Raw genomic sequence first — 72,089 nt, 5'->3', positions numbered from 1 at the left:
GTATTCTAGGTTATGTTGATATTGAGACAAACCAAAATATATACTGCATCTCAATAAGTAATAATGCTGATTTACTTCCATAACAAGCATGAAGGACACATTCAGTAGTCACAAAAAGCCATAAAGTCACAGTTATATGTTACCACATGATAACACACTTGTTTCTGTGGTACATAGCATGCCTGTGCCAGGCTCTGATCACAAACGAATACCCAACTGTGAATGGAATCATAGAAATGCTCTTCAATGAATGTCTGTCTTGGTGCTGTAAGGCTGTGCACCCAGAGAGCATTCTGTGTTATTACTTCACCTTATTTTTTGCCAGCTCCACTAAATGAATTAGCAGTGACAATTTGTTTGTTTAATACCTTAGTGGACTGGATTTAAGGTCATGTAGTTGAAGTGGAACTCCGAGGGTGAGCCGACTAAAGATGTGGTTTCAGTTACTGTCCTACAGCTCCAGCTAGTGGCTGTCATCTATTATAGCAAAAGGGTAACAAGTTGTGCATATCAGCAGTAACTGGCAGCTAGAAAGAGACTCAATATACATAGACATATATATTTGTATACCTGTGTAGGAAGTTGTATGGAAAATGCAAAACCAAAAATAAAGGCACAAAATGACCAATAGTAAGCAAAACACAGCCCCAGACCCTCAGCATGAGGTGCAGAAAGCAACAAGCACCATGTGCATATAGGCGCCAAGGAAACTCCACAGAGGTCAAATATTTTACAAGTAAAAACTATTCAAAGTTATAAAACATCTCCAAAGGCCCTACGTGTTTCATGCCCTAAGGACACTTAAATGTGAGCCACAGGAAGTAAACATTTATAGAAGATGCAAGCAATCAAAAACAACTTAGAAAAAAAGTTAGAAAAAATATATAGGATATACTCTTAAAGAGACAGTGTCTGTCCTATTACATAATGTACAATACTTACAAAAAATGTAAAAAACACAGAAAAGCAAACCAAACCTTTATAAAAGACTCATGGGAGGGTACAGACAGATAATAAATATATAAGTAAAGTAAATATACTTCTTATTCACATTCAAGTATAAACATAAATAGTACACATGGTTTACCCCAGAGTTCCAGACAGATATTAACCTAACAATAACATGAGACATCAAACTCTGCGTTCATACCTACTGGCAAGTTACGAGTTGTATGCACGCATCTGACCTGCAACAATGAACTGTTTGAACTTAGCAAACACTCTTTTGGCAAGGTTATCTGATTGTCAAGTCACACCACATAAGAGCCAAGCACTGCCTTCATAGTCCTATACATGCCAACCTGCCAAACAACAGCTGTAGGCTGCCAGTGGTTGAGAATAGCCAAGTTAAGTGAATATTGGTCTGGATAATGATTCCATACTGAATTATTTGCTGGGTGTGTGTTAAGATTGAGTTTGATTTTGGGCTGGTACCTTTCCATAACCCAACATTGGAGTACATGTGGAGCTATGGAATCTGCTGTAATCTGATTGATCAGTTATGTCCAAATTCAGCCTGTGTATGGTGAAAGGGGCATGACTCTGCCTTATTAGAACTTAGTGCAAGATAAGCATAAGGGAGGGAGGAACTTTTGCGATACAGCAATGTATTTGCATCCCAGCAGACTACTAGACCAGCCTGTAGCATAAACACAAGGACATGTTGAAATCTTGCAGCTCTGAATGGAACTGGGTATTATAGATTATAGCTTTTTGCTAATGAGGCCTATTGGTGGGGGCAGAAAGTAAGATGTCAGTGAGGGCTGCCATGCCATTACTAACTTCACCTCTTCAGAAGCCACATGATCACACCTGCAAATCAGAGCGCATTGCCAGCAAATGTAGCTCTATATTACTATTCTGCACTTCAATGTTATCAAATCATACAGTGTTCTCATTTGCCAGCCCTGAATTAAGGTTGTATGTAATGTTTGCAAACTTAAAAATTCTTGTTTTAAGCCACAGATTTGTGTGGGGGCATTACTGAGCTTCCAGGGCGGCCAGCCAGGAACAGAGCAGTGTATGCAAAGGGCACAGCTGTGCGTTGCTTGTTCCTAACTAACGGCTGCGCTCACTATTCTCTCACTTGAATCGGTTCATTGATAAAGATCTGTCACATGATCTCATAACATTTTCCATCCAGTAGTCTTCTTCAAGAAAATATAGCAGAGAATGGGGTACATTTGTCCAAAGTAAAATACACATTTTGGCTTTAAATGCAGAATAAATATTGTCTTATTGTAAATTATTAACTAAAGAATGTGGGGGGGAATGTCTAATGCAAGAGATGTTTCAGATGGTCTCTTTTTGATTGCAGTGTACAATATTAACTGCCCTTATGTCATAACCTGCCTAAAAAAGAAAAGCTTTAGATGTATGTACTTGATGCTTTATCTGTTGTAAAGCTCCTATGGCTTTAAAGGAGCAGTGACACTAATGAACGTGTATTAAAGTAATTCATACATTATGTACGATTTCCCTGCACTGGTAACACTGGGGTGTTTGCTTCAGAAACCCTACTATTGGTTATATAAATACCCTGCTAGGGGGCAGCCATTTAATCTGGAAAAAAGGAGAAATGGCACAGGTTACAGAGCAGATAACAGATAAAATATCATTGTAGTCTACAGAACTTATCTGTTATCTGCTGTGTAACCTGTGTAACCTGTAACCTGTGTATTTTCTCTTTTTTCCCAGCTTGTAATTTTAAAGGGATACTGTCATGATTTTATGGTGTAGCATTGCTGGTAAAGCATTGCTGTAATTATTTTAAAACATTTTCATTTTTTGGTGTTACTGTTCCTTTAAATCCCTACATGTAATTTAGTATGTGCTAAATGTATTGTTTAGAGCTGCTTGTTACATTCCTCTGTAAAGCGGCACCTTGCATTGAATGTCTCTAAACATTCCGTACTTCCTTTCCCATTAATGGAAGCCTTGCATGTCTGCTCTTGGCATCCCGACTACCTTTTGTGCCTTTGGGCACGTGCAGTCTGTAGGACTGGGATAAGCTCAGTGTGGAAGGAAGAACACAATGTGAGCAGTTTATTTTCATGCAGTGATCTTGTCATTGGTATTAAAATTAATCTTTTTAAGTCTTGCTAATAATTATAGACTCTCACAGGATTTTTTTTTCTTTCTTACAGAGCTGGGCACATCAGTCTGTACTTCATTACTGTTCCCATTGGCCATTCAGCACTCAAGTTCAGAGCGCAGTGTCTCCCAATTCCCTTCCCCAAGTCCACTGAGACATCAGTATACAGAGGATTTCCACCACTTTTCTTTCCCAGAGCAGATCTTCCACCGCGTGCCGCCGCCCGAGGAACTGAACCGGAGTTTCTTGAGGAGTGAGGCTAGTGGGGCACAATCTAGCGCTCACAGAGAGTCGGACTATGAGCTGGATTCTCCATCCCGGAGCCGGATGCGAGCAATAGACAATCCTTACACTCCCTTATGACAGTGGGGCTTTGTTGGAGGAATATGGAACCGGCACATTTACTTCCTATAAACAGATCACCAGAGCCTATTTGTTGATCAAACCAAGAATGTAACTTTTTAAATTTTTTCATGGGTTAAATTGTAAGCCCTCATTGGGTGTTAATCTATTAGGCCTGTTAAAGGGCCCCTGCTTTCTGCTGCCTGTGCTGGCTTGTGCTGGCCCCTGATGCAGTGAAAGGTTAGTTTTAATAAGCTTTTTGTTTACAAGGTGTAATCATATCTTGATGAAGTCTTCCACGCTCAGAAGGTACCTGCAGATGTAACTTGGGCTGCTTCCAAGCACCTACTCGTTGTGTAGACAGGCCTGCAGCAATGTAGATGTTACAGCACAACTAACATTTTATCTTGCCCTCTATGGCTGGGCTTACCAATTGTATTTCTCTAATTCGACACTGCACCAGTGTGTGCAATAAGCATTAATTTCATCCTTTATGCACTGCAGAGCTTTCTATCACCGTCCCATGTGCCTTGTACTTCAGCATTAACATCTGAAGTGACTGACATTCAACCCCACAGGGTGTAAAGAACTTTTTATTATACAAATGATTTAATAACAATTATATAACCAAGTTACCTCTAGGCTTCTGTTTGAAAATATGCTCCTTTTATGCTGCTGGTTAGTACTGCTGGGTCAGTTCCCTGCCGCCAGTCTGGTACTGCTGGGCCAGTTACCTGCCGCCAGTCTGGTACTGCTGGGCCAGTTACCTGCCGCCAGTCTGGTACTGCTGGGCCAGTTACCTGCCGCCAGTCTGGTACTGCTGGGCCAGTTACCTACCGCCAGTCTGGTAAGTGCAGTGGCCGTTGTGAGAAAAGGCTTGTTCTACTAAACGGACTTCATCTCCTAGTAATGCAGCTGGTCATGCAAACAACATGGCTGCCACTATTAAGCCCAAACTTCTTGGTTCGGGCAGGTTTAAAAATTTAGTCGGATCGGGGACATGGCCCCCAAACGACTGCGCATATACCAGTCATTCTAATTCGAATAAGCCTGATATCGTCCACCCGTAGGTCGCCCCCTTTAGGCTTTGTTCTGGCTAGGCATGTAACAGCAGCCTATCAGCTATCACCAAGATGTTTATTTTAATTGTTCGTCTTGCAACCAATCACTGCATGGTTGCTATGGGTTACTACCCAGGTGCACTTGTTCCTCTGTGGGACAAATGAAACCATTTATTAAAAAAACAACAACAATTTTTAGCTCAGTAGTGTCCCAAACTGATATCAGATTTTATCTTTTGCAATATAATTGGAATAATATGATTGGTAATCATGGACAGAGGAAATACCATGCAATAGCAGCATATTGAAAGTGATTACATTGGATTAGGCAGTTGATTTGTGTTCATGCAGTATCAGTGTATGGTTAGGTCAGGACCAGCTGCATTAAATGTGTTGCTATAAGCCCCCAGTGTGAGAGTCTGAGCAGATGGGTTTATACTCCAGTGCCTTGCGTGGTAGAGAGGTAACAAATGGCTTGCTCTTTATATTCCCAGGGAACTGTAACACATTGAATCCATATGAAAAATTTTAAAAATTCTACCTAGAATGCAAACTGGATCTGCATTGCATCTCAGAGGAAAACGTATGACTGGTATGAGGATGGCTAAACGAGAACTAGTACCACCAGAGGGTGCTCCTCTATCCTGACTGCATATTAGTAGGTTGAGAGCTCAGTATTAGTATTAAATCTGTACAAAAGTAATGAAATGAGCCCCGTGAATGCTGCAAAGACACAAGGCATTTGCATTATTTTGTAATATGTTTCATCTTTTAAACAGTGTGGCCCCATAGCTGCTACTTGTTGAGGGTTATGGGAGCTCAACTAAATGGCTGCTATTTCTACTCTCTTGCTTTTTCTCTTTGGTCTTAAATATGTCCATTTCACTTTACAGAGCTGCTTGTTCTGGCCTTGCACCTCCAACTGCCCTGTTACCTGGCGATGGTTTCCTCATGCTGTTGCACAAGTGTCTAGCTATTTACACTGGTTTTCCTAATAAGCAAACAGCCTATTGGGTGTTTGCACCACCTGTGAGCCTGCCATGATAGCTGCATGGTTGAGAAAAATGGGCATGAGTTAGTATCACTGTAAAATGCAGGCACCATCCAGGTCCAGTGACAGGCCAGAGTTTTAGGTGGTACTGTCTGTTTGAGTTTCATCTGCTGTTCTGTGGCACCGAGCCTCGGATGAACATGTCCCCCCTTCTGCAAACAATGTTATTTTTGTTTGTTTTGGCTTCAAAATGGTAATCGGAAATAGAAGGAACCGCACACATTTCTGAGAGGTTTTCTTGGCAGCGTCAGTATGAAATCCAGCTGTGCTAATGAAAATAGATCATGTGAAAAACTAATAGCCAGTCAGTTCTCTTACATAGTTAAGTTGGGTTAAAAAAGTCCATAAAGTTCAACCTTTGTAAGCAATCTCAGCATACACATAGACCCATACCGACCTATCTATCCACTCACATACAGACCCATACTGACCTATCTATCCACTCACATACAGACCCACACTGACCTATCTATCCACTCACATACAGACCCACACTGACCTATCTATCCACTCACATACAGACCCATACTGACCTATCTATCCACTCACATACAGACCCATACTGACCTATCTATCCACTCACATACAGACCCATACTGGCCTATCTATCCACTCACACACAGACCCATACTGACCTATCTATCCACTCACACACAGACCCATACTGACCTATCTATCCACTCACATACAGACCCATACTGACCTATCTATCCACTCACATACAGACCCATACTGACCTATCTATCCACTCACATACAGACCCATACTGACCTATCTATCCACTCACACACAGACCCATACTGACCTATCTATACTCTCACATACAGACCCACACTGACCTATCTATACACTCACATACAGACACATACTGACCTATCTATACACTCACATACAGACCCATACTAACCTATCTATATACTCACATACAGACCCATACTGACCTATCTATACACTCACATACAGACCCATACTGACCTATCTATACACTCACATACAGACCCATACTAACCTATCTATATACTCACATACAGACCCATACTGACCTATCTATCCACTCACATACAGACCCATACTGACCTATCTATCCACTCACATACAGACCCATACTGACCTATCTATACACTCACATACAGACCCATACTGACCTATCTATCCACTCACATACGGACCCATACTGACCTATCTATACACTCACATACAGACCCACACTGACCTATCTATCCACTCACATACGGACCCATACCGACCTATCTGTACACTCACATACAGACCCATACCGACCTATCTGTACACTCACATACAGACCCATACTGACCTATCTATACACTCACATACAGACCCACACTGACCTATCTATACACTCACATACGGACCCATACCGACCTATCTGTACACTCACATACAGACCCATACCGACCTATCTGTACACTCACATACAGACCCATACTGACCTATCTATACACTCACATACATAAACCCATACTGACCTATCTATCCACTCACATACAGACCCATACTGACCTATCTATACACTCACATACAGACCCATACTGACCTATCTATACACTCACATACAGACCCATACTGGCCTATCTATACACTCACATACAGACCCATACTGACCTATCTATACACTCACATACAGACCCATACTGACCTATCTATCCACTCACATACAGACCCATACTGACCTATCTATACACTCACATACATACCCATACTGACCTATCTATCCACTCACATACAGACCCATACTGACCTATCTATACACTCACATACAGACCCATACTGACCTATCTATACACTCACATACAGACCCATACTGACCTATCTATACACTCACATACAGACCCATACTGACCTATCTATACACTCACATACAGACCAATACCGACCTATCTGTACACTCACATACAGACCCATACTGGCCTATCTATACACTCACATACATAAACCCATACTGACCTGTCTATACATTCGCATACATAAATCATAAATACCAATATCAATACTGACTGTAGATATTAGTATCACAATAGCCTTGGATACTAAGCTTGTTCAAGAACTCATCCAGGCCCCTCCTAAAGGCATTAAAGCACTAAGGGCATTCCATAGCCTCACTGCCCTCACCGTGAAAATACACCTATGCCTCTGGCCTGCCAATGTTAAACAGTTGCTGGCAGATAAAACACTACAGTATTGAAATATATAAATATATATATATATAAATATTGTTCCCTTTCCCTTTGGGTGGAGGGAAACCTCCATCCAAACAAAGCCCTCAGTTTACCCTCTTTGCTCCCCCAACACCAGAATAACCTGCTGATTTGCAGCCTGTGCCCCGCCATTAGTTCATGAACACAAATCCCATTGAGCCAATGTTGAGCTGTCAGAGTAATCTGTCCGCCACAGCAGGGTGCCACTTCCATTTACAAATACCAAGCCTGGTTTCCAAATCCAGATGTGTAAAGAAGGCACAATCTCTCTCTTCTATAGTCTGTAAGGGATGTGCTAGGAGATATAGCCAGTGAGACTACAAAGGCTGGCTTGGGCCGTGTCACACAATGCTGGGAAGTCTTGGGCAGGCTCAGAGCAGTTGGTGGCTGCGAGGTGAATCACAAGCAGCCAATAGCACTTATCTGACAGGAAGGCCCAAAGCCATTGCGCTTACTGAATGTTCCCTATTTGTAATGTATCACTTTATTCTTAGCACAAGACATTAGCATAGCCAAGCAAGGTGTTTGTTACCTCTCTACCAGTGTCTCACCAGGATTGGTAAGTTTGTGTACCTGGTTTTGGTTTTACTGTAATGATACTTTACAAATAAATGATGCAGATTTAGGATAATTTCAGCCTTTGCCATCTTGCCTTCAGTAATTTTCTCATGTATTTGAAGAGAAGGGGGGGGGGGTAACAATACCTGTAGCAGTCCCTTAGCACTCTAACATTAGGGCTTGCAAATGGCACCTCTGCTCACACGGAAGCCCTAAGAGGGGCCATGTAGTATCTGTAAGGGGCACTGCAGTTGCTGGCGGGATATTCCTGTATTGCAAGGTATTCCCTGTTAGCCATAAGCCTAAAGTGGCACAGACTGACCCCAATCACTGGCAGCAGTGTTAAAAGGGAGATGGTGATACAATGTCATAAACATTACATGTGGGTTCTTTGACTGCTGTGCATTAAACTAGTGAGCGCAGAAGATAAAGCATAGTGTGTTCAAAAGTGCTAAATGGGTTTCTAACCAGGACTTGCCTTTCTTCCAAAGGAGCATTCCTTTGCATTCTATGACTGGGTGCCGCCATATTGTTTTACTATTGCCCACAGATCACAACAGATTTATCAAAATGTGAGTTTAGAGCCAATACATAAAAACTCACACATGTTTTGTTCATCCCTATGGGATTTTTAGAAGTGTATTTATTAATGGGTGAAAAGTTAATACTCATCATTTCTAAAAATCCCATAGGAATGCACAGAACATGGGTGAGTTTTTATGTATTGGCTCTAAACTCACATTTTGATAAATCTGCCCCTTACTGTTTAGGTCAAAACAAGTGAAAGTTATACCCCATTTTCATCGGAAGTTGTATTTCTGCTCCAATATCAGTCAGCATTGTTATTTTGGGAAAGGCGGTTCTGTGCATTTCGGAGGTTGCGCCATTTCATTCCGTGTCACTGTTGCTAATGCTATGGGGGGGTCACCGTTATCTGGTCGTCAGCAATAGCTCAGCATCAACATGGAAATCTAGTATTTGCTGACACCAGGTTCTAAGCTGTGATGCTCTTTCTGCCACGTTGGCATGGAGTGCCCTTGCTACGGCAGCAGGAATGTTCCATGCCATATTGATTCCCAAACTCCCTGACACCAAAGCTTCCCTGGTACCAGAGTGCCTTGGAACCCTCCCGCTGGCAGCTATGGGCTGAGGAAATAAAGCCGGGGGAAAGCACCTTAATCATATCAAGTCTTACAGTATGTTATATGTATGATAAGTAAATGGAAATATAGGCATTCCGCAGATTATCTATATTTTTATGTACTGTACAAGTAACTTATTTTTAAATAGTGTATTTTGCTACACTGATGTACAGATCTGCTGTTAAATAAGTTGTTTTACTTGCTTTATCTTCAAGTATTTTTGCCATCTGTATAGAAATTAAAATCACTGATATTACCTTGTGGTGTATTTCCTGGTACTCTTTGGTGTGGCACGTGGGGACACCTGGTTAGTCTGCTGTAGGGCTGCAATAAGCACTGGATTAAGAGACATTCTAGAGCAGTGATCCCCAACCAGTGGATCCTGAGCAACATGTTGCTCCGAGTGGAGGCAAGTTTTGGTTGCATAACAAATAGGTGTACTGCAGGCTAGCAGTGGCACCCCCAAAGAACTTTTTTCATGCTTGTGTGGCTCATGAGTAAAATAGGTTGGGGATCCCTGCTGTGAGGTACAGTATGCGCTGCTGAGTATGTTCTGGTATCACAAGAGGTTCAGCTGTAGCCAACAATGTCCAAATGCACCTCATAGATCTACTGCAAAGCACTACAAGGCCAATGGAGAGAATAAATACATCTGAGAGCTGGTTTCAGTATTCACTAATTCTGCACTTCACGTGTGTCACATGCAAGCCAAATTTAAGGTGCATTTCTGGGGGGGAGATTTTAATGAAGAAATTAGTATTTTTAGGGCAACCTAAGAATTCTAAATCTTCCTCATGTTTTTGTTCATTGCTACTTATGTAACAAGATTTATGTCTCTAAATACTTAAACAATAAAAGTTACATTTTTTATATAATAGAGGAATAATTCCATCAGAAACAGATTTTATTATGTGTTTGAAATTACAGCTCCCATATCTTCAAAGCACAGCAATACCAGTTGTTGGGTTTTCTGACTAATAAAGATTAGGGTGTGCTGCCAAACCCCCACACAGTTACTCTCATTTGTGCTTGGGGTGCTCTTTGCTCTAAATGAGTTGCCACCTGGCCAGTTTTGGCATGGGCAGCCTTGTTTCGGGGGGTAGGGATTTCCAAATTAGGAAAACAGGACAGGACTTTATTAGATTGGCCTGATGATCAGCCAATCACTGATTGCCACATCATAACCCTGCCCCTAAATCACCACCCCCATGACATCACCACCTGTTCAACCTGCCTGGTCTCATTTAAGGTGGCAACCAAATAAATGGTTTGGAAATATGGATAGAAGCTTGACCCCTGCTAAATGCTCCGCCCCACACACATGTTCTAAGCACTGCACCAATCACAGGCATACTGTAATGTGTATATATACAGTTAGGTTTGCTCCTTTGGCGAGGTTGCCACTGATGTGCCCACCTTGGGTGGGGGATATTGTGCCAAAGTGATTGTTCTGGAAAATTTCTAAATGTTTCCTCAAATCTTGCACTTTAAACATTTTATTACTGCAATGTCCTTATGCACGTAGATCAGACATTACAAGTATGAATAGAATGGCAGGGGTCTTCTGAACAGCCTGATATCAATATCTCAGGATCACCCAACTATAAGGTGCAGCTACCCCAAAATGTTATTTGTGCATGAAAATGTTCATGTCTGCAAACACAATACAATTCCTGCCTCTAATAGTAGGTCTGTCCCAGAAATACATTTATGTTTGCATGACATTCTTGAAAATTGCCTTAAAGCCTTATTGCCTACATGTCCTTAGGCTACATAAGCCCAACCAATCCGCTCATGGAACAATGAGGCATGCCTTCTTTCCTATTAAGCCCAAAGGAACACTGTCATCACAGAATTAACCCGGTTTATTATTATTTTTTCTTAGCATATAATAGTGTCCTGTTAACATTTGACAGATTTCATATATAAAGTACAGTAGATCAGCAGTTTTACATTTTCCAGGGGACAGTGTCAAAATCCTGGGAAAATTCAAAATCCAGTAGAAAAAAAAAAACATGTTTGCCTGTATGGGCCATGAAAAATCTGCATGCATTCTTATGGGAGGGGGGAGAACTGAGCAGACTCATATCCCAAACCAGAAGAAGCCCTAAAAGAGAGGAAGTCTGATACCAAAGAACATGTCTACAAAAAAGGAGACAAAAAATCCTGTGTTTCTTTTGATAGAGGACTCAGTGCAGAGTTTCTGTGAGTACTTATGGCTGTATTTACATAGACCTTTCTGATAAAGCTTACTTAGTTTTTACCTTTCACCTCCCTGATTGCTGTTCCTGAGTCCTGAATGGGACAGAACCATTGGGATGGAAGGTAGCACAATGACATGGTATTGGGGAGGGAACATTTTACTTGCTGGATAAAGCTGCCTGGACAATGGCAGTCCCAAAATTGGAAAGGTTTCATGGAAGGCCATATTACTGCCTTGCAGATTTCATCTGAAGAAGCCATGGATCAAATGTAATTTAGTGCTGCCCTGCACTGGTAAAAGCTGTGTGTTTGCTACAGAAACCCTACTATAGTTTATATAAATACCCAGCTGTGTAGCCCCGGGGGCAGTCATTCCTGCACTGGTAACACTGGGGTGTTTGCTACAGAAACCCTACTATAGTTTATATAAATACCCCGCTGTGTAGCCCCAGGGGCAGCCATTCCTGCACTGGTACAGCTGGGGTGTTTGCTACAGAAACCCTACTATAGTTTATATAAATACCCCGCTGTGTAGCCCCAGGGGCAGCCGTTCAAGCTGGATAAAATGAACAGGTTACACAGCAGATAACAGATAACTTCTGTAGAATACAATAGTGTTGGATCTGTTATGTAACCTGTGCTTATTCTCCTTTGAATGGCTGCCCCCGGGGCTACACAGCGGGGTATTTATATAAACTATAGTAGGGTTTCTGTAGCAAACACCCCAGTTGTACCACTGCAGGGCAACAGTACATTATATTGTAATTATGTTTATAGACTTTCATTTTTTGGTGTTACTGTTCCTTTAATGGTTGTTTTCCAGTCTTTGGCCCCTGAGGAATGATTAGCAGAGATTTCCTTTTCCTGATGTTTAAGACTCTTGAGGTTGATATTTACACATTGTGCCGCATCAAGCGTGTCCCTTCTCACTTCTTCCATTTTAGGATCTTTAAAGGGTGTTGATAGAATAATGTCTTGAGACATATGGAAAGCAGACACTGCTGTGCGTAGAATGGATCCACCCTTTGTCTTGTTGGAATCCAAGTTTTCCATCTTATGAAGATCAGGCGCGTAACTCACTAACCTTTCAGGCAGAGATGATCTCTCATATAGGGGAAAGGTTATTTTGAGGTTCAGCATTATAAAGGGGCCTCCTGGGATGGTTCAAACAGAGCTTGAGTTAAGCTTTGTAAGGCCAAGTTATGTCCCATGGAGGAACTTGTAAACAAACCGAAGTCTTAATGTCCCCATACATGGGCTGATTGTAGCTGCCGATATCAGTCCCTTAGACCAATTCGGCAGCTAATCGGGGCACTACTGACGGGCCTGCCCGACCGATATCTGGCCTAAAATTGGGCAGATCTCGATTGGGCAGGTTAAAAAATCTAGTCGGATCGGGGATGGCATTGGCTCGTTGATGTGGTCCCCGAACCGACTGCTCCTATTACCGATGTTTTTTAATTAGATCATTTGGCCCCAGGGCCAAACGACCGAATTATCCTAAATTTACCCGATATTGCCCACCCGTAGGGCCTTACTAATTTTCGTAATTAGTTCATTTTCATGAATCATACTTTTTAGCAAGAAAAATTATTTAAGTAATAACTCGAAAACACAAAATTTACAATAAAACTTCGGCATCTAAAAGCTGCCATGGTCACACAGAGGGCAGTAGGAGCGGCCCGGGCAAACTGGAATAATATCGATTTTATTTGTGGTTTTAGAGCTTTTTCTCATTTGCAAGCGCATGAAAAGTCCTACAAAAATAAGGATTTCAAAGTTTTCTGATTCTTATTTGGATTTGTTTCCTAGGTTTTTTTCCTTTTTGCTTTTTATATTGGGCAGTTTTAATACATTATTGGGCATTTGTGGTTGTAGCAAAAATCAGTTTTTTGTGGTCACAAAAACCACTAAAATCACAATGTCACATGTCCCCTAAAAGACAAATTGCTGAGTATCAATTCTACTCCATTTTAAAGGAATTCCACAATTTTAAATGTTTATGTTTTGATGAGGTTCAAGTATAAGGATAATTTCCCCATACTGTGAAGTATTTCTCAGAAGTAGATTTCTTTGCAGCTAGGAGAGTGGATACTGAGTTGTGTGTAAGGTTCGGCTATTTGGGAAGCCTGAAGGAGAGTTCTTCGACTAAATGTAGTTGTTCAGAAAAGCAGACTCTACTTGGCCACTAGGACGACATCTGCATGGTCTTTTACTTCCTTCAGTACACAGGAAATCAATGAAATCAGAATGTACATTGGCAAATACCACTTGATAGAGAGTCAAGGTCTTCAGTCCGCTTTAATCTGCATGCTGGCACTTGCCCCAATGGAAGATTTAAACTGCAGATTCAGCCCCAATAAGGACACCCTTCTTCAAATGACTTAATAACTTTTTTTTTTTAGATTAAAAACTAACTAGGATGCCCAACACCTTCCTTGTGATTGAAGATAGCGATAATAAATCATACTGTACTAATGTCAGTGCCCAGGGCCTATCAGAAACCTTTACAGAACTTTGCGCAGCACTTACAGATTTTTTTCATACTCAATACATAATTTTACTTCAGACCGGCAGGAATTCAATCACATCCACAGGGCCTTGCGCCCATAGAAGCAAGGTGAGCCTCCAAGGGATATAATGATGCGGTTTGACTTCCATCAAACACAGGTCTCTGTACTTTATGCTGCTAGAGAGCGAGGCCAGCTGGATTCTCAGGGACACCCATAACAAATCTACCCAGACATCATCCCCACCACTCTGCAAAAAGAGAGAATTATGTAGCCGTCACAAAGTTCCTCCAACAAAAGAAAATACGTTACAGATGGGCATTTCCATTTAGGCTAATTTTTTCTTACAATAATAAACCCTACAGCTTCAATTCTCCCAATGAAGGCCTTACTATCTTGTCTAAAATGAATTTGATGGATCCTACTACAAATGCATCTCCAACATCAAGAAGCTGACTCCATTATTTAACCAAGCTGGATTGCCACAAACATCATTAGTGAGGGCTAGACTAGACTTAATTATATAAGCCAAACCTCATTATGATCAACAGTATTGGCTAGCTCCTATTTAACCAGGAGAAAAAGACCCTGCAGACAATATTTGTTTGCCTCCTCCAATTGCCATTCCCGGCAGAGATGAGGTTCTCCTTAAGAGCATGTGTACATCTACATGGTTCTGGTCTAATTAGAGCTACTTTGCAGTTAAAAGTTAATAGGCACCACTCAAATAAACTAGAGAAATTGCACGACCTCTATCAGGCTTAATGATTGAGCCCTAAATCCAATACCTTTGTACATGTCAGGTTACTTTGTACGTCAGGTTACTTGTTATGCTAAATTTGTACTACTGCCAAAATGACTATAACTATTGTGTCAAATAATGTATAGGGATTCAATATACCCTTGAACTTCTTTGCCCTAAATATTCTCACTGAACGTACCCTACGACTTTATTGCAAATAGCCTTACCAAATTTAAAGGTGGAGACGTTTTATTCCTGGTAGGATGCTACCTGGGACAGAAAACATTGTTGAATGACCGTAGATTAACTTTGGTAACTTACTAAACTCCTAACAAGAACCCACTGTTTCTGCCAAACTTGCTACAATTGTGTAAAAATAAGAGAGGAAGAGTAATAATCGTATGCAGAGACTTAAACTTGATCTCTGATGTGGGATAGGGCAGACAGGCTCACAGCTGTGGTATCAAATATATAATCCATCCATCAGTTCAGACAATTGATAACCACTCTCCCAATAGTCAATACTTGGAGAGAAAAAAATCCCTACATTAAAAGATATACTCATTTTTTGTTTCACAAGAGCTTACACCGCAATAAGGCAAAGTTAATATCCATAAAGTCTTTTGGTCAGATCATTCCTCTTTGACTCTCCAGCTGCTGGACTATCCCTGCAACTAAACAAGAGCGAGCAAGAACTTTGGTACAATATTTCAAAGAGACCAACACAGTCCCGCAGATCACTACATTGCGGGAAGCCACGAAGCTATCAGAGGCAGATTAATCTAGATAGAATTTCAATGTAAAAGAACAACACAATGTGCTAATTGAAACTCATATTTTGGTCTACCGAAAGTTTGCAATTTCTAAATGGGGCTTTGATACATCACTGCAAACCTGGGTTAAAGCTCTATACTTATCCCCTACAGCAGTGCTGTCCAACTTCTGTGGTACCGAGGGCCGGAATTTTTCCGACCTACGTGGTGGAGGGCTGATAATGGAAGCCAGTTTTGACCACTCCCCTTTTTTAAACTGCACCCACTTGAAACCACACCCATGTTATCACATGACCATACCCATATTAATAGGCAAAAACCTGCCATACTCTGCCTTCCCTACCCTGCCTGTGTGTGCCATACTTTGACTGTGTGTGCCATACTTGGCTGTTTTGTGCCATACTCTGCCTGCCCTACCCTGCCTGCCTGCCTGCGTGCGTGTGTGTGCCATACTCTGCCTGCCCTACCCTGCCTGTGTGTGCCATACTCTGCCTGCCCTACCCTGCCCAATGCTGGCACTGCTCCTACAGTCTGCACAATAACTATATATTAAAAACTTTTTAATTGCAGTACCACCTCAGTATAAGTTCTTTTTGTAGTGTGCAGGGGATTACATTTTTAAACAATACAGGGCCTGAATCTGAGGTGAGAACCATGCAGGGGGCCAGTTAATCTCAGTACTGATACCATTTAAAGCTTACACAAGAGTAAGCCATCAAAGCAGCCAGACAGGTGGGGGGCCACACAGAGGGGGGTCACAGGCCGCCAGTTGGACAGCACTGCATGTCGTGTCAACAGGATTTAAATCTTTATTTTCACTTTGCAACATGGTACTCGTCAAGGGTGCCCTCTTTCACCCATCCTGTTTGAACTCGCCCTTGAATCTCTGGCAGCACTCATCAGGCCAGACCCTAATATACATGGGATAAGGATAACAATGTAAATCACAAAATCTTTCCGTTCGCTTATGACGTTTCCCTGTTGGCCCCCAAACCAATCCTGTATAAGCTACTGGGGAAAAAGATCACTGGAAGGCATCAGATGGTAAATTATCGTCCACATTACTACTTTATACCTCGCTCTCAATACAATACCTAACCCCAAGGGAAGATTCATATATCTGAGCTTTGGAAAATAGCTGGGATATAATTAAAGCCAGCTCAGTCAATACAATTTTACTGGAGGCTTCTTATAAAGTGATGTTTCAGTGGTATCGGACTCCAAAGAGAATAAAGCAATTAGGGTCTGTGGACTCTGCATTTTTGCTAGTGTCTCCACAGATTGGTACAATGTACCACATTCAGTGGACGTGTCCTATAGTAGTTTGTTTTAAAGGAGAAAGAAAGGTAAAAACTAAGTAAGCTTTATCAGAAAGGTCTATGTAAATACAGCCATAAGCACTCACAGAAACGCTGCACTGACTTCTCTGTCAAAAGAAACAGTATTTTTTTGTATCCTTTTTTGTAGACATGTTCTTCGGTATCAGAATTCCACTTTTAGGGCTCCTTCTGGTTTGGGATATGAGTCTGCTCAGTTCTCTCCTCTTTCCCTGTTGTCTTTGTTTTCCTGTGCCAGAGACACGCAGCTCTCTCCTGCTCCCCCCTCCCTAAAGAATGCTAAGAACTCCATCAGCAGGAAGCTTCCTCATAGTCTTACAAACTGAGCATGTCTGGATCTTGCTGCAGGAGCAAGGCATTATAGGAACTTTCTTTACACAGCTCAGGTGTTTTTTTTTTTCCTATGAGGCTTCTGATCGGGAGAAATATGGGGAGACTTAAGGGCACTATTGAGAGAATTGAAGGTATGCCTGCAGCTTGAGATTAACTCTTTACTAGCCTTTCCTTCTCCTTTAAGACAAGAGTATACAGCATTGTTTTTTCTATATTCCATACGCCCTACACTTTCAAAAAGCAGGTTACCCAGGGGATGCAGGATCTCTCCTCTTACACTGCTGACTATAAATCTATGTACAAGTTGCCGACATCAGGATAGTACCCAGCAGGAGAATAGGAGATAAAGAATTGTATAGCTAAAGCAGTAGCTGCTAAAAAGAACTTCATGGCGCATTTCTGGGTGTTTCTGTAGCACAGGATTATGCATAATTAAAGAAGATTGCACACATCACTGTTTAAAAAAAAAAAAAAACTAATTTGGAACTTTAAATATAGCATTTTTAAATGGTAGGATCAATTATTTGCAAGGCACGCTGTGTAATATAGCAATAAAACAAAACCATCATTAGGGAAGACTGAAAGGGTTTAAATAAATATATCACTTTATGATCCCAAAAGTTCTCATTACATATGAAAAGTCCCCATGCTGTATAAATGGCAGAACCAAAACCAATTCCTTAGTGTAAAAGGTTCCAAAGACGAGCACAGTTCATCACAGGTCAGGAGTGGAGCAGCAGAACCAGGGTGGAGGTTGTTTCCAGCTGTGAATTTTCACACTGGCTACCCCCATGTCAAATTTCAAAATTAAATATAAAAAAATATCAGTTTGCTCTTTGAAAAAAGGGACTTCAGTGCAGAATTCTGCTGGAGCAGCTCTATAAAATGTGTTTTGAAAAGATACTGTCATGGGAAACATGTTTATTTCGTTAATGTTGGCTGCACACAGGCAAACCATAATGACTAATGGACTGGGGTGTCCACAGCCCACCTCAGGGACCAGGGCCGCTGCTGGCCAAATGGGTGCCCTAAGCAGAAATTTATTTTGTGCCCCCTCCCCCAAATATTACGGAAGTAAAAATAAAATTATAAAAAAACGACACCTACTATAGGGGCCACACACACACACACACAGTACCCCCAATGACAATGCCCCCATAGTAAGTGCCCTCAATAGCCCCCGTAGATTGAACTATCCGGGACAGCAGGATGCGCTATAAAAACCGGCGGGACAATGTTGGGGGGTATGTTATAATATATAGAAATGTTTTTTTTTTGGAGCTGCTGGGATGGTGCCCCCCTGGGAGTTGGTGCCCTATGCAGACTGAGTACTCTGCTTATAGGGAGCGGTGGCCCTGTCAGGGACCCTCCAACCCAATCTCAAATTCCTACCTTCATGTGCCAAACCTGCCTCCAGTCTTCAACACCGTACCTTACCTCCTCCTTGAGGCCATGACCAGCAGTGATCTCCACTGCCAATCACAGCCTCAAGAAGGAGGTAAAAGGTATGGCGCAGGAAGTCTGTGCCGGTGGGTACACAAGGGTCGGGCTTTTTTACTGGTGTCCTGCTGGCCTAGTCTGACCCTGATTAGGACTTCCAACTGCATGACTCAGAAGGGTAGTGAAATGCTGGTACAATCTGGCATAAAAGCCAAACAGCACTGACCTGACTGGATTAAAATGCATTTTTAATCTGCATAGGAGGAATTAGTCAGTGTTTTCCCAACAGGAACAGGAAGAGACCACTCAATTCTTGGCATTGTCTCTTCTCTTATAATGTGAGAATGGCAGGCATTAGGCACCATGGCTCTAAAATACTTGCTGCAGAATATCATGGCTTTTAAACAGAAAGTTACACAGAACACTTATTAAAAACACAAAGCAAATGTCAGTTTTTAAAACTTTTTTAATTTTTAATTTTTTTTTGGTTTTATTTTATATTATCTACAAAGTAAAAGATTTTTTTTTTTAACTTAAAAGTTATACCACTGCTATAATACAGCAGCTGCATCATCAAACCTGATTCATAAATAATAATCCATCGGTTTGACAATAAGAATCTTTACTGAATTGGTTTCAAGTTTAGTTAGACGTAAAAGGGGTTTAGAGTCTTGATTTTTTTTTTTTTGAAGGTGAAGATAGCAGCAAGAATCTTGTGTTACTTCCTTTGCTAGCTGATGAGTTCATAACTTAGAAGGGCCTTTAGAAATAAATAACTTCCAGTTATCAGCAAGCAAAGACAGGGCTTTTGGAGGACTGACGCAGCGAATAGCCTGTGACCTCCGACATGCCTCTGCTCGGTCCCAAGCTTCCCACTGCAAGATGATCAGTTAGCATTCCTATTTGATGTTACAAGAAATCAATTTAACAAAAACGAGAAACTAGGTGTCAGACGCCTCCAGTGAAGAGAAGCAAAGTGGTGGGAGGGTTCCAGCCTTTTCATAATTTCTCCTCCAGATTCACAGCTACTGCTGGTGGTGTGCTTGCACTTTGTGAAAAGATAACAGAGACATGGTTTGAATATAAAATATTAAATAAAATAGACAACTGTAAATTCATGCAAATAGAATACATTTTCTACAAAATGAAGACTACAGAGTTTTTAAAGGGCAAATAAAAACCAACTTTGAAATAAATCTTCTCTGCCGTTACTTTTGAAAAGCTGCTACACAATAGCTTTTCTGTAACAGCTCAGCCAGGCTGTGTTCATTTCAGTGCTCACTTATGGTGACGATGGTTGTAAGCTCCATTCCTATTCTGTTCTGTTGGAATTTGTGCAGCACCGTCTTCATGCTTGAGCAAGTAATAGCTACTCAAAGTTAACTGTTTGCAGTTATGATCTGTAAGCCATTTTCACATACCAGTGAAGTCATTAGAATGGGTTTACAGACAAAAGTCACCAGAGAAAAGGCTGATACTCAGAAGTTCTTTAGCAGCAGCTTTATAAAAAGGTTCAACAGCAGGAGTGTTTAAAACTGCCTTGCCATTATGGCAAGAATAACTGAAGCGAAAAAAACATAACCATTTCCTCAGTTTTGACTAATGCTCATGGCCACATAAGAGGCCAAACTACTAACCTGGAGGATGTGTCATATAGGAAAAGTGTGCAGTTGAGACAGGAATGGGCTGTAGGGCACTTTGAGCAAGAGCAGCTTGAGGCCCCCCAGGTGGTTGAGCAGTCATCAACATCATGGGATGAGCAGTTGGATGAGAAGGAACCATTCCAGACTGTACATGTGCCTGCATTAATACATTTATAGGAATGTATAAATGTTGCACTATAACCAGAGAAAATCCCAGGTGTGTTATTACTACTGTCTTCACTTACCGGTAACCCCTTTTATAAAAAAAAGGATTTTATTCTGATCACAAAATGCATGAAATATTTTTTATCAGATAACATCACAGGTCTGTTTCCAGAATATCTCTCATGTTACAAACATATTTAAAGGAGAGATAGATAGATGATAGATAGATATATAGAGATAGATAGATGAGACACAGATTAAAGCTTGAAGAGCTTTGAAGACCAACAATTATTGCATTGTACACGGATTATTTATACCATTATGAAATTACACATAACTGATTACCTGTTGCACATGGGCCATGTGAGGCGGATTGGTATATGCTGCTTGGACATGTGATGGGTGAATGGTAAACACAGTCTGTTGAGTTGGGAAGCTGCTTTGTGGGGACTGTGCGTTGGAGCCTGGTGTCATGGCAGGGGGCGTTGGAGCAAGTCCTGCATGGTAAATTGCAGACTGCTGCTGTTGGTTAGCCAGATGCAGAGCTTGTGATGCCTGATGTTGATGGTGCTGTAATCATTTAGCAAAGCAAGGGGGGGGGGGGGGGGGTTTAGGAATATATTAATTTATTCATACATACAGGCAGGCAGGCAAACAATTACACAATAAGATAAGAATTTATTTAAAAATTTAAGTGTGACAACACCCCCTAAAAAGGTGCAAATTAAGAAGTTTGTAAATATGTGTAGGTTTCCTCCCACACTCAAACATACAGGCAGATCAACTGGTTCCTTCTAAACTGACCATAGTGAATGTGATAGAGACCTTAGACTGTAGGCTCCACTGGGGCAGTGACTGGATGATGTATTCATCCAAAGGCAAAGAGGCACAGTAAGACATGAAATCTATTAAAATGGCCAGTTAAGATTCAAAATTTATACCATACCCAGCAATAGGACATAGGGAAACTGGGGGTGGCTTGTTAAATATGGAAAATATAGAAAATCTAACAATTTACTGGAAAGGAAGTAAACTTACGAGCATCCTCTCCTTCACCATCGACTAAGACCACAACATACAGTATCAGAAACACACACAAAGTTCAAGAGATGCACGTTCAAACAACTCCATTAGCTCACCTGAACTGGACTTGGAGCTGGGTGACTTCCCCCATGTTGACTTTGCTGTTGGCCGGTAGGAGTTGCTGAAGGCTGAGGATGAGGTGGGTGTGGGTGCAGGGCTGCATTTGGGTGAGCATACTGCTGTGCTAATGAGCTAGTTGAAACTAAAAGTATAAAAAAAAAAAAAAAAAAAAAAAATTGAAAACTGTACCATTTTCTAAAGACAAAAAGGTCTACGGATGTTACCATGCATGTTAAACGAACAATGGAGGTGTAACACTCTGTACCCATTAATATATTTATCCCCCAATAAAAACAGCACTTAATGTTAGAGTAATATTTATCAAGGGATGCACTGTGACCAGACCATGGTTGCATATTTATAACAGTGTAAAGGTATAGGGATGACATGCCTTATCTGAAAAAAACGGTTATTGAGAAAACTGCAGGTTACAGGAAGGACATCTCCCATAGACTCAATATTAAGCAAATAATAAATCAGTAGCTTGTACTTAATGGTAACTCGGCTGCATGAATCCATATTAGTGACAAAATAATCCTACTAGGTTTACTTCATGTTTAAAGGATTTTTAGCAGACTTAAGTTGTAGTGGTCAAAATCACTGAACAATCCCCCATCCAGAACACTCTAGGTCCCTAACATTCCAGACAACAGAGCCCATACCTACAGTTTGCTACTGGTGCAGTTGCATTCCAGTTACAATCCATTCCTTATTTTAAACCAAAAGGCAGTGCATTTTTTTTTTTAATCTTCAGGTTGGCTTGAACTCACTAATCTACCCAACAAAGAATAAATACTGGCATGCATTTAACACCATAGTTTTAGTAAATACTGCCTAACTCAAGTGTGTCCAACCTTCTTAAAATACTAACTGGGCCAAATAATTTTCAAGTTTGCTTCAAATTTCAACAATTGACAGATCAACAGAAAAAACACATTTTGCAATAAACAGTTTACAGCAGATTAGTTTGCATATTTGGGTACTTACCATACATGGTATGAGTTTGTTCAGGAGTGGCATACTGTGCAGCGGAGGAGGATACAAGGCCAGCCTGTGCATGAGATGGTGGTGCCATCATTCTTGTGTTCCCCTGTATCACAGGACTATATACATGTGGGTGCTGAAATACACAAAATAGTGGAAAGATATATTTTAAATAAATAAAATAAATTGGAAAAAAGAAACATTTTAAAATTATTTTTTTTAAAAGTTGCAAAAAAAAAGTAAAAGAAGTGACTGGGCCAATTTAATTTAGACCTGCAAAATTTAATAGGAGAGACTTAAAAAGAAAACATTTTGTGCTTTTCAAATGGCTGGGATTCCTAGTTCTTCTGACATTGGACAGATGCCGAATAACAAAGGCTATACAAAGAACTGCACATCATACCAATAATATAATGCAATGGAACATGGCAAGCCAGAGCGTCACTGCACAATGCAAGCTTCAGTGACCCCACCACACAATGTACCTGTTTAGGAGAGCCAGGTATGGCTGGTGCTCTAAGAAGGAACAGGTACACTGCAGTATGTGCAAAGTTATCCTTTTTCAAGCTGCGCAATGGATGAGTGGGTCTTGTAATGTGCAGCATTACGCAATATTATGTACATACATGCCAAGTTCTTGCATGCTTCACACTTGTGAGTGGAGTGTCACAGCTTGTTTACGCACACACACACAGGCAATGCCGTGTTCGTAATCGCTGCATGATGCATTTTAATTCATGAAATCATACACTAGCTTTCCACTAAAGGTGGTCCATTCTAAAACATAACCACATTATTACCACCATATCCGCAAAAACCTGAGAACTAAGAGCATTAATTAGTTAATTTGGTTAGTTGTAATGCGAAGACTCATGACAATACTCATGACTGTGATATCAGTGTGACCAATTTTGATAAAGAAACATGGATTAAAATAAAAACAAGGTATGTAATATTTTATATATAAAAATATATTCAAGTATACTGTAGTAACATTCAAAAGAAAAAAAAAAAAAAAAAGAAATAAAGCTGAAGGTTACCTGTGACTGATAGTGCTGTACATGCTGCATAAGTGGTTGATTAGGAAACTGTTGAGGGCTGTAAGCCACATACTGGGCAGAATAGGCAGGTGGGGTAGCAACTATTGGTGGTCCTGCTGCAGATACTGGATGCATCATTGTATTCTGGTGGTGCTGATCTTGCCGTTGCTGGGGCATATTGGGTACTAAACAAGAAAAATACTTTGATTAGCAACCTCGAATGCTGTGGTTCTCAACCTTCCTAATGCTGTGACCCTTTAATACAGTTCATCATGTTGTGGTGACCCCCAACCATAAAATTATTTCTAAACCCATCGAAAATATGTGTTTTCTGATGGTCTTAGGTGATCCCTGTGAAAGGGTTCTTCGACCCCCAAAGGGGTCCTGACCCACAGGTTGAGAACCACTGCTCTAATGTGTATTGATATACAGTGATCCCTCATTACACTACAGCCACACAGGTGGATCCGTATAGTCTTAATTAGCCTTTCCATGTTCCAGCACCCAAAGCCTCTTTGTCTGCCCGGGTGCAGGCATTCACAGTGGATTTTTGGAGTTGACACAATGGCTGAGTGCAGGGACAGGGAAAGGCTGTTTAGAGCATAGGGACTGACTCCTGCGGCTGCCCAACGTTTTCATTAAATATTATCAATCTACACTTAATATTCTGATGTGACACTAAAAAAATTTTCAGAGTGAAACACACTGAATTACCATAAGTATTCCTGGTAACATAACATGTATTCCTGGTAACATAACATGTATAATTTACATGCATGCAGGCCTAGTTTCACTGTAACATGTTGCTATCAGTTCTGCTGTGCTCAGCCATCTTTTATCTGTTCTTTTAACAAAACCCCACCCAATCTATTGCATTCAATGAAACTTTAGATAACACACAAAACACACTGTGGACAAAAAAATAAAGCTTTATGAAATTATGTAGACTGATTTTACTTTAACACATGGGACATAACTGTTCAGTTAGTTTGCATTTGAATCTGACCTGTGTGCTCACAAACTAACTGAACAGTTATGTCCCATGTGGCCCCCCTTTAAGTCACTGACTAAGAGGTTAGAGACCTGAAAGCAGGATGTTCCGGCTATTACATTAGACATCCACTCACTTCAGTCTTTATAAATTACATCTTTGAAATATTGGAAATATTTTTTTCATTTTGCAGTCTATCCATTTTAACCAGTTTAATTTTTACACTGAAGTGTTCCTTTAAACATGGACACTTATAAACACCACATGTTGCACAGCCTAACAATTATTTTCAGATGCATGCTTAATAGAAGCCATCTCTAGTATTAATCAGAACTGCAAAGCATCCATGACATATGAGCCTATTTTACAGGTGCCCAGTTTTTAATCAGTCAACTTTATTGTTAATAAAAGGCTCAGTCTTGAATTGTAAATGGTACTATGTGGAGCGGTTTCTAGTTGGGCAGTTCTGTACTTGTGGCAGCAAGAAGGAAACCGTAACGAGCAGACCCTAAATTGTGTTCATCCAAGCAGTGAACAGTGATGGGAATGTACTTACAAGAGCAGATTCTTTATATATGACAGTAAGCTCTTTAGTGTAATTAACTTTCATTAAATGGCTAAGAAGGCTGTTTCAAAAAAATGAGGGCAATACTTTGTTTACAAAACACGCATTGGAAGACATTTGCTTTCAATGTAGAAAAAAAAAAAAAAAACCTACTAGACATGTATACAATGCACACACATCTAAAATATTCTTCCCAAAAAATCATGCAGCATGCACGCAATTCAGATGTCACTGTCTCACCTTTACCTGCTCTGTAAGTCTTGGCCTGGTTCACTGGCATTGTAGTCATTGGAATGGAGTATAATGGCTGAAATAATAGATATATATATATATATATAATTACTAATTGGTCCTGCCAAAAGTTGTAGAAAAACATAAATCCAGCTTTAGTCATAGCCACTCTTACAAATGAGCTTACTATGACAGAACTCTTCATGCAGCCCTAAAAATAGGTAGTGACCCCAAGTGATGTTAGTAGCTGTAAATTTTGCTTCCCATTCGCCCATTCTGTGACAGCACTGACCTATGGTTTCTTGTGCAGGGTGGAACTTGATTAACCCAATAAAGCAGAAATCATACAGTATCTTTATGATGGAAAGCAAATGAAATAAACCCTTCTAAAAACAAATGGGGCAAGTGTATTGGTGTTCCCAGCTAGTTTCAAAGAGAGCCCACCCCTATTCATGTCATGTGACAAGTCATTAATATACTTGGCATCATTCCAGCAACTACACAACCATTCATAACCCTTAACTGCCAATCACAAATGCTGGGAATTGCAGTTCCTGGTTTCTAATTCCAACACTGTTGTTTTTCAATGTATGCTCATTTAAGAATAAACTATGGCTGGGTAACTGCTAACAATCAATTACTGCTTAGCAATTTACATCCTTGTCAGAATGAGTTCCCACTTTGTGTGTTCTACAAATGGGTGCAAAAGAAATGTCAATATTTATTTTTTGACATCCAAAATGACCAATTAGATCAGGTGAATGATTACCTGAACTCCAGGGCTCACAGGAACTGGATACATCATATTCGGTGCAAAACATACTGGCTGGGTATACACAGGCGTTGGCTGCTGATGTCCAACCACTGATGGACTTGGCTGAGTTTGGGGACGAGGTGAGGTTGGTGTTGTTGAAGGCTTGGGCTACAGCAAAACAAAAGATTTTACATGCACTCATTTTTCTGTGTAACTTATCTGCAATTACAATGGAAACATCTTAGGAAACATACCACAAAATTCATCTTATGTGTGGTTGCTACACGACCAGTATTTTACCAGCCTGGTCAGTAAAAATAATGCAATGGTTTACATTATATTAAATAAATGTAAAATATTTTGGTTTAGGTTGGGTGATCAGGGCCTAAGCCTTCTGTGCAAAACAAAGTGTTGGCTCTACTTCTCTCAGAAAAGTGGATCTGTTCTCTTCTACAGCTCAGTTTGACTATGCCAACAGACATAGCTTCGGCCTAAATGAACCTACATGGAGTCGAGATCGGCCCAAAAAACACGAAAGTAGGGATTTTGGGTCCAATCTCCACTGTGTATAGTTGCACTCAGTCCGAAGCCGTGTCGGTCAGTGAAGCTATCCAAAGCTGCGGAAGATAGCAGATGCACTTCACTCTCCAACAAAATTCATGCTGAGAGAAGCGAGCCAGTGCTCCGTGTGACCAGGGCCTTAGGCATACTGCTTATCAGCAAACAAAATAAGTGTGGCTAAACTGAATAACTGAAAGTGAATATGCCATTCACACCAGACTCAACCCTACCTGCTAGCCCCTCCTTACAAACACACCCCTGATCACTTTCCAGACAGTTAGCACTAGGACCATAAAGTAGGCAACAAGACCGCTAAATACCTAGCAACATTAAGGGTATGGTGTGTTGTAAGGGCTCTGGGCCTGGGAATCTTGCCTTCTTTGGTTCTCTATCAAGCGGTAGCTTGCTGGAAACTGAAGTAAGCTAAATAGCCAGGACCAATGAGGGAAAGGTGTCAGACCTCAGACCCTCTCCTATTTAGCAGCCAGAGACTGATTTGAATGAGAGACTGAAGCAACCCTATAAAGCTAATTAGTTCCAAGCTGAAAGGCTGCTGAACAAAAAGCTAAAAACTTTAAGCAAAAATTAAAATGCTACAATAAAAAAAACCAAAAAGGACCAGTTGCAAACACTACCCATAATCTTTTTTTTTTGGTCTGCTGTCACGGTGAGCCAAAGACTAAATTATCCTCAGCATTAAACAGGAACTTGGCAAACTTTACTTCGCGTATACTTTATGAATTCTACATTCCATATTGAAATTTAGAGAAATAATTACTTGAGCATATGATCTGGGATTGAACTCCTTCGCGTTTGGATTCAGAGTAGACTTTCTCACTTGCCTGTGAAGATAAAGTACCAGCAGTTAGTAAAATATAAGTACAGTACCAGCACAGGCTATTTACAAGGCAGTTTTCCCAGGCACTGTAAAAGTGAATTAATAAGGGACAGTAAGGATATGCATTTTCAGCATAAATACACATATCTACAGCTTATCTTATCTGCAATGTAAGGGCTCTGGCACACGGGGAGATTAGTCGCCCGCGACAAAATTCCCTGTTTGCGGGTGACTAATCTCCCCGAGTTGCCATCACCTGGCATCCCACCCGCGAAAATGTAAGTCGCCGGTGGGATGGCACACGCGGCATTGCGATTCCGGCAAATCGCCGAAAAAGCCTTGCGAGGCAACTTCGGCAATTTGCCGAAATCGCGCCGCTGCGTGTGCCATCCCACTTACATTTTTGCTGGTGGGATGGCAGGTGATGGCAACTCGGGGAGATTAGTCGCCCGCGAACAGGGAGTTTTGTCGCTGGCAACTAATCCCCCCGTGTGCCAGAGCCCTTACCTGTGCATTTTCTCCTTTTTTCCAGCTTGAATGGCTGCACCCCGGGGCTACACAGCAGGGTATTTATATAAACTATAGTAGCATTTCTGAGGCAAACATACCAGTTGTACCAGTGCAGAGCAATAGTACATTATATTTTAAATTACTTTAAAGCTCTTCAAAAAAATTTGTGTTACTGTTCCTTTAAGCTACCCACATTGCAATACTGTGATGTGGCCATTTGTCTAGAGACACACCACATAACACCGGAAATTAGCGATAACAAAAGTGCTCATCTTGCTCTGTTTGTGAGATTTCAGGCTGAGGGCCATATTAGTGCATTCCTCTGAAAGGCTAGCTATAATGAAAGAAGCATTCACTTTTTTAAAAAGTATCTGACGTACAGTAAAGCTCAATTTTACATCCCCTGGTTGTAAGTGTTCCTACATTTTACACCATTTTTAAAATATAGTGTACACACACACACATACTATAATATATATATATAACACACACACACACACACACACACACACACACACACACACACACACACACACATTACACAGCAAATAATTCCCTCTACCATTTAAACCTTTATTCTTGAACCAACAAATGTATTTAGTTGTAACATTGGAGTGTAGGCGCCATCTCAGCTTTCAGAAGGAGGCAGCGCTTTATAAAAGCAACTGTTGAGCCAGATTTATACTATTGAGTACAGGTATTGGATACCTTATCCGGAAAACAGTTATCCAGAAAGCTCCAAATTACGCAATGCCTGTCTTCCATAGACTCCATTTTAATCAAATAATTCAGAATTTTAAAACGGATTTCCTTTTTCTCTGTAGTAATAAAAAACAGTACCTTGTAATTGATCCCAACTAAGATATAGATCCTTATTGGATGCAAAACAATCCCATAGGGTTTAATTAATATTTTATTGATTCTTTAGTACAGTGTTTTTCAACCTTTTTTGGGCAAAGGCACACTTGTTTCATGAAAAAAATCACGAGGCACACCACCATTAGAAAATGTTAAAAAATTTAACTCTGTGCCCAGCAGCAGTGCCCCCCTAGTACATTGGTGCCCAGCAGCAGTGCCCCCCTAGTACATTGGTGCCAAGAGCAGTGCCCCCCTAGTACATTGGTGCCAAGAGCAGTGCCCCCCTAGTACATTGGTGCCAAGAGCAGTGCCCCCCTAGTACATTGGTGCCCTGCCTACGGCACACCAGGCAACATCTCGCGGCACACTAGTGTGCCGCGGAACAGTGGTTGAAAAACGCTGCTTTAGTAGACTTAAGGTATGGAGATCCAAAATTATGGAAAGACCCCTTATCCGGAATACCCTTGGTCCCGAGTATTCTGGATAACGGGTCCTATACCTGTACTATTCTCATATTTACCACTTGGTTGGGCAAGGGGGCATTTTTAGCAATACCGATGTACATGTATCTTTTATCGATGTCAAAAGTATTCAAGCCTCCTTACAAAAGCATGGTCTAGCAGCCCAGAAGAATAGTCTAACATCACTAAAGGCATGTTTGGACACATGGCAGGGGCAAGTACTGGAATACTATTCCAGGCATAGAAGCAGCAGATACAAGTCTTGATTGTTAACTGCTTGTAAAAAACAAATACTACTAACATATGCCAGCATGTGTTCCCTTGTTCTAGGCAAAATTCTGCTGGATTTTTTAAAGTACACATGTAGGGAATAGTATGCCAACCACAGGACAGTCACTGAAGTGCAGCCAAACAAAGCACCCAAAATCTCATCTTTGCAATATAGTTGCTCACTCAAGCTGAATCTTAGCCCTGAGGTGACCAGACCACAAATTAAAAAAAAAAAAAAAAAAAAAAAATATTCTCATGTGCCCTTCCCCCCTAGGATTAAACAGTATTACTCCCTAATGTAACAGCATGTGGAAAGAAAACGAATGGCGATTTTACAACCCACAACAGCCTGATGATCATTGTCCCCTAAGGATGAGACTATCAAAATATCCTGAACAGCCAAAACAGTTGCTTCCTATTCTGGTGAATGGAAACGACCTACAGAGAAGGAACTGGCCTTCTGTGATTACCAACAATACCCATCACAGAGATTAAAACACTGTATGTGTTCTTATTTTGTTCCCCAATATTTCTCTGTTCAGATCTAACCCTTCCTATAATAAAAAGTACAGCTATTGGACCCCTTACCTGGAAACCCATTATCCAAAAAGTTCCAAATTACGGAAAGGCCATCTCCCTTATAAGCAAATAATTCTTATTTTTCAACATGATTTCCTTTTTCTCTGTAATAATAAAACAGTACCTTGTACTTGATCCCAGCTAAGATATAATGAATCCTTATTGGATCCAAAACAATCCTATTGGGTTTAATTACTGTTTAAATATTTTTTTAGTAGACTTCAGGTATAAAAACTGAATTACTGAAAGACCCCTTATCCGGAAAACCCCAGGCCCCGAGCATTCTGGATAACTGGTCCCATATCTATACTAAATGTGCCCAGGTGCAATAATCCTTAGTAACAAATAAGAAGTTTGCTTTTAAACAGGTAACCAGCAAATATGTTAAAGGTGTGACCAGTAAATGCTACCTGCTATGGATTATGGCACCTGGGCCTTTTATCACATAACCCCATTAGACTTTTACAGTAGAGCATAACATAAAACATTTATGACATGGGGGCGGGGGCCAAGTAAAGCCAACTTTTTTTTTTTTTTTTTTTTAAGATTTAAGCAATACCACCCAAAAAAAACCATGTTCATTGATATCCACTTCCCATTCCTCTGAATGGCACATATTAGGTCTATTGCAGATACTTCTGCTGGGCGGTGGGGGCATCAACATTTTGCCATATCAACTCTCTGTAGCAGATTTCCTTATTAAATTACTAGTACTGCATGTTGAAGAGATGTGTAGTATACAGGTCTACAGTGTGAAAAGACTTGCATCCACAGGCTCAATTTGTACAAAAGTTCTCATATTTTACAAGTGTGCTGCAGTTAACAAATATGAAATAAGCATCAAGTCTGGTGTGCATTTTGGAGTTTCAACACACGAACATGCAGCGTATTGATATTCGTGTTCAGTGCCCTCTGGGCTGCTGACAAGCTGTCACTCATAAGGTGGCCTAAAAAGTCCAAGATGGGGAGTGGCTGTGGACATCTTGGAAGGCTTGGAACATTAGTTACTCTCGAAGTTCCAACTTCCACTACTGTTTAAGTGAACCTTCTAGGGCAGCCGCAATGGATCCAGAACACAAGAGAAAATGGGAAAACAGTGCTCAATATAATAATGCCCTCAGCCAGCACTTCACTTTGCTGCAACTCACACCTGCCTGTAACACTATTTTACTGCTGCAATCTCATTTAGGGTTCCCTTGCCTCAAGGGTCCAAGGTTAGTGATTATATTCAATGGGGCAATTTTGCACAGCTACAAGCAAGTAATTCCCTTTTGCCTCAATATAAAAAAGGTATTTTCAGATGTTTTGTATCCAGTGGTGGAGACATTTTACATGTGACAAATTGTGTGCAACATAACACTTAAACTTGTGCATTTTACTCGACTTTTTTGTTTTGTTTTGTAGAAAGCACCCAAAACACTTAGGGGTATGTTTATTATGCTGTGTAAAAAGTGGATTTAAGCTTTACTGGTGATGTTGCCCAGGGCAAGCAATCAGCAATTAGATTTCAACAGTTTTTTTTTTTTACACAGCATGATAAATATACCCCTTAGTTACCAAGTCTCTCCATATACAATGGTATAAGTATCTAGAAGTATGTGCCTGTTTTGCCCCGACTCTGCTTTTTGCAAGAAAAACATTCTGTACCACAGTACAGGTATGACACCTGCTATGCAGAATGTTTGGGATCATTTTGGTTAATATATCTATGAGTCTACATTCTAAAAAAACAAAAAAAAAAAAACAAACTCATAGGATTGTTTGCCACCAATATGGATTCATGTAGCGCAGTTACCATCAAGTAAAATGCATAGTCTTATTACTACAGAAAAAAACAATTTAAAAGGAAAAGGTTAATTATTTGCATAAAATTGAGTCTATGGGAGATTGCCTTTCATTAATTCATATCTTCTGGGCATCTGGATTAAAGATCCTATACCTGTACAATGGTATAACAGCCCATTTGCAAAACACTTTTTATCATCTAAGGCAGTGCTGTCCAACTGGCGGCCCGCGGGCCGCATGCGGCCCGCGACCCCCCTCTGTGTGGCCCCCCCACCTGTCTGGCTGCTTTGATGGCTTACCTTTGAGTAAGCATTAAATGGTATCAGTACTGAGATTAACTGCCCCCCTGCATGGTTCTCACCTCAGATTCAGGCTGTAATCCCCCTGTATTGTTTAAATATGTAATCCCCTGTGTTTTTCACACCTTTTAATCTCTGCATTGTTCACCCCCTGCAGTGTTCACACCTCAGGCTCAGGCTGTAATCACCCCCATTGTTCACTTCTTCACACCTCAGACATAGGCAGAGTATGGCACATACAGCCAGCATAGGGCAGGTAGAGTATGGCACATACAGCCAGCATAGGGCAGGTAGAGTATGGCACACACAGGCAGCATAGGTCAGGGAGGGTTTGGCACACACAGGAAGGGTAGGGCAGGCAGAGTATGGCACACACAGGCAGAGTAGGGCAGGCAGAGTATGGCACACACAGTCAGGGTAGGGCAGGCAGAGTATGGCACACAGGCAGGGTAGGGCAGGCAAAGTATGGCACACAGAGGCAGCATAGGGAAGGCAGAGTATGGCACACACAGGCATGGTAGGACAGGCAGAGTATGGCACACACAGACAGCATAGGACAGGCAGAGTGCTGCCTGTGTGTGCCATACTCTGCTTGCCCTATGCTGCTTATGGGAGGTGAACCTGGCGGGGGTTTGTTCTGGGAGTTTGTTAGCAGTTGGAAATAGCCATTAAATGGTCCCAAAAGTGTGTAATTATGTGCTGGGGGTTTCTCTGCTATCCACAGGGGAGGAGGAGGCATATGGAATTTAACGGTATATCTTAATATGACATAATTCTTTCACATATGAATGATGGTTGATATCCCCACAGTAAGGACTAAGCATTTGGGATTTTGCTGTGCTACCACCATTGTGAAAAAATAGGTGTGGTTTGAAGTGGGTGTGGTTTCAAAAAGGGGAGTGGTAAAAACTGGCTTCCATTAGTGGCCCTCCACCATGTATGCTAGAGAAATTCCGGCCCTCGGCACCGTAGAAGTTGGACAGCACTGATCTAAGGCTACAGCCACACATGGAGCAGATTCTCAGTGTGTATATAAATACTGGGCAAGAATCAGCCAAATTTGCTGGCGTACACTGGCTCCGGTGTTTGCACCAAAAGACACTGTGTATTGGCCAGGGTGCAGACACACAGACCGGATTTTGCACAAGTATGCATTTGTGCTGAAAACCGCTTCATGGTCTGCACCGGACAAATATTAATCCCAAAAGGAGCCAGCAGATCAGCTGATCCTCAGTCATTGAGGCTACCAATTACACCGCAGCCATGGCTAATTGTCAGCTCTTAAAAAAAAAAAAAAAAAAAACACAGGATTTGCCAATAATTTTAACAGCCTATATATCTGGATCTATTGATAGTTTTGACAAGTGGTTTCTTTTGAAGGTAAGGTTGTATGAATTTTCTCATCTTCTGCTGATTTTGCAGTGAAGAGGTTAGTGGGGAAGGACTGCTGTAGGCTGAATAACTTATTGGATCAGTCATATTTAAAGGGGTGAACACTGACCAGTTATTTTAAAATGTTTATACCCCAAGTTAGTGCACATGAAATATTTATTTTTTTCATCACTATTATCATATTAGGTGTCTAAAAGGTACCAATGGTCATGCATAGAAGTTTTTGAAGGCAGTTCTTGTTTCCCTTGTCTTGGCTCCAGCAATATTACAGCTTTTCCTTGCCTGCTAGGGCACAACCTTAGGTTTATATTGGACAGCATAATACAAGAAGCTTAGGGCTATTGCACATGTGTCAAGCATATTGGGAGTGCTAATCACAGGCCTCGGGTAAAACACAGCCCATTTAAATGACAGGAAAACATCAGGGGAGGGTGGCAGCATTTTAATGAAAACCCTTTTAAAGTCTGCATTATTTTGTGATAACAAAAAGCATTTTCAATGCAAGGCCTATTCACTGGGCTTATAAACAAATGTAAGGTTTAATGGCCCTTTAAGAATATATCTATAAATGAAGGTAGTATTCAGTTTAGAGCAACATAATTTTTCTGAGAGTTTAGAGAACACATTTGTACAAGGTTGTTTTTTTCTTCACTTTAGAGTTTGTCTATTCAGTCACATTTTGGTCCAATAAAAGTTATTCACCCATACAGCATCCAATTTCCTCAGTTAAACATGAAAGGCATAAAGGTTAATTAAATGCAAACAAAACAGGTATACAACAGCCAAAAATTTAATGTAAACCAACAAAGACATAAAACAAAGCTACAATACAGAAATTCAGTGTAGCAAACATTTGTGTTACCTTTTGGCTCTGCAGCCAATATAAAGTGCTTTGAAAAAAAGAAAACAATTAAAACAGATCTGAACACTTTCTAGTCATCTGTAGTTTGACAAATTAACGTAAGACTCACTCTGCAGCATTTTCCTTCCTGTCATCCTTGTCATCACGATCCTGTTTGGAAGGCCCAGAGGTCTGCACACCTTGTGATGTTACCTCTGGACCTCTCTTGTGTTCAGAACCACTGCTGATAATGGATGGCGATATGCTGGGACTGCTTGGCTTACTGCTGTTGTTGCTAGTGGTAGCATTGCTGCTGCTTTCACTTGTTGATTCTTTATTATTTGCATCCACTTTTTCCTTCACTGGATCCCTTGGCTTTTCTACACTATCCCGATTTTTGATAGTTAAGTGATCTAAAGCTTCAGGACTTGAGCTGGGCTGTAGCTGAAAAATATAACCGAAAACACAGATAAGGACAGTTTGCTCCTAATAAAAAATTAACCAAATTCAGAATTTAGTATCACTTTTTTTTTCAGAAATTAGCCAACCTTATATGCAGACACTTTATTTAAAAGGGAAATAAATAAAGGAACAGTAACACCAAAAAATTAAAATGTATCAAAGTAATTTAATTATAATATACTGTTGCCATGCACTGGTAAAAGCGGTGTGTTTACTTAAGAAACACTACTATAGTTTATTTAAATATGCTGCTGTGGAGCCATGGGGGCAGCAGGTAACATTCTACAGGGATTATCCATTGTAAAACCTGCACCTTTTCTTTTTTCCAGCTTGAATGGCTGCCCCCATGACTACACAACAGCTTATTTATATAAAACTATAGCAGTGTTATCGAAGCAAACACACCAGTTTTACCAGCACATTACATTTTAATTACTTAAAGGAACATTAACACCAAAAAATGAATGCGTTTTAAAGATTTCACAATCAGGTTGGTATTTTAACAAGTTCTCTCAAATATTTAGTATATGACCATATGCTAATTATGGAAAATCATAAAACAGGGTTATTTGTGCATTATGGTCTCTATGTTGCATTCATTTTACTATACCTGCCCTACATTCTAACTTAATGATGCTACAATATTCTCTCTTGAAGAGGTCTGCCACTTCCATGGTAAATTACAAATTATTGCAAACCCAAGTTTATGGATAATTAGGTCTATAGAGGATTACTTCCACCACCTTTTCTTACTAATTTTAGCCAGAGCTTAACAGAACCAATTAAATCAGCCACAATACCACACAATTACTACCATAATAATTGCCTATTAAAGAGGATCTTTCATAAGCAGATTGCAGATGTGTGTAGATATGTTACCTGTGGCAAAAAATATTTAATTTAAATATAAATGGAAAATGAACTCTCAAATGGTTTATTTAGACGATGCATTATTTTTAGACAGACCTTCAATGTCCAAGGGTATAGTTTTGCTTTAAAGAAAAAATGCAGCACATACAGGGTTAAGTGAAATGACAGACTGTATTACTACCTTAGTACCTCAAGATGTAATGGGGATAATAAGCATAAAAAAATACATTGTCAGCAGGACATATGCCCTTAAAATTCTGCAGAGTAGAGTTGGAAATAACTCAATATGCCTTAAATTTATATAGTGACAGAAGAATATGGAAGCGTAGGAATTCCCATGTAAAGCAGCCCTACAGGCCTTGGGAGTTTTATACAGCAATGTTTAGAAACACAGCTTTAGAGATTTTCCAGGGTCTGTAGCTTAACTTAGCAATAATAATAAAAGTGAAAAAGATAATTTGAGGATGAGCATCTCATAGTAAGTGCCTCTCAATTCTACATTAAAGACAAAGACAGTTGTGAAATAGGGTCCAAGATGGTGTGCATATGTGCTGAATGCAGCATAACCTTTGAGATATAAAATTGTACAAAAAAAAAAAAAAAAAGTCCATGAAACTTACCCTAAAATCATTTTTAAATTTCTTTAAATCATCAAGCTGTTTCCTTTGTTCGGAAGCCATTGGAGATACTAGTTTAAAACAAGAAAATCTAAGTTAATTAATTTAAGTAGGGAGGGAAATATAAACATGTTCAAAGTCTCTGTAAATGTTATTAAATGGTTAGTGAAATAGATTCTACATGGACTACTAGTATGTGACCTGTTATCCAGAAAGCTCCATGTCCCAAGCATTCTGTATAAGGGGTCTTTCCATAATTTGGATCTCCATACCTTTAAGGAACAGAAACACCAAAAAATGAAAGTGTTTTTCAGTAATTAAAATATAATGTACTGTTGGACTGCACTGGTACAACTAGTGCCTTTGCTTTAGAAACTTTAGTTTATATAAATAAGCTGCTGGTTAGCCATGGAGGCAGCCATTCAAGCTGGAAAAGGAGTAAAGACACAGGTTACATAGCACATACCAGATAAGCTCTGTAGTATACAGTGGGATTCTGCTTCTGCACAGCTTATTTACTATGTATCATGTGCTTGAATAGCTGCCTTCATGGCAATTTCTTTTTTTTTTTAATAAACTATAGTCATGAAGCAAAACAGTTTTTACCACTGCAGGGGCACAGTACATTATATTGCCATAAATTATTATTTTTTACTAGACATAAAGGAACAGTAACATTTAAAATTGAATCATTTAAACATTAAACCCAATAGGATTGTTTTGCCCCAATAAGTATTAATTATATATTATACAAGGTACAGGTTTATTATAACAGAGAAAGGGTAAATCTTTTAAATTTTGATTTATTTCATTCAAATGGAGTCTATGGAAAATGGCCTTCCCATAATTTGTAACTTTCTGAATATCTGGGTTTCCAGATAACAGATCCCATATCTGTGTAATGTAATAACTCCAATATTAAGGAGGTATAAAGTGGCTACATTATAATACAAGTAGGTTTATTCCACTGTTAAATCAAAACCAGACAACCTACTGCATGAAGAGAGAGAATGGAGACAAATGATGAGAGGAGAGGTTGAAGAGTAACTTAGTAATTTCAGAAACAGAACAGAATTTTTAATTGATTAGAAGCATAGTATTTCAGTCAGGTGAGGCTTAAAATTTTAATTTTTTCTATAGATCCCTTTTAAATTTTAAATGCAACTTCATTTTCAGCTCATGTCCCCCAAGACATCTGCTAAAAAAAAAAAAAATTTCACGTTGTGCTTTTTTATTTTAGAGCTCTTTCGCTAAAGGAAAATTCTTAACATGACAAGTTTTTTCCACAACCAACGCAATTTTCCTCAAATCAGAATACCCAAATTAGGGTTTGAACTCAGTACAGGTATGGAAACTTATCGTTATACCTTTAGTCAACCCAAAAATAAATTTAAACATTAAACACAATAGGATTGTTTTGCCCCCAATAAGGATTATTATCTCTTATAGCTTATTATATTTTAGTTGAGATTCCCAAGGTACCATTTTATTATTAAAATAGACAAAAAAAAAAAAATTTGAATTATTAGATTCAAATGCAGTCTATAAGAGAGAGACTTCCAGTGGTTCAGAGCTTTCTGGATAACCGTTCCCATACCTGTACAGCAATGATCCCAACGAAGTGTCTTGTGAGCAACATGTTGCTCGCCACCCCTTTCATGTTGCTCCCTGTGGCCTTAAAGTATAAATTAAAAATTTGTGGCTTGGCTGCACGTTTTGGAAGTACAGAGACACAGTTGTACTCCAAGCAGAGCATCTAACAGGCTAGCCGTCCACATAGGGCAACCAAATAGCCAATCACAGCCCTTATTGACATCTCCAATGAACTTTTTTCATGCTTGTGTTGTTTGCCAACACTTTTTGCATCTGTGTGTGGCTCATGCGTAAAAAATGTTGGGGAATCCTACTGTACAGTATTCAGAAAAAACAACTTAAAAATTTACAGATTTAGTGTACTCTTAAAGGTGTTGCTCGCCTTCAATGTTCAAATCTTATTATTAAACCACCACCAATGCTCTCAGCGTATTAGAAGAAAATCCATTTTCCATAAAATACCTGTTAAATCAGTCCTTGGGTGTCTGACCAGTTTTCTAAAGGGATGGGCGTGGCCTGTTTTGAACCTGACATTTCCTATACGTTTACATCACCACATTCAGGATTTGCCCTTACTTTTTTCCTGTTGGATCAATTCATTGGTTGCTTGTGCACTCTAACCAGCTGCATAATCTGAAAGGTCATTGGTTAATTTCTCCCTCGATATGACATAGGTAAACTAACTCCGTGCGTTAGATTTGTGATATGCTGTTATTTTCGATTTGACAGGAAACACAGCCAATAGGAGTTAAGTCTGCTGCCAATACTATGCATGACATCATATAAGGAAACCTGTGCAGAAGTGAGGGATCAGCAGGATGACGGAGGTAAATCCCTCTTAGCTGCACATTTTTATTATGTAAATGGAAAAAGATTGTTCTATTAATGTGAAGTTTGTTGGCACACAATTTTGACTCACATCTCAGCCAGAATTTTGGATGTTAATATGCACTGTGTATGTTTTTATGTAAGAAATAAACTTTCCTAATTTAAGAGGGGAGGCCCAAACAAACAATACATAATAAAGAATGCAAACAATAACCATAAGAATTTGACTACGACTTCCCACTTATCTTGCTTATGAACATTCAAACCAATCAATGAGACAGCATACTGAACCTACCTTTGTTTTCAGTTTTACTACAACTAGATTCACTTTGTTTACTATTTTCTCTGCAAGCAGCTGGGGAATTTTGCCTCTGATCTTGCAGTCTTGAATCCTTAGCTACAAAGGGAATGTCAGAGTACAGGGTTATAATCTCCTCTGCATGATAAAACTAACGTACAAACCACGACCTACCAGAATACAAACTCAGCTTTTGAAATGATCCAATGCGCATGAGCAACAGAACTGAGCAGTCTTGACACAGCTTTTCTCTGGCATCATCCAATATCTCAGACATTCACAGAGTGTGTGCCTACTAGCTTTTCCTCTGATATGTCACTGTTCACAGCAACAAGCAGATGCCAGGCTAAAAGATGTCTAACTTGTGGCTAAATCACAGATTTGATTCTTTATAATTGCAGCTGTAGCTAAGCTGCCTGCTACAGGGCTAGTTGATAGACAATGACAATATACCATATGGGAGGAACAAAGATGACTACGGTCTGGGGCTATTAACACTAATAACCTTCTTTAAATCTGGCTATACGCTGACATTAACCGTCAACAAATAAGGACCAGAAATTGTCAAAAACTGCATATTAAGTTTTACATTGGAATAGGTTTATCTTCATCTTAAAGCCCTACACATGGATCATTTCCTATGAAATGTAATTTTTGCTCCCACAAACATGATCAGATCATATTCTATTTAGCTTTACCTACTTATGAACAAACTACAGTTCTCTTTACGCAGCTCTGTTCATCTTCCACTCAAGTCCAGGTAAAATAGAGTGGTCAGGCTGGAAAACCACTAAAGCAGGCATTTTTAGGCTGACCTCCACTCCACGTACTTGCACTCAAATGGAAACTGTACTAAGTGCAAGTAAACAAAGATACGTAAGGGAGCTGTTCCTCTTCTCAGCCTGCAGAAAAAAACGCAGGCCAAGAGAAGTTCAGCAAAAGGTCTGTGTGCCCATATCCTTAAGGATACGAAGGGGTACGCCCCCAAAACATTGCTGTTATTCTTAAATAAACACGCAGGAGCCCCGCTTGCATCACACTTGTTGTGCCGGTCAATTGCTTTTTCTGCATATCCTTAAGGTGGACATATATGATAAGATCTTTTCCCCCCCAATATGCCCACCTAAGGTAGGCAATATTGGGCCAATTCGATCTTTGGATCAAACCTGCCCAGTCGACACCTGGCCAATTTTCAGCCAGATATCAGTTAGGTAGGGCTATCGGGGGTCCCCATACATGGGCAGATAAACTGGCGAAACGATCTAAAGGTCTAGAATTAGCAGCTTAAATCTGCCTGTATATGGCCACCTTTAGTCCACACCTATTGTTACAATGAGGTTATAGTTACCATGTGGGAGGTGATATGAAGGTTATGATCAGATTGCAAGTGAAACAAACATTTCTTTGGCCAACTGCCTCCCTTCATATAAAGCCAGATGATTAAGTCAAGATTGCTGCAAGAAAAGCCTGTTACTTGTGGCAATCTAAGGTTAAGATTTGTCGCCCAAGGTTAAATCTGCACTACTGCAGGCAACAAATCTCTACCATATGCCATCACCCTTAGGGGCATATTTATCAAATGGCGAACTCTAACATTCACAAATTTATTTTGCCCGTGCGTGGCCCACAGTAGTCTTTAAGCTAACAGACCCATCATCATTTCAGTCTTCTACTGACCCTAAAAGATTTTACAGAATTGGTTCAAGAAAAGTTTTTAAACAAGAAAGTTTAATTTCTAGAAATAAAATAGTAAAATGTCAACAATGTACCTTCACAAGAGGGAGTAACGGCTCTGTTAGATGCAGGGCTAGCAGGTGTAGGGGATGCGGCAGGCACTGGCATAGAAACCGACTCGGGAGGTACTGTACTAGGCTGGGGTGATGACACATTTGAACCTGGTGCATGACTTCCTAGCCTTGGAGACCTCGGCCGGTGTGTCTTTGGAGATAACCTTTGAACTGTAGAAAGGAAAAAAAAAAAAAAAAAAAATATATATATATATATATATATATATATATATAAAATTTACAGAATAGTCCGCACTCCCATATCACTCATATTTCACATAGTTTCTCTGGGTGCTGCAAAACGGTTGTTCCATGTATACAATATTCCAAGGATTGTGCGCACTCCAATTCCAAATGTTAAACTTTACATCAACGTTTCGGTCATGGTCTAAGACCTTGTTCACGATGTTATACCCTTAATATAAATTACATACAATAAAACTTTATATACAAGATTAATCCCACCCACTGGTCACATGTCAGCCAACCGGCCCCACCCCCCTCCCCAGACATTAACCATGTCATCAAAGGGGTGCGGGAAATCCCTATTCACACAGGTATGAGGCACAATGACTACTAAACTTCCCTGCATAATACTACCTCAAGTCACTTAAAGTCACCTAACTGGCAAAAAACAATGCAGAGAACAATACTCATTTAGCCCCCTTGGTGAGTGTATCAAGTTTTCTAATCCAAAAGGATTCACGTTGGAGTAGCAACCTGTACCAACGTACGAAAGCCCACACGGGCATGTGACAAGGTAAATTACATGGGTTGTGGTACACGTAATCCGATGCCGTATTTTAAATCTCTGTCCCGTGTGTGGGTGTGTAAAAGTCTCACCAGGTGTCATAACGGCAGGATATGCATGTCTGGCACCTAAAGCACCCTAATTTAATATCATTTAATATCATTCATTGACTTGAGGTAGTATTATGCAGGGAAGTTTAGTAGTCATTGTGCCTCATACGGATTTCCCGCACCCCTTTGATGACATGGTTAATGTCTGGGGAGGGGGGTGGGGCCGGTTGGCTGACATGTGACCAGTGGGTGGGATTAATCTTGTATATAAAGTTTTATTGTATGTAATTTATATTAAGGGTATAACATCGTGAACAAGGTCTTAGACCATGACCGAAACGTATGCGATTATCCATGAATAAAGTTTAACATTTGGAATTGGAGTGCGCACAATCCTTGGAATATTATGTATGTATGTATGTATGTATGTATGTATGTATGTATGTATGTATGTATGTATGTATGTATGTATGTATGTATGTATGTATGTATGTATGTATGTATGTATGTATGTATGTATGTATGTATGTATGTATGTATGTATGTATGTATGTATGTATGTATGTATGTATGTATGTATGTATGTATGTATATATATTTCTCATTTACACAAAAAAATATTAATATAACATAACTAAGTGACAAACATCTATAAATACTACATGCAGTGTGGGCGTAAGTATCAGTGTGCAGGAGATTTCAGATATCCACACAGGAGATTAGCCAACCAGCTAAGAAGCTAATCTTCTGTTCTGTAATATCAATAAGTTATAATATAACAAGACTAGAATGGTAAACAAGGTACACTACAGACATTTAAATCCATAGCATGAGGCAGACATCTTTATGGATACAGAACACAAGATGTTTCGATCATAAAGGGCAACTCAAAGAATGGGAAGCACAACAAGTAACTGGGCATCCAAAATGGTTCCAATTGCTGGAAATGTAAAGAGAGCCACCACTATTAGTGTCTTATGTTCCAGTGTTTTACGCATACATCAATTAAATGAACAGACCATTGTTTTCAATACAGCTTAAAAAAAAAGCTCATATTAAAGAAAGAACAAAAATAAGGCTCCAATTTCATTATTTGCAGTACTTTTGGCACTTTTTGTAAGATTCAGAATCTTAGTGTTCAGTCAAACCAATTCAAAAACCTGAAGAGTATGGCATTAAAAGCCCTGTATAATTCAATGCGACAATTTTTGGTTCACTTATGTTTTTCTCAGATTTGAATACATTAATTAAGATAAGATTCATTTCAGTATTTAGTCAAATTTAAAAAAAAATAAAAAATAAAAAAAATTATGTATTCCACAGATCTCTAAATTTGTATAGTCTTAATTGTGGGATTGAAACAGTGGTAGGCCGCAGAGGCACCTCTCTTTGGCGCAGCCATATTGGGGGAAAATATTACTGGTGTTTATAGCAGCCTTATTGTTCAAATCCTTCTTCACGATTCAACTTGTTGCTGGCAGCTATGGTATAATACTTTTTTCGATGCTGGTTTACAAAACTTAATCTTAGAGTCTCCCATCCTCCCGAAGATCACGCAGAGCTGAAGTATTTGCTGAGCAAAGATTTATATGGTAACATTAACAATCATCTTCTTATAATAAGTTTTTTTTTTGTTTTTTTAAAGATTGCCTGTAAAAGTTTACAAAAGAACAATTCTAAAACTTGCCTCCGCTTACAACAGAAGACCACGTTCCACCAGAGGAACTATTTCGAGCTACGGGTTGTGCAGACACTTCTCCAGGTTCATTGCGAGAAACAAATTCTAAGCCTCCACAGATTGTGCCCCTACCATTAGAAACTCTGTGGGTACGAGGATGCCGTTGTGCCTTAGGAGACATTCTTGGAGGTCCTAAAATACAAAATAATTAATCAGACTCTCAAAAAAAAGGTACAAAGTAGAGGTGCACCGAACCCAGTTTTTTGGGTTCAGCCGAACCCCTGAATCCAACCCAAGGGATTCAGGCGAATACCGAACCAAACCCGGAGGGGGCAAATATTTTGCTTTCGTGTTAACGCAAACATTTAAACCTTCCAAATCGGTTCACCCAGGACCGTGGATTCGGCTGAACCCTGCCAAAAAGGACCAAACCCTGGCCGAATACCGAACCAAATTCTGGTTTTGGTGCATCCCTAGTACAAAGAAAAGACCAAGTGTTTAAGCATAGAAAGTGTTGCCTTTAAACCTATACATATGAATCAAGCAATTGTAAATATCATAGCAGCAAATTAATATAGTTTTGCAGACATCAACATTATCAAAGATTTCTTTATTGCTTGCAGTTCACTAACTTCTACAGGAATGGAGGCAAACAAGATTTACATGCAAAACATTAAAAGGCTTTAAAGTACCCTGCAGAATTCCCCCTACAATTACCACTATTCTAGACCAAACGTGCCAGTCACCAGTGACATTAGCCACTGAACACTGGCTGTTACTTCACAGTGCTGCCAACTGAACCGAGTCTGCCCATGCTGGATGGACAAATCAGACTGAATAGAGGTGGGGGAGGACCTGTGCAGTCCCACTGGATGCAAACTTTATCTATAGGCCAAAGCTGTCCTCAACTAATCAGTTGCACTTGATAACATTGTTTTGGGCCCATACACAGTCCAGACAGACTACTAATATGAGAAAGGAGTGCAGTCAGCTGCTTATTTATAAGAATGTTTATACAGTGTTAGATTTTTTGTTTTGTTTAAAAAGCAAAAAAAAAAAAAAGAAGAAGTGGGGCTGGGTGTAATAATATATATGCATTAAACATACACCTTAGTCTGTCAGTCTAATTTTAAGGAACAAATCTTAAACTGAGATTGTGATCTGTGACCTGAAGTATTAAGTAACCACATTTTAACATTTTGCCTTTTACAAGAAGGACACCTTTAAAGCAACTCTGTTATCTAATAGAACTATGCACAATTTAAAAGTGCACAAACAAGTACCTACATAGCATATTATGCATTGCCCTGGCAACTATTTATAAAGGCAATTGTCAGGGAAATTAAAGGCAAAGCAATACAGCACAGCAGCTGTAGGTGGCTGGGTCAATAAATGATGCCTCCCAATCGCCTACATTATTGTTTTTGTGAATGGCCCTGGCCTCCCGAGAGCGCTTTGCATAGTTTTTGAAGGATTCGTTATGCTGTATACTCAAAGCAAGACAAAATGAATGAATAAAATATGGTTAAGCTTAATAACTTAAAGTCATATGACTTACATTAAGTTACTAAGCTTAACCATATTTTATTCATAAATTTTTATTAGGTTTTTTCAAAATGGGAGGTGAGGCTTATTGACAAGGAATGTATATATGACAATCAAAACACAGCTATAACTAAAATAGGAGCCATTTAGCCATATGCTAAAGACAAAAGGTGGGGGATGAGATTACAGCAAGCAAGTCCAAAGTCAGTAAAATTCTCTAATAACTACAGGTAGAATAAAAAAAAATTACCTACATACAGCCGTCTGTACAGACCGTCAGGTCATATTTTGGGACAGCTTTGCAATTTGGACCAGACTGTGCATGTAAGTCAGATGATGCTCGACATCAGAGCTTGGACTGGGCCACTGTAGGATATCCACTTTTCTGTGTGTAGCACCACAGAAAAATAGAGGATTTCTTACCAATTTAGGCCAATTGCATATTTGTAAGATTGTCCCCTCAAGAAAAACAAAAAAAAAAAAAAAAAAAAAAAAAAAAACACACAACTTCAAATGCCTGTAGCTGCCAACAGCCACTTCAACAAGAAATATGCTGCCTATGGCATTTTCTTGTGTATGAGCCCAAAATCATGTTCTTCCTTATAAATAAGCATGGTCTGGGACCATGCTTATTTATAAGGAAAATACAACAAATGGAAGCCTTAAACAGGAGGAAAAATTAATAAAAAAAACCAAACAACAACAAATTGCAGATAAGGTTTCTTTTAAAAAAAAAACAAAAAAAAAAAACCTCTTAAATTCCAGGTACTGCTATTTTTTTTTTTTTTTTAAAGTGATACTGACACTAAAAAACTAGACTTCAAAAAATTAATGTACATTTAAAGTTACCTATGGGTCATTTTGATCATTTTTCACCGATAGATTTGCTTTTGTAATTAATGGCTACTTGACGTTCCTAAACCTGACTGTCCCTTCTCAGCCTGTCAGTTATAGCTTCTAATGCTAACGGACTCCTGAGCATTAATATGGCAGCCCCTAATACAGAAATGTGGGAGGGAGGGGAATCTGATTAGTAATGAAAAAGCAGTAGGAAAACAATTTTACGGCAAAATTCTAATTTAAAAAAAATAAATAAAAATAAAAATTCAGTCAGTATCCCTTTAAGGTAATTGGATGAAACATGCCTTACATTTTGCATTTTAGTTTTAAAGCCATTTTTGGCTCAAAAATTAAGGGTTGTCAAAAAGAGCCACAGAAAACCAAAGGAGAAGATGAAATGGGATTATAAATGTTTTGATATTTACCCATCACAACAGCATGAATCTAGACCTATCATGCTCTCATCTTATAGATGGAAGACATGGTTTCCCTATGCTGTAGGCATGATGGAACTGACAATACAAAGGGGAAAAAAATAAAAAAAATAAAACAGAGGTGTTGTACCTTCTGAAGACATGCGTTTAGGCATAGTAGAGACAGGAGCTGGAGAACCATGAGCAGAGGGGTGAGACGGGGGCCTGGATGGCCGCGAAGGGGGCCTGGAGGGCGGCCTTGTAGGGGTGGCTGCCCGAGGTGGAAGAGAGTTGGGACCTGACTGGTAGCGAGAAGGTGGGCGGGAAGAAGGAGATGGACAAGGCGATGGCCAGGGAACACCTGACAGAACAAATGAGATGAAGGAAAAGTAATAATAAAAGAAAGTAAAAAAAAAAATAATGAGATGAAGGGGTAGGGAACAAGTCAACAGAAAAAAAGTAAAATACAACAGAGGGGAAATGGTTTCTCGCACGTCTTAAGAGAAGCAAAAGATATTTTATGCTACAAAAAGACTCATATTTCACACAGTTTATGCACCATAATTAAGATAAAATGTACATTAATTTACACAAAAGGTTACTTTAAATTGACCCTTTTTCAATTACTTTCTCCCCTTTTAGTTTAACTTTCAATGCCACTTTCTTCCTAGGGAAGACCAGCATGTGTATGTATTTCTTAAATCAAAAGGAAATAGCATATCAAATCATGTTATAGCTACCACCCTAAATAAAAACACTTACCATTCAACAGTATACTACTTAAACAGTACATTTGTAAATGTACTAAAAAATATTTTTTAAAAACCTTGATCAGCTAATGAATTACTTGCCTCCATTTATGACTCTCTGATCAGCTCCAGCATTGGGGCTGTAGTCAGAAGAATGGGATCCTGTCCTTGAAGGAATGGGCCCTGATCCAGACTGTCCAATCCTTGCAGAAGTTTGCCTCCCACTGTGAGTTGTCCATAACATGGCATCTTTATTCCTCTGCACTGGTGGAATGTACTTGTTTTCTCTACAAAACCATCATAGAAAAATATAATATATATATATAAAAATATAATATAAAATATAATATTATATATATTTATATATATATAAAAATATAATATAAAATATAATATTATATATATTTATATATAATATTATATATATTTATATATAATATTATATATATTTATATATAATATTATATATATTTATATATATATATAAAAATATAATATAAAATATAATATTATATATATTTATATATAATATTATATATATTTATATATAATATTATATATATTTATATATAATATTATATATATTTATATATAATATTATATATATTTATATATAATATTATATATATTTATATATAATATTATATATATATATATATATATATATATATATATATATATATATATATATTATATATATATATATATATATATATATATATATATATATATATATATATATATATATATATATATATATATATATATATATATATATATAATATTATATTATATATATATATATTTATATATTTATATCCGGCATGGATCGAAACGCGTAGACATTTGGGTCTAAATAAACTTTTTTGTTTTTTATTTTTTCCTGGAGTGCTTTCTGCGAGACTTTATACTATTTTATGGTTAGCACCCGGACATTGGTGTTCCTGGTTGGTGAGTGCCGATACTTTGAACTTTATATATATATATATATATATATATATATATATATATATATATATATTTATATTTATATTTATATATTTATATATTTATATATTTATATATTTATATATTTATATATTTATATATTTATATATTTATATATTTATATATTTATATATATATATATATATATATATATATATATATATAATACAGATTTCCATTAGTATTTCCTCTTAGTGACAAGCATCTAAGAGTTTCCCTTGATTGTTTCAGCTCATCTCATATATTCCATATATATTTTTGACTTTGCACATACATACAGATACACACTTGAATGCAAACGTTTGAGTCACCCTTTAAAAATTCTGTTAAATTATTTTTACATGCAAAATCTTAATGCACGGTTATGCAACTTTATTTCAGAAATTATAACATTCTAGTATATTAAGTGGAAACCATCCTTCCTTTCAAATCAAACAACGTTGGCATAATTGATCCACCCCAAATATTTAACAGGTTGTTTATTCCATCATTAATTTTGCACCAAATTCTGCTTAGTCTGGCTGTAACCTGCCAATGCAATTTAACCAAGCAATTTTTAACTACAACCACAATATGGGTGGGTGAGCTAGAGTTCTATAGGAAAGCTAGTGTAGACGGGGCAGTTGGACTAGCAAAGGGTTGTGGGGGAGGAGTGAGGGGGGCATATAGTTTATCGGATAAGGAGCCTCAGTTACAAGGATAACAGTCTAATATTTGCCTTAGCTCCAACTCTCCCTTAGCTAATGTAAACATCAGAGGGAGAAGTAGTAATCTCCGCTGCATGCTGGCTAATGCGCGAAGCTTGTCGGGTAAATTTGGGGAGCTGCAAGCTATTGCATGTATTGAAAATTATGATTTAATTGGTATCACCTGAGACCTGGTGGGATGATAAATGCGACTGGGCTGTGAATTTAAATGGTTATACACTTTTTAGGAGGGACAGAGAGATTAAAAAGGGTGGAGGGGTTTGTCAGATATAAAGCCATGTAATAAAGACATTACCAATGAAATGTTGAATCTCTTTGGGTAGAAATTTCAGTAGGGCTGAAGGTCACAAAGAAAATGATCATTGGTATATGCCATAAACCACCCCGTATAGATGAGGGGGATGAGACCCAGGCTTCACAACTGGGTCAAGTTGTTGTTATTATGGGGGACTTTAATTATCCAGACATTGACTGGAGTAATGGGGTGGCCAAGTCAGAAAAAGCTAGTAGGTTTGTAAATACGCTAAATGACAACTTTATTTCAGGCGGTTCAAGAACCTACTAGGAATGACTCTATTTTGGACCTGGTAATATCTAATAATACTGAACTCGTCTCTAACATTTGTGTGGGTGAGCATTTGGGGAACAGTGATCACAACATGGTCTTGCTTTGAGTTAATGCTGCAGAGACTATAAAGGGAGTAATTAAAACGCTCGATTTTAGACGTGCAGACTTTGCCAGTATAAGGGCATCTCTGCAATGTGTCAACTGGGAAAGGCTTTTCATAGGGTTAGATACAGAAGCAAAATGGAACATCTTTAAAACATTGCTTTGCAGGTATACACAACAGTATATTCCCCTTGTAAGCAAGAAGAGGCATTGCAAAGTAAAACCTTTATGGCTGAATAAAAGTATTCGAGGTTGGTAAGAAAAAAACGTGCTTTTAAAGCATTCAAGTTAGCTGGGACAGCAGAAACTTTCATCAGGTACAAGGAAGCAAATAAAGCATGCAAAAAAAGCTATCAGGCAAGCTAAAATAGAGATGGAAAGGGATATGAGTAAAAAGAATCCAAAATTATTTTTTAATTATGTGAATAGTAATAAAATGAAGCAAGAAGGGGTGGGAACCTTATTATCACGGAGGGGTAAGTTGGTTGATGAGAACGGGGAAAAAGCAGAAATTTTGAACTCTTATTTTTCATCTGTCTATACATCTGAGGAGCCAGCTAATGAAGGCTTCCCTTTTAATATGCCCAGTTCTAGTAATTAAGCTACTGACGCATGGGTCACTCGGGAGGAAATTCAACAGAGACTTGAACATGTAAAGGTAAACAAAGGTCCAGGACCAGATGGGATTCATCCCAGGGGTATTAAATGACCGGAGCGCTGCGATTGCCAAGCCTCTTCACTTAAAGGAACAGTAACACCAAAAAATGAAAGTGTATAAAAGTAATGACAATATAATGTACTGTTGCCCTGCATTGATACAACTGGTGTGTTTGCCTCAGAAAGATTACTATAGTTTATATAAGTAAGCTGCTGTGTAGCCATGGGGGCAGCCATTCAAAGGAGAAAAGGCACAGGTTACTTAGCAGATAACAGATAAACCCCCATTATATGGGGCTTATCTACTAGTTATCTGCTATGTAACCTGTGCCTTTTCTCCTTTTTTCCAGCTTTAATGGCTGCCCCCATGGCTACACAGTAGCTTATTTATATAGTAGCTTTTCTGTAGCAAAAACACCAGTTTTTTGCAGAGCAACAGCACATTATATTTTAATTACTTTAAAACACTTTAATTTTTTGATGTTACTGTTCCTTTAATTTTTCAGGATTCGTTGAGGTCTGGCATGGTGCGGAGAGACTGGCGAATTGCTAATGTGGTGCCGTTATTTAAAAAGGGATCCCGTTCTCAGCCTGAAAACTATAGGCCTGTTTGTCTAACATCAGTAGTAGGAAAACTTTTGGAAGGGGTAATAAGGGATAGGGTACTTGAATACATTGCAGTTCACAATACTATAAGTTTGTGCCAGCATGGTTTTATGCTTAACAGATCTTGCCAGACTAATTTAGTCGCCTTTTATGGAGGTGTGGGTTGTGTGTGCTGGGTTTACTTGGATGGGTTGAACTTGATGGACTCTGGTCTTTTTTCAACAAGTTTCAAACAAGTTAGACTAGCGATTACTTTGTCAGTTAGCGTCACTGTATCAGGGCATAGCAGCCACAAGCTGATGCCAGGTTAAAGATATTGGTCACACACACACACAGTTTGTATGGACAAATTACATGATATCAAGCAAGAGCTGCCTTCAAACTGCACTGTCCTGTTGCTCATGTACACTGGATCTTTTCACAAGTTGAGCTTGTATTCTGGCAGGACAGAGCTATACCGATAACATTTATGCTTTTATTTGGATGTGGTTTATAAATTACAGTTTTATCAGGCAGATTTCAGATTCTGACTCTGCTTAGAGAGTAATCCAAAGTTTAAAGGATTTTAATAAGCTCTGCAATGGTAACTTGGTGACAACTCCAAATGGCTATTAAGGCCTAATGAGTTAAGTAGTAGAGGGGTGTCCAAACTTTTGTACATGGCACAATTTTCTTTTTACCTATGTTTTAAAATCTATGAATGAAAATGTAATTGTTATTTATTTTCAAAATGAAATGTACCTGTATATCTACCTTTAACCACACCCCCCCCCCCCCCACACACACACACACACACACACAAGTATGGGATCAGATATACAGAATCCCATTATCCAGAAAGTTCTGATTTACAGGAAGAACATCCTCTAGAGCAGTGATCCCCAACCAGCGGCTCACAAGCAACATGTTGCTCACCAACCCCTTGGCTGTTGCTCCCAGAGGCCTCAAAAAAGCAGGTGCTTATTTTTGAATTCTTGGCTTTTGGGCAAGTTTTGGTTGCATAAAAACCAAGTGTACTGCCAAACAGAGCCTCTTATAGGTTGCCAGTCCATATAGGGGCTACCAAATAGTCAATCATAGCCCTTACTTGGCACCTCTGGAACCTTTTTTGGAACACTTATACCTGTGAGCAACATTCAACTGAAAAAAAAGGTTGGGGACCTCTGTTCTAGAGGGTTTTTAATCAAATAATTTTTTTAAAAGTAGGTTTCCTTTGTATCTGTAATAAAACATTACCTTTTACTTGACCCCAACTAAGATATAAATTAACCCTTATCAGAGATTAAAAAAAACAAAAAAACCCTATTGGGTTTATGTCATGTTTAAATGATTGTTTAGTAGATTTAAAAAGGGGAACTGTCACCAATACTATAACTGTATTATTGATAGGGAGTGTGATACAGGATTAGTATGTTCCTTCCCTGCCTATTATTGCCTGCAGCATTCAAGGATTTTAGTTATTACGCTTGATCCTAGTCTCATTGCAGCCTATGGAAAGAATAATAGCAGGTTAACTGTCACCCTAAGAAATGATTCAAAATGCTTTTATATTGGGTTTGTCAAGCGAAATAAACTTCACTTACACTATATAAAATATAAATCTTGTTTCCTTTAGGTCTTAGAATTACAGAATCACAGCAAGCAGGCAGCCACCATTTTGTGGGCACTGTTATTAAGCCATGCTTTGTATAAATCCAAAATCTTGTTTATGTGCCAGAAAGTGCCCATGCTACACAATTACACTGAGGAGGGAGGGAGAACACGAGTGCTAAAAGGAAAGTGAAGGCCACTGTCTGCCCCCCTCTATGCCTAAGAATATGGACTAGGGCATCAAGGAAAAAGCAATGGGTTAACAGCACCAGTGATGACTGAAGGATATATAAATTGACACGCCTACTTAAACAAAAAAAAAAACAAACAAACTGAAAATGCACAGCTTGGAAGAGACTTAAAACAGAAGTATAAGTGTGAATTACATACAAATTAGCTGCACACTCATGCATATTTTATTCTAATAAAGGTTGATATAATACCAAGATAAATGTTAGAATTTAGATTTTGGAGACAGGTGTCACATATGGCCATGACTACAGACCAGATTTTAAAAATATATATATATATATATATATATATATATATATATATATATATATATATATATATATATATATATATATATATATATATATATATATATATATATATATATATATATATATATATATATATATAATCAGTCCTGATGGTGTCTGCACTCCAAGGCTTTTAGTATTCTGTGGGGTGCACAGCCAAAATCTGAGTATTTAGCATGAAATAATCCATGGCCGGCACACCCTTAAAATTCAAAAAATTTTTTTATTGAAAACTCATTGTTTAAAAACCAACGTTTCGGTCCTCATTAGGATCCTTGATAAAGGTCCTAATGAGGACCGAAACGTTGGTTTTTAAACAATGAGTTTTCAATAAAAAAATTTTTTGAATTTTAAGGGTGTGCCGGCCATGGATTATTTCATGATATAGATATATATATATATATATATATATATATATATATATATATATATATATATATAATATATATATATATATATATATATATATTTTACACACACACACACACTTAATAGATTACATATTCAAGCTTGTACCTGGTATTCAGCGAGTGCCCTTCTCGTTCCATAAGGCTTCGTTGAACAGCTGTGTACTTTTCCTCCTCTGATCTCTCATCATTTTCCAAGGCAACTCTGGCTTTATACTGGGAACTTGATTCAATTTCTTCAGCTATCTGAGCTGCCCTAGCTTCTCTCTTCAAATATTCTTCTGAATTATCCCTTTCTAATGGAACGCTACAATTTGGAGGTAGAAAAGCAAATTTTATTGCACTCTTATTTGCAAATACTGTGGATAAAAAACCCCGATACATACTAAGTAGAATTTAGGATATGAAATATTAAAAAGACAGAAGAAGAAAAAAAAATCATGTTACATATGGGTCATAAAAAAAAAAAGTGATACATGATAAGACCACATGAAACAGATGCTCTGTTCCAATTAAAGGGACATGGATGCTCTTGTATAATTAAGAATCATGAGTGTCAGTATCACATTTTGCTTAAAAACTTCCCCTAAACCTCTGCCAAGCTGTACTCAGAATAATGGAATGCTTAACATATGTAGGTGGTGAAATTATGAGGTTTTGAGGTATCTACGGGTCTGGTTTAAATATTCCATCTGAATCAGTAGTGTTTTAGACACATTATGAATAAGACTATGTGCAATGACTACATATGGAACAAATAATTCCATGTAAGATTTTACGTGCAAAAACTAATTTAGCCAAATGAAATTAAAAATTGTCAAGACAAGCATCCTTCTACAGCAGCACCACCAAAAATAACATTAAAAATCCTGTATAGTGCATTAAAATAAAAGCAGGAGAAAGCAACTGGGATTACAACACTGAACCATTTGTTCCACAAATCCAGTAATACTAAGAAAACCTTACACCACAATACTGTGAAAATGTAGGTTTGTAGGTTGTCTTGGTTTTCCAGGTTGCCGAGAACCAAACATCAATGTAAAAACAAGACTTACGTGTATGACGACAGACTGCTGTCATAAGTTGACACAACACCATAATTTTCTTCATTGTAGCGAAACATTTCATTTGGATCCCATCCATTTGACTAAAAGACAAAATGTCAAAGGTTTCATAACTGTCCAAAATACTACCCACCAATTGAGGGGTGTGTGCCCCATTTATTGTGCTAGTGTACAATTTCAAAAATTAATGTTTCAAAGGGAACAAACCCTCCCTTTGTCAGGACATAATTCAAGTGCAATAAATGTGCTTAAAATAGTTTATCTGCAGCCAAATTTCAAGAACTATAGGCCCAAAAGTCAGACAAACAATAGAAACTGCTTGGGTTTCAATTAACAGGACCAGGTTATCCCAAGGTAAAACAGATGAAGGATAGCAAGTTATACATTGCAGGTGTGTTGCCATACTATATAATCCGCCACATGTGGTTTTATAAGTGTACAGGTAAGGGATCCCTTATCTGGAAACCCATAATCCAGAAAGCTCCAAAATTATGGAAAGCCTGTCTCCCATAGACTCCATTTTAATCAAATAATTCAGAATTTTAAAACGGATTTCTTTTTTCTCTGTAATAATAAAACAGTACCTTGTAATTGATCCCAACTAAGATATCAATAATCCTTATTGTATGCAAATCAATCCTATTGGGTTTGATTAATGTTTTATTGATTTTTTTTAGTAGGTAATGGTAAAGGTATGGAGATCCAAATTGGTCCCAAGCATACTGGATAACGGGTCCTATACCTGTAAAATTCATTTTAAGATTTCCTTTTTCTCTAATGAAACAGTACACTGTACTTGATCCTAACTAAGACATAATTAATCCTTATTAAAGGCAAAACAACCCTATTGGGTTCAATTAATGTTAAAATTATTTGTTAGTAGACTTAAGCCACAGAGATCCAAATTACAGAAAGATCCCTTATCCGGAAAGCCCCAGGTCCCGAGCATTCTGGATAATAGGTCCTATACCTGTATATATGCTCAAATACGTGTTTTGAAAAACACAAAGTAAAAAACGCCTTGCGTGACCTTGCCCTAAGAATTTTTAAATAAAATATTCTTGTTTCAAAAGCATTTGGCACAGATCAATTCAGACAGTGGGTGGCATATATGGTGAGCTGGCTTGCTTGGTCCACTTCTGTGGAGGACAGTTATATTTTTTCCTGCTCAACGCATCACAGATTCAAGGACATTGTTGAATGTAAACAGTGTTGCAGAGATAGGCCCTCTTTCACAGTATTTGTAGGGTCAAATGTTCTTAAAGTGCTGAAGAGCTGGATGTTACGCTGTCCTCCAAGGGAAGTGTTTATCAAAGAGTTAAAACAGAGCTTACCATAGATTCTCTTGATGATCCCAAACACACCTGTTTATATTCTAAGCATTCCACAAAGAAAGTGGGGCAAAAGTGCCTTCCTTCACCTGAGAAAGGGACTGGGTAACACCTTCCCAAAACGTAATCGGTGTGAAATGTGTCATGCAATATATATATATTTACTTTTTGCTTACAAATGGATTAAATAGTATTATATATTTTATGCATACCATCTGCAACCAGAAGTAGAATGTGTGTGTGCATTTTGCCCTATTTAGAGCGAGAAATACCAACAATCAGATATTTTCTAATTAAAACAAATAGGCAAAAGTTGTTCAGCAGAAGCCCTACTTAATAATGCAATGCTGAAAATGGAGGCCCCTGTGAAGTGATTGGCTCACCTGAAAAATATTGTTTTTTTTTTTTTTTTTTTTTTTAAAGCATACTTTATTCTTAATGGAGAACGTAAACTTGCCTTCACCTTGCACATAGCCACTTTGGAACCATTCTCCCAAGTGTAAAATTAGTGCTGATGCCATAAAGAGGAAGCGGCATGTATGTAACAAGCTTCAGTTACACATTTCAGTCCTTTGCTAAGGTTAATTTCAGAGTACATGCAGATATTCTGTAGTAGAAAAGTTACTTACTACATCAGTTTCTAAAGAATCCAGTTCCTCACTGACAGTAGATGCACTGCTAATGAGATTTTCACCCCCATTCCAGGGCTCCAGATCTTTCTCCTTATGCTCACCATTTAATCTAGAAGCAATACCAGAATCTGTGAACCCATCTGAAAGAAAAAGTGTTCATTATAATCACAATTACATAATGCCCATTTTCCCCCCCACTATCAAAAAAAAAGGAATAAACTATTTATAATCAGTTAAGAGAACCATAGAATGATAATTAAAAATGAATTTGAGAACATTTTTTAAAAAAATGTGGATCACTGCCCTGAATGCTTGTTTTAGCACTGGGAAAATAATGGCTCAAAATCACAAGCGGTTTTTCCTGCCCTCCCCTGTAGTGGAGTTCTTCCACGTCCACTGCAAGGGAGCACAGGAAGAAATACATTCTATTCTTCCATGTGGTGGCTGCACTAAGACATGCACATGTAAGCACCGAACGAGGATGGAACGCAGCATGTAAGTGTTTTGAGGAAGAAATGGTACAAAATAAATGCGATTGCCATCAACTCTGTTCTGTTTAGCCATCTTAGGTTTTGCTTAACGGCAATTAATTAGATAATTTATCACCAACCCACCAAAAGGAATGATATATATTTTTTTAAAAAAATGTAGTACTTTTGAAAATTGTGAAACACAATTTTGCGTAAGAACACTAGAAAATGTTATTTCTTGGTCCTTTATTATATTCAAATTGGGGCTGGGGAAAAAAAAAATGAAAAGTTCTGAATATAATTTAAATATACACAGTACCTCTTCTTGCATAATTCACATCCATATCTTTAAACTGCACCATAACAAAGTCGGATGATTTAAACAATATACTATCCACAATGTCTTCACGCTTTGGCCCCACAATGGATTCTGTAGTTTTCTTATGAGCTGCATCAAGCACCAAATCACACTGAAAAAGTTACAATTGTGTAGTCAGTTAAGTCCCAAACTTTCTGTTCTGGGCATGTGGCAATATCATATTGGGGGGGGGGGGGGTTTAGAGATCTTGGGGTTGTGCTTGTGACATCAGGTGGCAGGGCTTCGGTGTGGAGTTTGGCTGATCGCCGCGTCAATTAAGGAGAGGCCTGTCCAGTTTTACTAATTTGGAATACCAGGCTGTCCCGGTACAATAGTTTCTCCTTAACAGTAACACATACCAACACACCACAGAAAGATTTGTTTGCAGTAAACTTACCTTAGGACTGTAAGTTTTAAAAACACCTTCATATATGCTTCCATTTTTCACAAAAACCTCACATTTTGAGCCCTGTGAGGAGGAGAGAAAGTATTATATTGTATTAGTTTTGTGTGTATAACAAACAGGGCAAGTGAATACAAAACTAGAGGGTTTAACCTCATAACCAATAATTCTTACAGTAAGAACAGAATTGTTGTGCTTTATAATAATTTTTTTTCCCCAGACTTATTGGAGACACATCCCTCCCTTCTCCTACATACCAGGCCATTTGTTTTCTCTTCCCTTTATAAACTAAAGCTCAAGAAGGTGGGTAGAACACATCTTAAAGACAACCATGTCAAATTACACTCACTGACCAAAAGTTCTGCCTGGGGAGGTTTGTCTTTCCCTATGGAAACCATAGAAAAGAATTTTACTTTAAGTACATCGCCTGCAACCCCTATCCTCAAAATCGCAGACGATCAACAATTTTTAGAGCATCACGCGTGACCAACAACGTTCTGCGGTGGAGAGGAGAACCCAGGCCCACAAATGAACACTAATAGAAGTGCAATAAAGGCAAAAAAAAAAAAAATGTGTATACTCCTTTATTGACTGCAGCTCAAACCCACTTCACCCCTCAAAGTATAAAATGGTTTTCTTTTGGTGCAGTAAATTAAGATGCAAAGGATGTCCCTTGTGTTCAGAGATCAACACAGCTGATGGTTATTGACATGGCGTAACCATGCAAAACACATGCATGTGACCACCCATGGCCACTTGTACCAGGAGCAGCATAGCACTCGCTTAACAATTTTAGCCTGGAAGGAGCCAAAATTCTGTTATTTTAAATATAGTTCAGCATACAACCACAGAAACGCAAAGAAAAAAAAAAATTTCTATATAAATAACTTACAACTACTGATGTGAGAATATGGACCAGTCTCATATTTGCATAGATACCATCAAAAGATATCTGAAAAGGTAAAAAACAAAAAGAAATATTAATATATAATTACGGTACTAAAACAGTGCAATTTGATCTTTATCTAGCCAAAAATTCAACCCTGTATTGTTATTGTTGCCACCAAATCAGATAATCTGTTCCATGTAATACACTAATGGGGTTATGTAGAATTTACCGGTCACCTGTTTAAAATCAAATATCTTATTGTCGCAATGGTCACTGCATGTAATGGGGGGGGGGGGGTTAGATATTAAATGTCAAAGATAAACTAAACTATAAAATATGCGTGCTTTGATGGTTTCCTTTCCTGCTTTTTTAAGAGAAATGATGTAGGTCACTGTCTTGTTTAATTGCAAACCCAAGAACACAGAGAAAGCATCTCCTTCAGATGACATTTTTGTTAGCTACCTTACTTCCTTACAAGAACATGTTATCCTGTTTTAACAGAAAATCCCTTTTATCAAATTTGATAAGGGAACATAGACACCATGGCAGACAACTCAACTTCTCTGTGGGTCAGAGAACACAAAAAAAAAAAACTACAAAACACAAAAAACTACAAGTCCTCCATCACCCTATAAAAAAAAAAAAAAAACACACACACACCCTGGGATCCTGAGAATTCCAAACATCAACCTGGCATAATCAAGTGTTTCTAAATTGAAGATCAGGCTGTAACCTTGCTGAGTGGGTAAATAAAAGATATATTCCGGTATACCCAAGATGCTTCATTCTACTGTAGCAGACACATACCCAAAAGCAATGTTCAAATAATGGAGAGCCCTCTTTATCCCATTTATGGCATAAACAGAGTAGCTTCCTAACCCTTTGTAAGACAATAACACAACATTAAAGGGGTTGTTCAGCTTTAAATTAAAATCTAATATGATGCAGACATTGATATTCTGAGGCAATTTGCAATTGGTTTTCTTTTTTTTCCAGTTATTTAGCAGCTTTCCAGTTTGGAATTTTAGTAGCTATCTGGCTGCTGTGGTCTTGTTTACCTTAGTAACCAGGCAGTGGGTTAAATGAAAGACTGGGATATGAATGGGATAGGGTCTGACTAGATAAGATAATAGAAACTAACAATATTACTACATTCGTCAGCACACAGAGCAATAGTTTTTGCCTGCTGGGGTCAGTCAGATCTGGAAAAATGCAGAAGTGGAAGGCAAATAGGTGAAAACTATAAAAATAAAATAAAAATATACGAAATAAAAACAAAGACCAGTTGTTAGGAAAAAGTAGATTCTATAACATACTAAAAGCTAATGTAAAGGTGAACTGTATCATCTGTATCGGTATCATTTACGACTGCAGCTTGCAAAGTGCAGATTTAAAAGCACGGCATGTTTTAACCACAATTCCAGCATAACGAAACCAAGGTGGCAATGCGCCTAATGCAAATCTGTCCGACACTACGCAAATTGGATGCAGCTGTGTGGGAAACCTCTAGTGTTCAGATGTTGTCATTGCCATGAGCGCCTGATGCTTTAGGTGCAAGTTCAAAGGGTCAACTGACTGAGGCCAGTGTGGGAACTCGAGTCAAATTAAAAAAAAAAAAAAAAAAATTTCAAAATCAATCTGGGGGTGGACATCCAACATGAAAAAAGTGCCACCACACTGTAGTAAAACCATGTTTACAGCGAGCTTCCTTGTGCTAAGATACTGGCTTTCACTGCTTTAGAACACCAGATTTGGCCAATAAAGATGGGGAAATAGTCAAAACCCCCTCCCAACTGACTTATAAAAGATTTCAGGATTAGTCTGAAGTGGAAAACACATACAATTCCTCAGGTCACCAGGAGGACCAAGATCTCCACTCATGCCTCGCAAAGGCAGGAACTTTCAAAATTTCCTTTAACTCTTTTACTGCCAACGACGTATGGGATACACCGTGGCAGTAAAAGGGCTTAAATGTCGTTGGCATTTAAGGGCTGCTCTCTGCAGCAGCGGCATGTGCATGGGCAATGTGCCAGGTGGGCTGTCATGAGGGTCCTGCGAGACGATTGCTCGCAGGACCCTCCAGGAAGCAGCAGACGCGATCGCATCGCGTCTGCTGCTTCCTACTTCCCCCAGGAACGCCGGCCCACTGAGGAGGCGGCGATCGGATCTTCATTTACACGCTTACACACATTTATACACACAGCACACATTTTAGCAGTTTTTTTTTGTTGTTTTTTTTATTTTTCACACTTTTATACACACTTACACACATGTATACACAAACACTTTAGGGTTTTTTTTGTTTTGTTTTTTTTTTCATTTTACCACTTTGTTTTTAGTTTCTTTTACCTAAAAACGGTTTATTTTGACAGCGTGACTATTGGATCAGATATTCTGACCACTAATTACACTGTCATGTGACTTATTTTGTTGTTTCATTGATTTGCACAATTTTTGTGGTTTTATCGCATTTTATCCCTGTATAAGTGTTCGTAATCTGTTTTTAGCGTAGCTTTGCCAGGTGTAACTTTGCCTATTTTGAATTCATCAGAATGTGTACTTTCCACAAATATATGGTTTTCTGGGGGTCTGTGTATAGTTAGGGGGGGGTTACTGCACATAATACGCTGTCGGGGGGCTCTGTGTGCAAAAGCGGAGTTGGCAGGCGAGAAATCCATATGCGCTATTTTCATTTCGGGGCCAGTACATACCGCAGACTTTGGTATATCTATGCATATTGGGCATCAAACTGTTCAGTAGGCCTTAGGTGTTCCTATTTGGGGTGACTTGCCTTTGTATGCAAGAAATTGTGTGAGATAAATGCGGCAAATTGCAACATTTTTAGGTGATTTTCTGAAATGTCATAAAAACCAATAACTTTAGGAAAGCTTTGCAGATTGGTACTTTGGTGTAGAAAGGACTCTTTACCCTTGTTGGATTTGTCAGAATGTGTACTTTCCAAAAAATATATGGTTTTGCGGGGGTCTCTGTATAGTTAGGGGAAGTTTTGGCACATAATACACTGACAGGGGGCTCTGTGTGCAAAAGCTGAGTTGGCAGGCGAGAAATTCATATGCGCTATTTTCATTTTGGGGTCAGTATATACCGCAGACTTTGGTATATCTATGCATATTGGGCATCAAACTGTTCAGTAGACCATAGGTGTTCCTATTTGGGGTGATTTGCCTTTATCTGATCTTTATCAAGAAATTGTGAGAGATAAATGCGGCAAATTGCAACATTTTTATGCGATTTTCTAAATGTCATAAATCTGCAAACTTAACTTTACAGATGTGTACTTTCCAAAAATAAAAATAATATTTCCAAAAACTTTCTGGGGTGAGTGTACTTTTTTTGTAGCATTATCCCACATAAAGGATGTAAATGTGTCGATTGTGCAGGAGCTGAAATGATACATCATATGGGGGTATGTTCCCATTGGGGCCCCTACATGCCACATACTTAGGTAAACCTATACATATTGGGCATCAAACTGTTCAGTGGACCCCTGGCGTTCATATTTAGGGTGTTTTATCTTGGTACTTAACACTATGTAGGAGATAAGATGCTGCGAAGTGGAAGCTTTGAGGGGATTTTTGGAAATGTCATCAAAATTGCTAAATTTAGAAAAGCTGTATGGCTTGGTACTTTGGAGTAGAAAGACATGGGTACCCATTATAGATTCGGGGGAATGTGTACTTTCCAAAAATATATGACTTTCTGGGGTGAGCGTACTTTTTACTAGCTTTATCCCACATATAAATGATGTAAATGTGTTGATTTTGCAGGAGCTGAAATGACAGAAATGATAGATCATATGGGGGTATGTTCCCATATGGGCCCCTACATGCCACATACTTAGGTAAACCTATACATATTGGGCATCAAACTGTTCAATGGACCCCTGGCGTTCATATTTAGGGTGTTTTATTTGGTTACTTTATGACCTGTAGGAGATAAGATACTATAGACTGGAAGCTTTGAAGAAATTTTTTTTAAAAAAAATCAAATTTTGATAAAAACCAATAACTTTAGGAAAGCATTGCGACTTGATAGTTTGGAGTAGACAGACAGTTGTGCCTATTCTGTATTCCCCAGAATCTATTCTTTCCAAAAATGTACAATTTTCTGGGATAAACCTTCTGTTACTGGAATTTTTGGCCTTGAAATCTAAAGTATGCCGCTTTCTGGAGCAGTGCTCTGGAAATTTGGTAGTGTACTGCTGGGAGTTTTTGACCTATACAAGTGACAAATCTCCATAAAACTATATATATTTGGTATTGGCACGTTCAGGAGACATGGGACTTTCCAAATCAGTTTTATATATATTCACGCATAAAATAATTTTTGTTTCTAGTATGTTTGTTTATATTATGGAAAATTTGATTTTTGATTTGATTTGATTTTTTTGCATTTTTAGACATTTAGAAGCCTATATCTTGTTACAGAATTGGAATTACACAAAAATTCTACCATATTTTGAAAGCTTAGGTTGTTCTGAAAAAACAATATATTGTTTTCCTGGGTAAACTAAAAGCCCCCCCGAGGAAAGGCCCCTAAAGTGAAACAGTGCAAAATGTTCAAAAATGTCTGGCAATACAAGTTCCGCTTTGACCAAAACAGCTGGCAGTAAAAGGGTTAATGTATTATAATTTAATCATGACACATTATCACCAAAAAATTTTTTTTACAGAAAAAGTTGAAATTTCAAGTGTCTCTTTAACAATGCAAAATGTTCCCTAACATTAAAGGAAATATCAACCCCCCAACCAATAATTTTATCAGAGAAATGCCTTACAGAACTCTTTAAATACCTGCCACTCCTGTCCCTCAGAAGCAAACACTGAAGCTGCAGCGATCCCTTGGAGTTTCTCTCACTGCAGAGCTGGGTAACCCCCTCTCCCCCCTCCCTTCAGAATCTCCTTGTCTGCCTGGCTTGGTGCACATGCCCAGTTCCAAGCAGTTTTAATGAGCATGCTCACTTGAGATGAATCTCTTCTCTACACAGCAGACAATTGAACTCTTTAACCACGCCCACAGTCAATCCTCCAATAAGCCGATCGCATAGGCAGTTGCTATACTAACTCTGCCTTTGTAAACAAAAGCTCTCTGCTCCCTCTTTTGGAACACGTTCTTCTGATTGCAGGCAGGAAAGTTTAACTTTTCACTGCTGAATCTGATCTGCAGGTATTTTATAAGTGAGTCTTGCAAGCTTAAACAGTGTTTGCTGACATACTTAAGCAATGTACACTTCATTCCAGTTTAATTCTATTGTTGTTTAATGCCCTAACAGTTTCATTTTAAGGAAAAAACTGTCTGTACAACTTTGTTTAAAAAAAAGCAGAAGCTTGAAAAAAAAAAAAAAAAAAAAAAAAATCCTTGAAGAGGTCAGGCGCGCGCTCTTGATTATGTCACCAGACAAAATGGCCGCCAGGTGACACGCAAAATGGAGCAGAAAAGAATACGGTGGTGCAGGCTGTAGGAGGAGATTGTCTGACGAAGGGGCGTGCCCCTGAAACGTTACATGGTTTGCTACTATTAAAATCAGCAGGGTTTATCCCGCTAAAACAATTCCTGTTGTGCCGGTATTTTGTGCTATTTTGGAGATTGAGGGAGCAGCACTTATGCCATTTAAGTGGGGGTAAGGCGTCCATTAGAAGTGAAATTAAAATTAGGGTTGACATCTCCTTTAAGAATGCAAAAAAAAACTATTGGTACATACTACAGGTATAGGAACGGTTATCCAGAAAGCTCGAGACCTGGGGTTTTCCAGATTAGGGATCTTTCCGTAATTTGGATCTCCATAACTTATGTATTTTAAAAACCATTAAAATATTGAATAAACCCAATTGGCTTGTATTGCCTACAATAAGGATTAATTATATCTTTGTTGGGATCAAGTACACGGTACTGTTATTATTACAGAGAAAAAGAAAATCATTTTAAAAAATTATAATTATTTGCTTATATGGAGTCTATGGGAGATGGCCTTTCTGTAATTCGGAACTTTCTGGATAACGGGTTTCCAGATAAGGGGGTACCATACCTGTAAAACAACAGAATACGGCATATTTTATATTCCAAAGCCAAAAATCCTGGAACATTAGGTTTACCCCAGGAAACACAGTAGTTTCCATAAAAATTTCTGAAAATTAGAAAAAAAAAAAAAAACGCATCTCCCAGAAAACCCAATTTCCAGAAAATATATATTCTGTTGAATCTAACAATTTATCCCATTATATGCCCCACATGCCATAACATTTCAGCATAAAACTTTCTAAATATGTATGTCATGGGCCTACTGAACAGTTTGATGTCCAAAACGCATAGATTTACCAAGTTATGCGATGTACAGAGGCACACAAATGAAAATAGTGCATATGAATCTTTATGTCTGACACTGGCTGCTGCAATATTAGTACAGAGAACCCTAGAAAACCAGATATTTTCCAAAAGTACACATTCTGACAAAACCAAAATGGGTAAATACATCTTTCTACTGCAAACTACCAAACTGCATAGCTATGCTAAGTTTTTATGAAATTTCTGAAAATTACCACAAAGCATGCATTTTACCCCATTATATAACGTGCACATAACGTATATTGTAATTTGCCAACATCAATCGTTCTAAATATGAATGCCAAGAGTCTGTTTAACAGTTTGATGCCCAATAGGCATAGATTTACACACCCCCAAATGGATAAAAAGCAGACAATTTCCATGGGTACAAACAATGTGAAATCCAATAAAACCACTAAAAATCAATGCTTTTTTTTTTACCTAGTGTAATCAGCAGTCAGAATCACAGTTTGAATATTTTAGCTGACAAATACAGTTTATGAACAGAAACAAACCAACACCATCTATGCAGAATTGAAAATCCAATAAATGCATACAAAAGCTATTGCACAGTGCATTCAGCAACTACACTAGCCACAATGGCAATAAATCAATGTTTTTAGGCAAAAAAAAAAAAAAAAAACCCACAAAGAAATAAAACAAAAAAAATGGTGTGTATGTGTACACCTGGAAAATTGTGTGTTGTGTGCATGTGCCGTGGGATGTGTAAAAGCTCCCCGATTCGAAAAAAATGCATTAGTGTGTAGGTAAACTTAAAGGGATTCTGTCATGATTTGTATGGTGTGTAGGCAGCCATCTCAGTGCATTGTGCCAGAGTCTGAGCTTTTAGAAGGAGCCAGTGCTACATATTGGAACTACTTTCAGGTAACCCACTCCCATGTAACTGGAGGAGTCCCAAGCCAGACTTGGATTTCTTACTACTGAGTGCTATTCTGATATCTACAGGGAGCTGCTATCTTGCTCCCTTCCCATTGTCCTACTGATCGGCCGCTGGGAGGGGTGATGTCACTCCAACTTGTAGCTCAACAGTAAAGTTTGACTGAAGTTTATCAGAGTACAAGTCACATGGCTGTGGCACCCTGGGAAACGAAGAATATGGCTAGCCTCATGTGAAATTTCAAAATTTAAAAAAAAAAAAAAAATGTAATAAATAATCTGTTTGCGCTCCTAAAAAACAAATTTCAATGCAGGATTCTATTGGAGAAGCTCTATTAACTGACACATTCTGAAAACACATTTCCTATTATAGAATTCTTTTAACAATTTGGAACAGAAAAATAATTTTTTATACAGGAGAATAAAAAAAATTGTCGTGGACTAGTCATTACTTACCGATTGAGGGGGCCCTTTTCCACTACTCCGTCCTCTAAAAAAAAATAAAAAATAAAAATAAATCACAATTAATGTTTGGACGTAGCAAACATTTTTTAATGTTGACTTAATAATAACAGTTAAACTTTTCCAAAATCTTGTCTACAATAAGGTCATGAATATGAACAGTTCCTAAGTATCGTCTGCAACCAATGTTTCCTCTAATTTCTTCCAGTAAATGTGCACAAAAACTGATGGAATGCAACTGTATTCACAATGTGAGTGTACATAGAAAATTTGCAGATTTATGCAGATTAAAAAGATGCATATATATGAACACTATTGCAAATGGTTTACACAATACTACAAATAAGTTCAAGATAAACTACCCCTCTAAGCACAGTATTTAAATAAAATGGTATGGAAGCATTTCAGGAGTAATTATTAAGTATGCATAAACATTTCCTTATTTGCTTGAGATGATGCTTATACAGGTATGGGACCGGTTATCCAGAATGCTTGGGACCTAGGGTTTTGCGGATAAGGAATTTACGTAATTTGGATCTCCATAACTTAAGTCTGTTAAAAATCATTTAAATACTGAATAAACCCAACAGGCTTGTTTTGCCCCCAATAAGGATTGATTATATCTTAGTTGGGGTCAAGTACAAGGTACTGTTTTATTATTACAGAAAAAAAGGAAATCATTTTTAAAAACTTGAATTATTTGCTTAGAATGGAGTCTATTGGAGATGGCCTTTCTGTAATTCTGAACTTTCCAGATAAGGGGTTTCCGGATAAGGGATCCCATACATGTATTAAAATTTTAATTTCTAGACTGTTCCCCTTTAAGGTGGTTTGTTAACACAAAAAATAGCTTAAACATTATATTCAAAGGAGGCTTGCATTCACTTTCTAGAAGACTCATTGCAGCTTTGGCAAACTAAAAGGCTTATAGTTCCAAAAGCACTAGCAATTACACTCAACAACGTAATATTAGTTTCCTTATTTGCATCTGATCATCTTTACACTATCTCTCAAACAACCTCCTATTTGCTTAGGGTACTGGCAGGCAGGACATTTTGTTGCCCATGCTTAATCCTCTCCAGGATGAAAAAAAAAGTCAGAAGTTACATCCCTACTGGTCTTAATATATATTGCCAGAGGTAAAACGTATGCATCGATCAGTCACATGTCATCAGTTGCTGAGGTTACTTCTGCCAACCAAACTATCCATGTTTTACCACTGGGGATTTACTATTAATGCCAGTTGGAACATAACTTCAAACACTCATACAGGAAATTAAAGTGGGCAACATAAAGTCCTATCCTATGATCACTGACCAAACCAGATGAAAATGCTCCTAGTAACGCACTCTTTTCTGCTGATTCATTGCACATGCTCTGGGCTGCTCTCAGTTGACAGAGCTTAGGGACTGACATTCAGTTCACAGTATATATGTCACAATATAAGGCTGATTAGTAGTTATATCAGATTCACATTACAAGGTAGCTCAGTTCAATCTGCATCAGAATTTACTAATCAAGCCAGCCTCATCATGTTCTATAATAGGGGAACCTCATTTTCTGCGTGATGTTACGAACCATGAGCTTGGACTTTTTTTTTTTTTAAAAAGGAGAAAGGAAAGGTTCAACCATTGGAGGTGCTAAATGTTAGACACCCCCAGTGACTTATCCCTTACCCAATACCCCGTAGCAGTGCTTCTGCTAGCAGAAAACTGTATAAAACAGGAGTAATTCTGTGCAAGCAATCCTCTTCCTCCTCCTTTCATCACACCAGGTGTGCATGTGCAGTAGAGCAAAAAGCTCAAAAAAAACGAAAACAAAAAAAAAAAAAACAGCTTTTCTACCCTACTGCGCATGTGTCAGCCTTGGGAAGAGGATCATTCACTTTCAAGTACCACCCAGCCGGTGCAGTTTTATGATAACAGGAGCACTAGCCAAGCGTGTCAGGTTAGTTCCTGCCTAACATTTGGCACCCCCAGTAATTGAACCTTTCTTTCTCCTTCAATAGAAGACATGCTGTGTCACTGACATTAACAAAATTGCCTTACAAAATCCAAGCTGCTATACACTATGCATCAATCATATTTGTCCCTACAATGGAAGAGCTTCCTCACATTAATGTTATTTAATTTGTCCTTTAATTGTGTGTGCCTCCAAAGTATAGAGGCAGGTGACTGGTTTTCTTTTGCCTTGAGTCTAAAATTGTTCTAGTGAAGTGGTTGTCAAACTTTTTCAGCTGAAACCCCACATTTGGTTGGGGTATACCTGCTATTAAAAGCAGTGTCTACCGGTTCTTTCTATCCTCTGCCCTGGTGGCTCTGACTCTTGAAACAACAGATAGACAGAACTGACTTGCTGGAGGAGCCTGGCACTTGCAACATTGTTTAAAAGAACAACCAGGAGTTCAGCAAACGCTGCTTTCTATAGCAATTACAAATAACTTTTAAAGCACTAATAATTTGTAATAAATTGGATTTATATTGGATTTAATATTGGAAAGTTGCTTAGAATTAGGTTCTCTTTTATTAGGTTGACATGTCCTTTAAAGGACAAGGAAAGGCTAAGTCACCAGCCCGGGGTACCTGTAGCGAGCGCTTCCTCCTTCCTGCTTCGTTCTGCCGAAAATTCCTGGGACAATCGCATGCGCAGTAGAGTGAAAAGCCGACTTTATAAATTAAGTTCGGTTTCTCACTCTACTGCGCATGCGCGCGAGAGAAGCCGGAAGGAGGAAGAGCTGCAGCTACCCCGGGCTGGTGCTGTTCTCTCTGTACAGGGGCACCAGCCCGGGGTATGAGGTAGGCGATTTAAGTCACTTGGGGGTGCCTAACATTTTGGCACCTCCAAGTGACTTAGCCTTTCCTTCTCCTTTAAGCTATAGAAAGTAAGTAACCTGCTGTGGCACTTCATGAGCTCTCAAAAAAAAAAACAACCATGGTGATTTCTCAATGAAATAAGCATTTCTAAAGTTAGGTATATTTCCTAAAAATGATTGAAAAAAAAAATACATAAACACAACTGGGTTAAGAAAACATTTGCAATTAAAGTTATAATTAAAAGCTGCTTTTACATAAAAGCTATTCAGGTGAATTTGAGATTGAGATTCAAATAATAAATTACATATAAAGCACACAATTATACAAAAATATATATTGCAATATAAAAAATATATATTACTACTCAAAGTATATATTGGAGGTTTTTAAAAATGTAGGATACCTAATGTCAGTTCATAGCTTCCATTACCCAAGTATTTTAAAAGCCATTTAGTTCTGGCAACAGATCTTTTTGCTCCACATTCATCCAGAAAACTACCGATTAAAGAACAGTCAGACAGAACATTAGAAAGTCTAAGACAAAGATTTAACAAACCATTGGAGGAGTAAAGGAAAAGCAAGGAAAGCACACTACACAATGAATTAACTCGGCAATCAGTAGGAAAAAAAAATAGAATGTCAGCATTCCAATGAAACGGTCACTGTGCACTTAAGCAACTTAAAGGTCAAACTGTGCTGCCCATGTCCAAATACTGAGACATTTAAACACTGATTCCAACAAAAAACAGGTCCAGAATCATATTTGTATTCACTAAGGAGGATGGGATATGTATTATGGTCTTACACTATAAATGGCTAAGTCAGAGTTGCAAACCAATTAGCATATGTGCTATATAAAAGCATTTAGCTATGGCAGAACAAAGCAGAGTAAAGCAATCAAGGAGGAAGAAACAGGGGTTAAGGCTGAAGGAAATATTAAGTATCCTCTAAGATGCAACACATAACCAGCATACATGCCCTGTCTGGTGTACAAGAGAAGTGCAGATATTTTTATACCTTATTTAAACCTGCTTCCCTGCCACAAAGCTAACTGGACAGCACATGAAACATTTGTCCAACATACGGAATAGGAGAAACAGACGGTAGCGTCATTTATTCTTACAATGAAGGACGATTCAGCGAACTGATTGGAATCAGCATAATGAGTTTTCAGAGCTTATAGGGTTATTCTTCATGTTAATATATCAGATGACATATTTAAGGAATATTGAGCAGGGCCCTCTTCCTCTACCAGTATCAGACTGCAACTGGTTGATGAATACACCCTTCTAATGTACTGTGCTACAGAATATGTTAAACTTTATAAATGTGATACTATTTATTACATTAGGAACATAGGAAATAGGCAATTGGGAAGGTGGCAGGCTGTGACCTCTGCAGCACTTGTCAATGCAGCGCAGATTGTTGCCCGTGTGCACCACCCCGGAGCACTAAACACACTCACTTCGCAGACTCGTTGATAAATAGCCTTATTATTCCCAGATGTCATATTAAGTGAATGCTTCCACATATGTGGCATGGGGGCAGCAGCATGGCAGCGTTCCAGCTACGCGTTATACCCATCCCTACAGCCGGGCACTGACAGGCTTTACAACCCGGGGCACGGAGGGCCACCCCGAGTTACTAGATAGCTTCCAAATCCAAGCACCGTAGTAGCTTTCACCACAACGTGTGGGAGTTGCAGCTCAGCAGCAACTTGTAGAGACTTCCAACCCGTGTGCCTCCATTTGCTAACGCTGTGAGTTGCAGAGCCTAAGGCTCCCCCAGCGAGGCCTGCGCCCATCCAGCTCCTCTCCATACACATCGCCCCGTAAGGTTTGGGGAGTTGTAGTTGAGAGAACACTGCTGTATGGCGCTGCGGGCCTTGCCAGTAGTGAAGGTGAGGCCTACAGCCCAGACCCCCTCCTCCGTCACCCGCAACGCCCTTTGCTATCATGGCTTCCGCGGGACATGACCCACCTGCCCATATTCTGCCTTCCTCCTCCAGCAGCCGGGACGCTGCCCCCACCGGGCTTCCTGTTGTTACCGGCCTGCTGCTTCATGGACATGACGGTCCCATATACAAGCGGAATTCCAGCAGCTGACGAACCAAATAATAAAAAAAGAGAATCCGCGACTTGCTCTCTTGATTAAAATGCTACGGAAACAGGTTAAAAAAAACAAGCAAAACCAGTAGTGGGCTTAACACCCGGGGAAAGCCGCAGTTTAGCAGTAAGGCCTACGCCGGGTATGGATAATACCGGTGCGGGATGAAATCTCCACGGTTGCCACAGCCGAGTAAGACCAAAACAGTCTAAGGAGAACGGGCCCGCGGACGAATACGAACCATTTCACGACATCCGCCGGGTCTCATTTCCACCTCTATTTGTACTCACTAACACCAAAACCATCTGTTTTAAAATCACTCTTGCTGTTCTAGCAGCTCTGACGTCTTGGGGTTCGGTGGGATTCGGAACAGGTAAAACAGGAGATCTCAATCAGGAACTATTTACAGGAAGTCGGAGGGATATAAAGATAGGGCGGAGAGAGTTAGAATAGCACGTGAGCCGGTTAGTGGTACTGCTGTAGAGCAGGAACACAGGGAGGGAGACAATGCGGTGTATTGGCAATGACCTTACTCTCATAGCAGCTTTCTGTACGTGTGCGACTGCACGGCTTCTGCGTCGTGTGTTTGGCTGGCATTAGGTGTACATGTACCAAGCTTTACACGGCCTATAAATGGCTGCCTATAGAGCAAGAGCTGCGTGTTAGGCGGCTGTGAGATGGAACGGTGCACAGGCCGGTTTGATTTTTCTACGCATATATCAGTGGCTGTATATTAAGCTGCTGAGGGGGTGGGGGTCAGTGGCAGCTAAGAAGTATGGGGGGGGGGGGGGGTTGAACGGTAGCAATACCTGTTTAGTTTATATTATCCTTTATGTAGCACGCTTTGTAGCTATCATTTTTAAATAATTAATTAAATAACATTGTTATTTCTTATACATATGGGGGGAGGGGCGATATTCAGATGCAGGCCTATTTATAAGGGCTATAATTAGACATTACTTAC

General features: G+C 38.8%; 2 protein-coding genes across 5 annotated transcripts in view; one reads left to right on the top strand and one right to left on the bottom strand.

Annotated features, from left to right (window-relative positions):
* The window catches only part of sh2b3 (SH2B adaptor protein 3), an 89,839-nt gene extending 80,119 nt beyond the window's left edge, over positions 1–9,720 (top strand). The window contains 2 exon segments of the mRNA NM_001100247.1: positions 3,147–7,289; positions 9,063–9,720. Coding sequence (NP_001093717.1) covers positions 3,147–3,457 — 311 coding nt within the window. The 3' untranslated portion in view covers positions 3,458–7,289; positions 9,063–9,720.
* A 9,586-nt stretch (positions 9,721–19,306) lies between these two features.
* On the bottom strand, positions 19,307–71,874 carry atxn2 (ataxin 2). Of its 4 annotated transcripts, none has more exons than XM_002937696.5 (24): positions 71,000–71,874; positions 66,201–66,234; positions 58,509–58,568; positions 57,611–57,682; positions 57,175–57,325; positions 56,383–56,525; positions 54,414–54,505; positions 53,468–53,665; positions 47,295–47,479; positions 46,595–46,804; positions 43,655–43,837; positions 41,149–41,337; positions 39,377–39,478; positions 36,664–36,731; positions 34,842–35,155; positions 27,657–27,720; positions 26,333–26,485; positions 25,573–25,639; positions 23,777–23,961; positions 22,740–22,872; positions 21,749–21,894; positions 20,955–21,179; positions 20,439–20,601; positions 19,307–19,849 (listed from the first exon to the last, which is right to left on the bottom strand). In XM_002937696.5, exons 1-24 carry the CDS (start codon positions 71,086–71,088, stop codon positions 19,827–19,829), a joined length of 3,249 nt encoding a protein of 1,082 aa, XP_002937742.3. In that variant the 5' UTR covers positions 71,089–71,874; the 3' UTR covers positions 19,307–19,826. The 4 variants fall into 4 exon arrangements, with proteins under 4 accessions (XP_002937742.3, XP_004910564.2, XP_017946049.2 ...); XM_004910507.4 differs by having other exon boundaries at positions 25,579–25,639; XM_018090560.2 differs by lacking the exon at positions 20,439–20,601.
* Between the last annotated feature and the right edge of the window lie 215 nt (positions 71,875–72,089).

The sequence above is a fragment of the Xenopus tropicalis genome, chromosome 1, assembly GCF_000004195.4.
Source record: "Xenopus tropicalis strain Nigerian chromosome 1, UCB_Xtro_10.0, whole genome shotgun sequence".
Taxonomy (NCBI): Eukaryota; Metazoa; Chordata; class Amphibia; order Anura; family Pipidae; genus Xenopus; species Xenopus tropicalis.
This window is presented reverse-complemented; position numbering and strand designations above follow the sequence as displayed.

Bases quoted from the DNA above. Each gene is read 5' to 3' on its own strand.
- atxn2 (XM_002937696.5), bottom strand. From the start codon at position 71,088: ATGTCCATGAAGCAGCAGGCCGGTAACAACAGGAAGCCCGGTGGGGGC. The intron at 23,962-25,572 runs GTGAGACAGTGA...TTTCTTGTTTAG, and splicing joins GACTTACAGAGCAGGTAAAG to TACCCAATATGCCCCAGCAA. The intron at 19,850-20,438 runs GTTAGTAGTTTG...CTTTTCACAAAG, and splicing joins CTATATGACACATCCTCCAG to TGCAAGCACACCACCAGCAG.